The 70,418-nt window shown below is 42.3% G+C and overlaps 2 protein-coding genes across 3 annotated transcripts; both read right to left on the bottom strand.

The window, feature by feature from the left end:
- Positions 1 to 11,307: 11,307 nt before the first annotated feature.
- Positions 11,308 to 63,659, bottom strand: LOC308081445 (GTPase IMAP family member 8-like; the record flags this gene model as incomplete). Its single annotated transcript, XM_080457812.1, has 8 exons — positions 11,308 to 11,976; positions 22,963 to 23,038; positions 24,485 to 24,639; positions 27,704 to 28,324; positions 38,381 to 38,998; positions 59,124 to 59,164; positions 60,432 to 60,555; positions 63,644 to 63,659. 8 exons carry the CDS (start codon positions 63,657 to 63,659, stop codon positions 11,402 to 11,404), a joined length of 2,226 nt encoding a protein of 741 aa, XP_080313938.1. The 3' UTR covers positions 11,308 to 11,401.
- A 24-nt stretch (positions 63,660 to 63,683) lies between these two features.
- Positions 63,684 to 68,091, bottom strand: LOC308081446 (protein NLRC3-like). 2 transcript variants are annotated; one of them, XM_080457813.1, is made up of 5 exons: positions 68,049 to 68,091; positions 67,553 to 67,798; positions 66,807 to 66,842; positions 64,527 to 66,285; positions 63,684 to 64,398 (listed from the first exon to the last, which is right to left on the bottom strand). In XM_080457813.1, the coding sequence occupies exons 1-5, from the start codon at positions 68,062 to 68,064 to the stop codon at positions 64,194 to 64,196; spliced, it is 2,262 nt and encodes a 753-aa protein (XP_080313939.1). In that variant the 5' UTR covers positions 68,065 to 68,091; the 3' UTR covers positions 63,684 to 64,193. The 2 variants fall into 2 exon arrangements, with proteins under 2 accessions (XP_080313939.1, XP_080313940.1); XM_080457814.1 differs by having other exon boundaries at positions 64,234 to 64,398; positions 64,523 to 66,285.
- Positions 68,092 to 70,418: the final 2,327 nt, after the last annotated feature.

Below are 70,418 nucleotides of genomic sequence, written 5' to 3'. Positions count from 1 at the left end.
ACAAATCACGAACAAAACGTCCAGTCAATCCCAAATTTGAATCACATGTCAAGTGTGGTTTACTCAACAAATCCCCAAAATAATTTCCACTTTGATCCATAGGGGGCGCCACAAATGCTCAAAATGTAACCTTTTGATGCAAAAACCATATGTTGGGGGATCAATCCTCTCAAAATGAAACACAAGTGATCTCAGGAGTTACGTGACAATGTAATTGGCGCAGCCTCCGACGGTATTCCTCCCAGCGTATTCCTCGAGTCCCGGCGGCAGCGACCCGCGACTTGCGTCGGCGCAACCACACTCTGCAATTGCCCTGAATTGCGACGCGTCTAGTTTTTTTATGCTTTTCCTCTCAGTTTTATATAAATTTCTCCTCATCATTTGTCTATCTATTATATTTCTATTCTATCTCTCCGCCTCTCCACTCTCTTTATTAGGCAACATTTGATGAATCAATCCGATCTCTCTCTCTTTCTCTTGTCGGTGTGTATGCGTATGTATGTGTATGCGTGTGTATGTGTATATACATATATGTATGTGTATGCAGCTATGCATGTGTGTGTATATATGTGTGTATATATTAATGCTGTCAAAATTATCGCGTTAACGGCGGTAATACATTTTTGCAATTAACTGCGTTCAAATATTTGACACATTTAACGCATGCGCAGAACGGCCCGCCCCTAGCTCTGGTCCATCGAGTTAGAAGGAGTTCTCCTAACGCTATGTCACTTTACAGCTGTTGCCCGCACACCCCCGGTAGCGCAGGCTGCACAGCCTCTCGTCTTTAGTAAAAATAAAATATATACCTTCGCTATTCACCAAAACAAAGACGGTTTTCAGATGTTGAAAGCCTACTTTCCTTAGTGGGAATACTCTGAGCCGGTGAGCCCCCCACCTCACCTCTAAAATACACTTTTTGTCCAGAAAATAAAACATTTCACCGGAAGGAAAAGATTGTCATTGGAAAAGTTCCATTGACCGGATCTGTAGGGGGCGCAGTGGAGTAACTAAAACATATTTCCCTTCCGGTGAAATTGTTTATTTTCTGTCCAAAAAGTGTATTTTAGACGTGAGGTGGGGTTTTAGAGTGTTCCCACTAAGTACAGCAGGCTTTCAAATCCGTAAAACCGTCTTTGTTTTGTGAGTAGCGAAAGTGTTTTTTTTTTTTACTACAGACGAGAGGCTGTGAAGCCTGCGCTACCGCGGGTGTCCGTGAAACAACCCGAAATGTTGTTTTTGTTTTATTTATAGCAGTGGGTTTCAAAGTCAAAGTACTCATTGTGCAGAAAGAAAATATTTTGAAAATAGCAGATCTACAAGCTCAAAGTGCTTTGGAAATTGGAAATACTCCAGTAAAGTAATAATTCCTCAAAAGTGTACTTACACATTACCTGCCAAACACGGATATAACCGCTGTTTAAAAATACAGCCGTTTACCGCCAACAACGGTTATATCCGTATTTATTTATTTATTATTATTTTTTTTATCCACACAAAACGAGAGATATCGCGATCCAAAGATTTCTAGCTCCATTCACTCCTTGGTTAAATTAAAATCCTGTATCTCGGCTCCTGTGTACTTTTTTTTTTTACCATGTTATTTTGGGTGAAACATGCTATTTTCAACTGGCTGCAATTATGGAACGGATTACCGCAATCAGATTATTTTTTTCCACGATTCTACGAGACTCCTGTGTGTGTGTAATGAGGGGATCACCGTGAGGACGGTGATCACGGAAAATATTTTGTGACTACTTAATGTTTTTTTTTAAAAGGTAAAAAAAATGCTGGCAGTGGGGAAAAAAAAAAAAAAAAAAAAAAAACTCTGTGGGGAATGTGTTAAGTACAGTACTTGAGTAAATGTAGGCTACTTGGTTACTTTACACCACTTGGGCAGTGAAAGAAAAAAAAAAACTCTGCGGGGAATGTGTTAAGTACAGTACTTGAGTAAATGTAGGCTACTTGGTTACTTTACACCACTTGGGCAGTGAAAGAATATTTTGTTATCTTTGGATAAGATTTTGTCCACAATTTCATGCTGTATTGATGTCGGTACAATAGGAGAGATAACAGGCAAACGTTGATCAAAATAACAATTCTTTAATTAAGTAATGCAGATGTTTAACAATAATTTACCTCTTGAGAGTGTAAAATGAAACGGGTCCATTTGGTTTCATTTTACACTCTCAAGAGTTAAAGATCTATAAGGGTCCATTGGTTACCAACTCTACATCATTTATAGCTGGGGACCACCTGTAACCCCCTCAAGGACCACCGGTGGTCCTCGGACCACTGGTGGTCCCCGGACCACTGGTTGAGAACCACTTGTTTAGAGGAATAGCAATGAAATTATGAAATTATGTCAGTGTATTATGGTGTATATTATAGATTTTTCAATATTAATAACACCGTGGATTTGTTTACATACTGTATGTTAAATGTATATTTCCGGCTTCTGTCATTTATCTTTCTATTCCCACAACAATATACAGAAAGAAATGCCATATTTTGGACATAGTTCGAATGGTGATTAATCATGATTAATACATTTTTAAGCTGTGATTAATCTGATTAACATTTTTAATCGTTTGACAGCCCTAGTATGTGTGTGTGACTGTGTGTATATATATATATATATATATATATATATATATATATATATATATATATATATATATATATATATATGTATGTATGTATGTATGTATGTAAGTATGTATGTATGTATGTATGTATATATGTATGTATGTATGTATATATGTATATATATATATATATATATATATATGTATATATATATATATATATATATATATATATACATATATATATATATATATATACATATACATATACATATATATATATATATATATATATATATATATATATATATATATTATTATTTTTTCCTCTCCATCTTTGGCTAGGGAAGTTTGGTTAACGTTAGGCTACATGGGGTGGCCTGGTTTTTTTTTTGTTCTTTGTTTGTCTTACCTTGTCTTACCTTTTCTTTCTGTCTATGTGTTTGTTTATGTTCTTTGTTCGTCTTGTCTATCTCTGTTGTTGTCTCCTTGTGTGTGTGTGTGTGTGTGTGTGTGTGTGTGTGTGTGTGTGTGTGTGTGTGTGTGTGTGTGTGTGTGTGTGTGTGTGTGTGTGTGTGTGTGTGTGTGTATGTATATTTCTGTCTGTCTGTCTGTCTGTCTGTCTGTCCTGTTTGTCTTGTCTGGGTATGCTTTACAACCTTCCTCTTGGATCTGTTCTGCTTTATTATTGTCTCCGCCAGGCCAAAGGCATGGTGGAGAGTATGTTTTACCCTCCGTGTGTGTGTCCGTCTCAGCCAAGCTAACATTGGTCAAGCTTCACGTGACACGCGACAATATGTAATATAAATAGGTAAGACAGGATTAATCAGGAACAGTACTCGCCTGGCGGAGACCTGTGCTCCGAGGAGCACATTTTCTAGTTGTTATTATGTCTTGTCAGCACAATATCTACATAAACATTGTTAATCAAAATGGATGGTGCTAAAGGTCTGAAGATAATTCATATGAATATCAGAAGCCTTCGACATAAAATCATCGTACTTCGAGCATGGGTTGAACAGCACAAGCCTAATATTATGTCAGAGACTATGCTCACCAGCAGAATCTCTGACAACAAGATTAAACTTACAAACTATATATTATTTAGAGCCAACAGGGGATCTAAGGGTGGTGGCTTAGCTACATATGTTTCAAATAATTTGGCTTCAGAACTGGTTACACCTGCTGTTGCACCTTCCCACTTTGAGAGCATCTTTGTAAAGGTAACTCTACATGAGAATAAATCTATTATAGTACCATCATAAAGTACGCGGACGACACGACAGTGATAGGCCGAATCGTCAACAACGACGAGTCTGACTATAGAGAGGAGATCAACTCAATGGCACGCTGGTGCCGGGAGAACAACCTCTCTCTTAACGTCGACAACACCAAAGAACTGATCGTGGACTTCAGGAGGCCGCGGAGAGACCATGCGCCCATCCTCATCGACGGTGCTGCAGTGGAAAGGGTCAGCGAGTTCAAGTTCCTCGGAGTACACATCGAGGAGGACCTCAAATGGGAGACGCACACCACACACGTGAGGAAAAAGGCTCAGCAGCGACTGTACTGGCTCCGCCGCCTGAAGAAGCTCGGAGTAGGACGTCGCATCCTCAGGCTGTATTACAACAGTTCTGTTGAAGGCATCCTAACAGGCTGTGTCACGGCCTGGTACGGGAACTGCACTGCCCGAGAAAAGATCAGCCTACAGCGAGTAGTGCGATCGGCAGAGCGGATAATGGGAATCGAGCTCCCAGCGCTCCAGGAACTGTACAAAAAGCGGTGCGTGGTCAAAGCCAAGCGCATCATCAAGGACAAGCACCACCCAAGTCACAGACTGTTCAAACCCCTACAACGACCGCGACCGGGCAAGGGGCTCTACCGCAGTATCAAGAGTTCCACCACCAGGTTATGGTGTAGTTTTGGTCCGGCTGCTGTCAGGATGCTGAACGAGGCATAAGCCTTGTTCAGCAGCCTGACAGCAGGCGGCGCAAAAACTTTTCTGGCTCTTTCTGAACACACCTGTGGATTATACCAGGGACAATGACTTGGACTTAGCTCCCCCTCGGACACACCTGTGGACTACACCAGGTACAAATGACTTTTTGCTGCACTCCCTCATGGAGCTACTTGCGGATTATACTAGGGTCAGTCCACCCTAGGTGGACACGCACTGACCTTTTGCACCTTAATCCCATGTATAACGCACTGACTTTTTTTTGTCTTTTCTATTGTGCTCTTTTTTCTCTAAGCACCTTAACGTCCATATGTATATCATGCACAGTATAAGTATAACATGCACAGTATACATACATTGCTGCTATGCTCATGCACCTTAGTTTTATTATCTCAGGTACTTTGTAAATATGTAGATAACTTGTCTGGCCTTCTGTTGCTCTCTTGTTCTGATCTCCTTCCCCACTTGCCCCCCACCCCTCTTCTTCTCCCCCCCCCCCCCCCTCTTCTCTTCTTTCTATGGAAATTAACGTTGCGATGGGAACGATGTACAAAAACGAATTTCACCCACTTCTTTACCTTGTAAACCTGTGATGTGACAATAAAACTGATTCTGATTCTGATTCTGATTCTGATTCTAGGACATATTTACAGACCTCCTTCTGCACCTGTCGAATCGTTCAACTGTTTGCCTCTACTATAAATTCTCTCAATAACAAAAATGAATTAATTGTTTTAGGTGACTTTAATAAAAACTGGCTGGACAGATCCTTGAATAGAGTCAAAAAAATTATTGGTAACCTAAACCTTACCCAGTTAATCAATGAGCCTACTCGTATTACACCTACATGTCAATCTCTACTCGTTTGGATACTGGTTTCACACCCAAACAGAGTTTTAAAATCAGGGGTTGTGTCTGACTGTCTCAGTGATCACTCAATTGTTTACTGTATTTGGAAAATCAAATTACCCAAATTGACACCTAAATTAATTAAAATCAGGTAATACAAAAAAAAATATTGATCAATTTATTAATGACCTGATCCTGATTAACTGGGATAGGTATCAATTAATACCTGGTGTCCATAATGCTTGGGACTTCCTATACTCGTAATTCACTAAAATCATAGATAAACATGCTCCTTGACAAGAGTCAAGGGAAGGCATCTTCCTTGAATTACATCCGAACTAATACGTTTGTTTAGACAGAGAGATAATGCCTGGGCCTCTTTTCGCAGGTCCAAGGATCCGGCTGACTGGGAGAAGTACAGACAACTGAGGAATAAGAGCTTCATCGTGACTTTAGAAATCCCAAACAATTCTGGAACAAAGTAAAAAATCAAACGAACTCATCAGATAAAACCATATCTACTAATCAATTAAAAGTTAACAATGTGATATTGCATAATCCGCAGTTAACTGCTCAAGCTTTTAACCAGCACTTTTCTTCAGTTTGTCCTCCCACAACGCCTGACCCTCCTTTTGGTTTTAACAACATGCCGACTTGTAATAGTTCCTTCTCCTATAGGAAAATAACACCCAGTGAGGTCCATGATGCAATTATTGAACTAAAGGTGAGTCGTGGTCCAGGGTTAGATGATATCGAAACCAAATTTCTCAAATTAGCACCCCACATTCTTATGTACCCCTTTGTGATCTCTTTAATATGTCACTATCCACTTGTCAGGTACCTGCTGTTTGGAAATGTTCAAGTATCACTCCCTTGCACAAAGGGGGAGATGCACTTGAACCTAACAACTACAGAACAATCATTTGTTCAACTGTAAAAAAAAAAAACGAAAAGCTAATCTATAATCAATTGTCACATTATCTCAATAGCTTTAATATCTTATCACCCTTTAAATCCGGTTTTCGATCAAATCATTTCACAACCACGGCTTTATTAAAACTCACAAATGATATTTTCTCAGCATCTGCTGATAAAAAATTTACTGGAGCAATCTTCATTGACCTATCCAAGGCTTTTGATTTGGTTGACCACTACCTTCTTTTAGATAAACTGTATTCTGTTGGTCTATCACGCAATGCTTTGTTATGGTTTAACTCCTATTTGCGTAATAGAAAGCAATGTGTCGTCATACAAGGATGTAAATCTGATCTGTTGAACGTGGTGTGCCTCAAGGCTCATCCCTTGGTCCACTTCTATTTTCCATCTTTATTAATGACCTCCCTTCAATCTGTTCGGAATGTAGTGTCCAACTCTATCCTGATGATACAGTATCTCCAAAACCACTATACCAGAAATTGAATCAGCTTTGCAATCCGACTTCACTACTCTACAATACTGGTTAGCAGCCAACAAATTGCAACTTAACAAAACTAAATCCTTCACTATGATCTTTGGTACACGTCAAAATATTAAATCTAAATCCATATATCATTCCTGTTCTATTTCCAGCTTGGATGGTACTCCACTGCAAAGAACTGTCATTCAAATGTCATATTGATCATATTATAAGAAAGGTTTACCTCAGTATCGTTGTTCTCTATCGCTCTAGAAACTGTTTTACATTCTCTGTTAGGAAAATACTAATATTACAACTTATTCTACGGATGTTGTGTATTATAAAATAATCACTTATTATTTTATTTCAATAAATCTACAATGATCTGAAGGGGAAAACGTTCTTGTCTCGGCAGAGCCTTTTTAAGATGTGTCAACATATGTCAATGTTCTATAAGGAATAATAATTCAACTTGAGCAATGACCAAACTAGATTTGATAATAAAAATATATGAATTTATTCAATCAAACCTAAGCTAGGCATGCAACATTTTATAAAAAAGGAAAATCTCAACATTAAACGTAATAAAGGTTTTAGCTGGATTCAGATGGAAGCTAAACCTAACTTTAAATCCTGTAAGAAAACAACAGTTCAAATGAAATAAGAATGATATGCCATGAGCAGTTGTTCCTGTGTTTACCGCACATCACAGTTGTCATGTGATGTGTCCGATGTCCAGTGATGAACGTTGTCTGTTTGTGACGACGTGGTGGAATTCACGCTGGTTTTAGGGTAAAAACGTGAAGTTGTAGTTGTAGATCCGTCCTTTGTCTCACTCAGTCCTCTGAGGAGCCAGTTGTGGTAGAATGCTGCCCACGTGATGTACCTATGGTCAGGCAAGAGCAGCGTCGAGCAGGGTTGCCGATACGACAGCCAATAGAGAAGAGAAGCAGCGGAGACGCAACGTAGTCAGGTCAGGGTCAGATCGTCTGGGGGACCCCAAGCTGTTGCGTCTGGCTTGTGGGAGAATCAGGCCTTCCAGTCATGGAGGTGCGGTGTGAAGAGCTTTTCATCCAGGCATGGAGGGCATCTTCTTCTTCGCAGTCCCTTGCTTCCTCGCAGAGAGGGGCTTCCAAAGTCTGGGAGCTTCCGAGTAGTCAAAGTAGTCTGAAGAGGGGGGTCACACACAGCGTTTATATACGTTGCGTGTTGACAGTAACATGAGGCTGTTGCAACACACGTGTTGTTGTTTTGAGGCAAAGTGGTCCAGAGAGATGTCCATCTTGGGAAGATGAAGTCATGCACTCGTGCATTGCTCATGGCTTAAATTACACATATTCTGCAAATGTCGTGTTTATTTTATTTACACCGTTATTACAAACCATTGAATCCAGTGCAGTAAACTACGATGAATATGGTGCAAATAGTATATGTCATAATTACAATCAAAATCATGATTAATGAATTGGAGTGATTACATGAATGAAACATTCAAACATTATGACATGAATGGTGACATGAATGGTTACTTGTCAATAAGTCAGAGTGTTATCTGTGGGATGATGACATAATCCAATAAAGGGGAACAGTATTATAATCCAAGAATCCTGATCCATTCTGGATCGAGTCTGTAGGGTTCCAGTGAGTCCGCTTTGGAGACAAACATCTGAAAATAGAATGTACCAAGTTTCGCAAACCTTGCAAAGCGAGTTCTCAATCACACTTAAAGTCAAACCTTGCGTTAGTGAAATGAGATGCAACTGTCATCTGTATCCATGGTCCAGGTTCTGTGGAACATTCCTGAGGGTCAATAGGTCAGTTTTGTGCAGCCAAGGCTCCAATGACATTAGATTGAGCCATCAGTATGTGACAGAGAGAAGGGCACAAATGTGTCCATTTGTTCATCCAATATTGTAAGTGTGGAAACTGTATAAACAGTAATTGGAACTGTATAAACAGTAATTGTGCTTCTTTATAGACCGATAGTTACTACAGAAGATTCGTCTTAGGTTGTCCTTTTACAACTCACCACTGTACTATGTATGAAAATCTTCAATTGCCCTCTCCCACAATAAGAAGACAGTGTCACTGGTTACAGTTTATTTTTAAATGTATACATTTCAACTATCCTCAATATCTCAAACAGCTTCTAAGACCATCCCCTAACAACTACCAGTTGAGGCACTCCACGCAGCCTTACTTTTATGTACCTTCAGTTTCCACATCATTAGGTAAGAGAGCCTTCATGTTTAAAGCCCCCTCTGATTGGAACAATCTACCGGTAAATTTTCGAACCATATCATCTTTCAATATGTTCAAAAGTGCACTGGCTTCTTATAACACGATCTCTTGTACATGTCCGTGACCATTACATCACTACACTTTATTTCTGTATACTATCGCTGATGTTGAAAATGACAATGATATCTGACTCTGAACAACTGATCCATCTTTTTGTGCTTGCTTAGAGTATAATACCCTGATAGTGTTGTCCTATGTGTTGTTTCTTGTCCGGTTGATATTTTGTTTTCAGTTTTTTGTTATTTGTTTTATTATATGTTACTGTATACTGTACTGCTGTCTCTAGGACCCCCTCGAAAACAAGATCCTGAATCTCAAGGGGTTACTCCTAATAAAGAATTTCAATATAACAGCGACAGCGGCAAGCAGTACCGGTCTGGTACCCAGTCTGACCTCGACCAGATCCAGACTTTGCCTTTTGGTTGAAAAAATGTTTAGAAATGTTTTAAAAAGTTAAAGATGTTTGAAAAATGCAAAAAATCTATTCAATTTTATTAAAACGGCAAGGTCACACAAATGTCTCCATAATAAACACGTAAAAATAATTTACAACATTGAGGCAATAATAAAATCAATATAAAACAATGCATTATGAAAATCACAACGCACAAAGTCCACCAAAATTATTTGCTCATAATATATACACATAAAAACATCCCAATCGAGCTCACATTTGTATGTTAATTGTCTTTTCAAATTGTGCCTTTTCCACGTCACAATTATAAAAAATATGTTTGAGTATGATATTACTTTAAGAATAGAGAATTGGGTGAAAGGGCCTTTCTGTATGGAGTTTGGATGTTCTCCCCATGTCCCCTAGGGTAGGTACCCTCACAAAAAACATTAAACAGTAATCCTGGTATCTACGTATACTGCCTCCCCCTGGTCAGCCGGGGCGCCTGATGGAGGGGAAAGGAACTGGTTGGAATAACGTGTTCCTTCCACGCGCTACGTCCTAACGGGGAAACTCCCCCCTGTCAGGTGATAAGAAGCGGTCTGCTCACTCCTCATGCATTGAAGGAAGCATGAGCGCAGTTTGGGGACTCTCCCCAGGCTGGCAGAGGGAGAGTAGCGCCCAGGATTACAAGATTAGGCATTTGGCACTGGGTGAAAAAAAAAGAAAAAAAGAATAGATAATTGTAAATCCATGCAACCTCAACCAACAAAAACAAAAAAACATATTTAAAACATAAATCCATCTGCAGTAAATTACATCTTTACAACGTTGCTGCTTATAGTAACTAAGATTTTAATTTAAAGGGATATTTCACTTTCAAAAAAACTTTGGGTCATTTTATCATCTACTCAGGCTTTTGTGAGCCCCCCAGACCATTTTTAAGTTGCTTGATTCAGTATTTAGATATATGATATTCATTTTATCAGACACGCCCCCTTCCTATACAAACCCATTATAACTTCAAACTCCATTTTAACCATGATAGATTTATCAAAAACACCCGTCCTTGATTCTGGTGACTCACCCCGCCCTCCTAATACGTGAGGGGGCCGTGTTTTTTCGATAACCTTTTTCGTTTTTTCATTTTCCAAAAATAATATTAAAAATAAATGAAAAAAGTTATCGAAAAAACACGGCCCCCTCGCATATTAGGAGGGTGGGGTGAGTCACCAAAACCAAGGACGGGTGTTTTTGATTAATCTAACATGTTAAAAATTGAGTTTGAAGTTATAATGGGTTTGTATAGGAAGGGGGCGTGTCTGATAAAATGAATATCAAATATCTAAATACTGAATCAAGCAACTTAAAAACGGTCTGGGGGGCTCACAAAAGCCTGAGTAGATGATAAAATTACCCAAAGTTTTTTTGAAAGTGAAATATCCCTTTAACTCTGCGTCTGAGAGTACACATGTAACCAAATGGACCCGCTGCCTTTGAGGGCCATGAGATGTGAAGTGAGCCTGTTGCCTTTCCATAGCAGACCTTCTCACAACACATTGCAACGTGCTGTTGTGAGCGTTCAGAAAGGCATTGTAAATCACAGATGAATACAATGTCGGCTTTGAAAAAACTGGCCGACTTTTTATGACTTCATGACTCTGAAGCCTCAGGCCCTCTCCCTCTGAGGGAGCGGAACATTGTTAGCATTAGCATGTAGCTAACAAAGTATCACAAGCAGTTGAATGTGACGTTGCCTTCCAAAAGTAAAAAAACAAATCACCAATAAACGCACATCACTGCATCGATTCAGAACTGTGCACGGCCGCATCGCGATGCGTCTTAGAATCGATTATTTTCCATTCCTCTGATTTCTAGTCATCAGACAACATTAGGATGTTTTTATAAATAATAAATCAAGGTTTGTCCAAACCCAGTTGGTGATGAAGGGTGAAATCTAGTTGATGAAGTGCAGTGATCATCTTCAGAGATGCTTCATTCCCTTTCTTTCTCACCATGTCGATTAGTTCTCGGGCTTCGTTTTCTTTGATTTTCTCTGCTCTGACCATGGCCATCTCTTCATCGTTGAGAATCTTCTCTTGGAACAGTATGTCCAGCACACCTCTGATCACGGCCTCTGACACTCGTTTGACGAACTCTGTGCGAACAGAACACAGCTGCTCTGCTTCCTGTAGCGGAGTCTTCACTGTCGACACAGAAGGCAGTGGCTCTGCTTCCTGTAGCGGAGTCTTCACTGTCGACACAGAAGGCAGTGGCTCTGCTTCCTGTAGCGGAGTCTTCACTGTCGACACAGAAGGCAGAGGCTCTGCTTCCTGTAGGTGAGTCTTCACTGTCGACACAGAAAGCAGCTGCTTTGCTTCCTGTAGCGGAGTCTCCACTGTCGACACAACAGAGCAAGGTGTTGTGTAGGTCGTGCCTCTGCAAAGTCGCGACAAAGAAAGGCAACACCACCATGTTGATGTTTCATAACCTAGAAAAAAAACACAAAGCACTGTATGAGGAGAGCCAAGCAATAAAAGAGACTGAGGGGCCAGGGACATGCTCCCATGTCAAGCCCAAGCAAGGTCTGATTGACGATGCATTCAGTAGTATAACGCCATACGAGAAGACGTCCTACAGGCACAAAGAGAGATGCCATAAAGTACCATATTGCAAAATATATGCTTCCTGTGTATTCAGTCACCAAAGAGGGCTTCCTCAAAGTGGTTCGGACGCTTGACAAACGCTACAAAATACAGTCTCAAAAGAGAGAGGGGAGAGAGGGAGAGGGGAGAGAGAGAGAGAGAGAGGGGAGAGAGAGGGAGAGGAGGGAGAGGAGAGAGAGAGAGAGAGAGAGAGAGAGAGAGAGAGAGAGAGAGAGAGGGGAGTGAGTGAGAGAGAGTGAGAGAGAGAGAGTGAGTGAGGGGGGAGAGAGATGGAACAGTATGTGTTAATGTGTGGTTAATTTATATATTTTGTTTGTACATATCTTCTCTAGAAAATGCAGTGAAAAGTGACAAGCGGATCAGCCATACAACAGCCATCTGCAAAAAGTTGGTGTGCCACTTTTCACACAGCTGGAAAAAGAGGGTGGCACTTGAGCAGGCCCAGAAGCGCTTCGAACTTCCAGACCATGGACTCATCACTGAGTGCCAAACTGGATGGGGCTCCAGGACTCAAATACACCACACCTAGTTCTAGGGCATCAGGAGCTAGATGTACTGGAGTCGGTCAGCAAGGCACTGAAACCACTGCTTGAGTTCACTGATGCTCTGTCAGGGGAAGATTATGTAAGTGTCTCACACCTCAAGCCAGTACTGAGCCTTTTCAACGCAACTCTCTTGACACCAAAGGAGGGGGACTCTAACTTGACAAAGTCCTTAAAAAATAAATTATTAGAGTACTTGAATAGTAAGTATGAAGATAAAGTCACACAAGAGCTACTGAATGTGGCATCCTTCTTAGACCCAAGATACAAGACCCAGTACATCACTGAAGACGACATTCCCATCATCAAAGCCAGACTGGTGAAAGAGATCAAGACGCTGGAACTCAAGGTAAATATAATGATTAGAATGAAATGTATGAAATAGAAAACTGTTAATTCTATTATATTATCTTACATTTAAGTACATGTTTAAGTGTACACTGAGCTGAACATTGTGGTCTTCATACAGTAATGATTCTCATTATATTATGATGTTGTATTATCATATTTCAACATGAAATAATGAAAATTTCTTTCTTCTTTTTTTGTCTATTTTATTTTAGAGTCCTGGGGGCATCAGAGTCAGAGTAGAAGAAGTTCCACTCCCACCCACCAAAAAGAAGAAGACGTTGGGAAGCTTCTTCAGAAGCTCCACTGCCAGTGCCGCTGCCACAGCACCAGTTGATCCCACTGCTGCCATAGAAGCTGAGCTGAACAGCTATCTACTGCCACTTGACAATGATTGCGGATCGTTTCTCTTAGCCAGTGGAGCATTAGTTACCAAGAGCTGTGCTTTCTTTTTCTGTTCTTTTTCGATTTTCCAATCCTACATTCTCTTAAAATCAGCGTGAGGTTCCTTTTTGTTATTAGCGTGGTAGTTCCTGGCCAAACAGGAAACTGTTGCGGTAGTTCCTGGCCAAACAGGAAACCAGTGCATTTCCGCCTCCGTTTTCCGGCCAGATGACGTCATTTTCCCGGCAAAGTCCCCCCCGACACCGTTCAATAGAAAATATATAAATAAAAGGCTTCCGGGGGTGAAATTCATGGAGTGGGTGTTGTGAAACTTTTGCCACTCACAAAAGATATACAATTTAACTTTAGTTTTGTTGAAAAGGTTACCTAGTATTACTTTAAGTAACTATACATTTTTGCATTTTTTTTCAAGACTGCAAGCACTTGCACTGTTGTTGTTACTGTTTCACTATTGTCAAAGAAGAGCTGCAATATCTTTGATATTTCCAATCTAAATGCAGGCTAAAATAGTGATTGGTCTTTTATGTTCAATAAAATATTCATTTCCTATATACATTTTGGAATAGGATATTCTGTTTTTGTAAAATTGTGCATCGTTAGATGTAAAATACTGTTGAATAATTGTCAAAGCAGAGCTGCAGCAAAATGTTTGATTACAGTATGTTCATGTTGATTGACACATTTGACAGTGATTGGTCTGTTCTGGTCAATAAAACTGCACTTTTCCACGTCCATTTGGTATTATTATGCAGTTTTTTGAAGAATGCTTAGTTTTCACTGTTTCTACAGTTAAAATATCAAATAATAATAGTCATATCGTATCTATATAGAGATATCTGGCATATATATCGAGATTTCTGTCCATATCGTGCAGTCCTACTGGTCGCCACCACGGCTCTAATTGAGCAGATGCTGCAACAGGTGGCGGCTGACCCTACCCTCCCCGTCAAGCGGGTCTATGACAAGATAGTGGCCCCAACTGCAGAAGTTCGGCATCTGCCCCCCTTTGATGCAGTTAAATCCCGCTTGGAGAGAATGCGGGCCAACCTTATGCCTCCCATCCCTCACACCGTGGAGGGCAAGTGGGCCGTGACCTGGCAAGGGGACGCATTTCTGTCAAAGCACCACCGGCAGCACGGGTTCAGGACAGAAGATAACGTCCTCAAACTGTAGCCTATAATTTAAATATTAAATATTATCAATGCTTGATCAAGCAAAAGGTGCTGGGGGGTTTTCCGCAACAATCTGATACAGGTCTAATTTATATCAGTATGAATAAAATGAAATTTGAATTTTGTTTTAGATCTATTTGGACGGTACCTTCCGATCCTGTCCAAGGCCGTACATGCAGTTCGTCACCATCCACGGCCTAAATATGGAAAGGGTGGTGCCATTCGTCATGGTGCTCATGAGCGGGAAGACAGAGATGTATTGCGGCAGTGGCACAGCCAGAACGCTAGTATAGGCTGGGCCAAGGCAGGAGCGTGTGGGCACGCTAGGCCTGTCCCCGACTAAGGATTTGTTTAGTCGACTCTAATTGGCGACTAATTGCCAATAGTCGACTGGCAGTCGACCTTTTTGTTTTGGGCCAAAATACATTTTATTTCAAAGGGCCAAGTCTACACAGTTTGTTTTGTCTCCAGCAGAGTTTCTAGTGTCTCTATCTCTCTCTGGAAGAGGTTGCACATGAACTCTGCAGCCGCACTGAGGCGCTCCAACACAAACAATACCAATACAAAGACGAGGAATAAGAAGAATAAAGTGGAAGTTACGTGTTGTTGCAGGTGTAGACTTGGCCAAAAAACAATTTAAAACATTTTTTTTTTTTTTTTTTTTCGACTAGAGTCGACTAAGAGACACTTAGTCGACTCGGACCCCCCGCGACTAACCAGTCGACTAGTCGACTTAGTCGAGGTCAGGCCTAGGGCACGCATGTGTCCCCGACCCGTGCGTGTGCGCCATGTTGCCAAAGCCGAGTTGCTGAGCCAGGGAAAGTTCACCTTGTATTTATTCCACCACAGAAGCGGATCCTCTTCACCTGTGCGGTTATTGGGTGGATTTTGGGCGTTTTGGGGCTTTTTTTTTTGTTACTTAATTTCGGTTTTAGGGTTAGGCTTAGGGTTAGGTTAGGGTTATTTATTTAATTCATATGTTTGCGTGATTTTACAATTATTTTTATCAAAAAAATAATTATAAAATTATAAAAAATATAAATATATATATATTTTTTGCTAAATCGATTGGGTTGGCCAGCTTTCTATGTGGGTGGGCACAAAGATATATTCTAAAAATAATAAAAATAACAAATAAATAAATAATATTAACATTGATAATAATAATAACTTTTACAGGTCCATACAGGCAGGATAGGCACCTGAAAGGGTGGGTGAGGAAAGCCATGGCTACAGGCTACCTCCCCGTTGCCGAGGCAAAACATTCGGGTGTTTCCAGGAGCAGACAGACCCGCCGGCTGGTCTGTCGCCACCCCGCGGTAGGTGACTTCCTACAGTACATGGAAGCCACCTACGCGGGGGAGAAAGCACTGTTCCCGCCGGCAGTGTGGAGTGTATATCGCCGTCGCTCCAATAATCGAAGCAACAACGCAGTGGAGGGTAAGAACTTAGATTTATTTACTTTATTATTATCATTATTATTATTATTAATTTCTCATTCCAAATCTGTTCTATTTGCTTCAATATCACTGAGCAATGTGGGAATGGAATGTCAATGTGCCATGTGTGCTGCATGTAGCCTAGTTCTTATAAACCTATGAATATTTCATGTTTCCATCACAGATGGAACGCACAGGTCGGCACCTGCCAGGCTGCCACCCCTCCATTTGGATCTTCATCCGGCGTCTGAAGGACGAACAAAAGCTTGTGGACGGTGTGTGCCATCACAGAACGCGGGTCTCCACCAGCCACACAGCGGAGGAAATGGCGACAGCTGGAGGAGAGGTTTGAGAGTTTTTTTATACTAAGAATAATTAAATAATAAAAGGCTGTAGGCATGGGGTCCAGGGAGCAGGTGGAGGCTTTGGCCTATGCTTAGCTTGGTCATTTGAGGAGCATCCACAGGGGAGAAGGAGTAGGGAGGGTGGGACGATCTGAGGCTGAGATGCAGTGGACTGGAGTTGGCTTGTTATTATAGAACTTATTGTGCACAACAAAAATGTGTTCACCTGCTAACATTAATATTACTATATTAATTCATTACTAATATTAATTAACTAATGATTTTCTCCAACAGGCTTCAGAGGCTCAAGCGCCAGTACCGCAGAGGAAGGAGGACCCTGGAGCAGTATTGGGATGTGTGTGCAAAAGACGCCTATATAAACACAAACCCAAAGTAAATTGATTGTTGTTCTTGAACTATTTAAAATAAATGCATGGGCAGGGTCTCATTTTGAAGGTAACACTTTGAAGTAAGTGAAGTGAAGAACTTACTGGAATAGAAGGTTTTTAATTCTCACCTAAATATATTCTATCAATACATGCCTGCATAACACTGCTATATGAGCTGGAAAACACCATGTGGCCATGAAGCCTTACCTAGCTCATGACCATAAAACATTAGATTCTGTGAAAATAATTTGAAATAAAACTAGAAAAAGTGCTTCTCGGAGCACAGGTCTCCGCCTATGCACAAATCAGCCTCCTGGTGGCGCTATAACAGGCCCATTTGGGGCAGAGGTTCTGCTCTGGCATCCAGGGAGTGTGTGTGCAAAGTTTCGCTGCGATCAAGTCAACGGTGCCAGAGATTAGCTGTACACAGAATGACAGAATGGCACACACACACAGACGGACAGGGGGTAAAACATACTCTCGCCATTCCGAAAGTCCCTCTCACCGCCTCGGAGAACGACGAGTCATAATAACGTGTCACTGCGGGAATGTCGGCGAATTCACCCCATTGAAAAATGGCTGTGGGAATTGGGGATTTTATACACTCTAATAAGAAGTGAATACATAACGGCCATGACCAACGATATTTATTCTCTCACACGTTATATATATTTTTAATGATTGACCTGACCATTTTTGCAATATAGTGAAACAGAGCTAGCTTCGGTGTCTAGGTCTGCAGTCGTGAGGGGCGGGTCTAGACTCTCCTCTCCAGGCCAGTTAGAGCACATTAATTGACCAGCACACTCATGGAGTGTACATGAGTGTATGTGCACAGTCTCAAAGCAGACACATAGCCCAACTAACTCCACACTTTCCACAAAGATTCCTCAATATTCTGCCTAGATTTAACTCCGCGAGGGTAGAGATGGAACCAAATGGACCCGTGGTCCATGTATTCGTACCATCCGCTCATATTGAACATAAGTCCTGAGTAAATCGTTTATGAACAGCTAAAATGTGTGCCTCACTCAGCCTGTGTTGGCGGCGGAGCTGTCTGTGCAGAGCCGTGCGGGAGAAATGCGGGGCCCTGTGCGAAGTCACGTGCGCGTGCGCGCAGCGCGCGTGCGCGCCCCCGTCCCGCGCGCGCTTTCGCGATTTTTTGGCGGTTTTGGGCGGATATTTCCGAGTTTTTGGTGGTTATTTGCGGTTATTTCTTTTTATAACTCTTAATAAATGTGATTCTGTTCATTTTGCGGGGCTCCCCCAAGCACGGGGCCCTGTGCGGCCGCACCGTTCGCACTACCCTTGGCGCGGCCCTGTGTCTGTGTATGAGAAGGCAAGTGGCCGGCCCTGTCATAAACTCACACAGCTCTCTTTGACTTCTGCCATTTACTGTGTTAATCAGCAAACTAGGTACAGCTGGTCAGATTTACATAACAACCCCGCCTGACTAGGCTACTGCAAGGGTGTACTCAATGAACACTAATTGCATTCATCACAGTCCCCTTCACGTTGGTCGAAACTCTTTTTCTTATTTAACACAAAGATATCAAAACGCTCGCCCCAAAACACAGTCGCCCTGGCCACATCGGCCGGTATTCCCCTGCCCTGCTATAACGTAACCTCAGTAAAACGGTGCCAAAACCTAACCTTATTCGACAGACAGGGGGAGAGAGACACAGGGACAGAGAAGAGGAGAGCGCGACAGAGAGGAGAGCGACAGAGACAGAGAGGGGAAGGGGGAGAGAGAGGGAGAGACAGAGAGGGACAGAAACAAACAAGCCTGCACGTGCCATGTCCTCTGATTATAAGCGAATTTGACATTGTTACCATGTCTGAAAATTATAAGCGACTTCGCCCTATTTTTGCACAATACTCTCTCACACTGTGAGGTGGCTGTAAGGCGGGGAGAGAGCGACATAGACAGAGGAGGAGAGAGAGAGAGGGGAAGGGGGCGAGAGAGGAGGTGGATCTTGCCGATGATCTGTGCTGCCAAGTGGGCGCTATGTCACGCTACATGTCAGGCTTGCATGTGTGTGAAACACCTCTGTTATATTATTCATTCATCAGAACTCTTTAGAACTTCTCCGCGCTGTACTTTTTACCTCAGTGTTGCCATGTCTGAGAATTATAAGCGACTTCGCCCTACTTTTGCACAACAGTCTCTCTCACACTGTGATGTGGCTGTAAGGTGGATCTGCGATGCGAAGTGGACGACGCGTCACGCTAGATGTGAGGGCCGCGCAGCGGCCCGAACTTCTAGTAAGATTAATAGGGGACAGGAAGCCTATTTGTGAGGGAAAGCTGATAATAATTAGAAGAAAGAGTTAACAGTTAACATAAAACATTTAAACCAAGCACTTTGCTTGGTTTGGAATGATTTGAAACATGATTTATTATTAATAATATATAATAATAATATGTAATATAATAATATTAATATTAGTATTATATTATGTAATAATATCAATAATTTGAGTACTTTCGAGTGTTGTATAAATCAGTAGGCCATAGTCCCCCCAGGATTCCGCGATCGCGGATTTCTCCTACTGAATCTGAATCAGCAGACCCGGCAGGCCCGCCACTTTTCAAAATATACCTCTCCGGCTTAGTGTGGCGTTGTAGAGGGCGTTGTAGGAGTGTGGCGTTGTAGAGGGTGTCTCCCTGAACGCGTGCGTATGTCACAAGTGCCACGGCAAAGAGCCGTCTCGTGTCCAGCGTCCAATTTGTAAAGGCTATGCACTCCAGTGAACAGCATTTTATCCGTTTAGATACATTCTTAATGTTATTAAACTGTTATTATTACACATTACAGTAACATCATTTGTGTTGTCTAGCTTCGTTTAAATTCTTAATTTATAGTTTTAATGTACAAATGAATCGTTTTTCAATGGCTCCTTTTTACCCTAGAGGGTACTCTTATTCTGAAGAGATCGTCCACCGGAAGTCTTATATTTGCTAAGCTATGGTTGCTTACGAAACACAGCAAATAATGTGTGTCCTGACAATGCTAATACAGAAGTGAATAAATATTACACCCATACTAGGTATCCTCTAAAATGTAGTAACTATGGTCAGGGTTTGGATGACAATATAGCCTCTGCAACAGAAAACAATTATAAAAAATATAAAAACAATTAAATATAACATTATTTTCAAATTAGATTTGTATCCTCAAAAACGATTATTCGAATATTCGATTATTCTGATCCATCCCTAATTACAATTAATTGTATCTAAGGATTTTACTTGATTATTAAAACAAAATCTATTTTTTGCTTGATAACTAGTCATTTTAGGTTGTTTTTTAATGTCCTCAGAATATTAACTATCAAGCCGCGGAATCAAGGATTGTTCTCCACAGAATCAGGAACGTTCTCCGCGGAATCGAGACTTTTTCTCTGGGGGGGGCTATTAATTAATAAAAAATATAGGCAATATATATATATATAGATATTTTACTGTAGTGTTGAGCTTTTAAAAAAGCTTTTTGGTTGAAAGAACAATAAACCGCACTAAAAACACTAACTCCTGCACACCACAAAATCCACAACTAACTGACCTCCTGCTAAACTTTGACTGCATGTGAGAATCTAGCCATGGTTCACAAGACGCTCGTCTGTCACAAGCGTCATGGCGCTACTTTTTTTTTAAACTTAACATTTACAACCAGTACATCTACATAAAAGTTCAGATTTCAAATATGAAGTGCTTACCCTATGGCCACGGACGTTACAATTAGGTACGGCTCCTCAAAAGTACCCGTATATGCCGCGTTGTTCAATAAAAAGCATTTTAATCCGATCGGCGGCCATTTTCTCATAGAGTTATAATGTATCAGAGTGCAATACACCTCCCAACCGATAGGGTCACGTAGTAGAAAGCATGGAGAAAAGTTCAGAAAAAAAGGCCACCGTACAGAATTGTAACATCCGTGGCCATGGGGTAATTACTTTATAATTACCCCCCCTCTCTCTCTCTTCCCCCCCCTCTCTCTCTCTCTCTCTATTTTCTTTTTTTTCCAGAAACTGCTTCATAGGCGTGTTAAGGGGGAGCTTGGGGGTCCCTAAGAAGACCATAGCACCCCCAAGAATGGTAGCCTACAGTAGGCCCTATATTTACAGTAGATGTGTATTACTCATACAAATAGACAGAAGCTTTAGAGCTTCTCCAAAAATATCTGATCTCCTAGTTCACAAAACGTCACGCTGTAATGCGTCGTTAGCTTGTAGATCAGCTATTTTTGGGCAGCAAAGTGAAGGTGAAATTACAGAGTTATACAACGCGTCTCAGTGACGCATGCATGATGCGCTCTGATCCGAAAGTTACATTTCAACATAAAGCATTTTATTGAGTTGTAATCAAATCATGACTGATGAACAGAAGTAACATAGACACTTCAGAGATTAGAGAGAACGTTTAACTATTGCAATCGCTATAGATTTGGGTGAGTTCTATTGGTTAAAACTGAATCTCTCCAAATGCTTGGACTTAGAGACATCAAAAAGAAAGCAGTGCCAATTGCTTTCGTGAAAGGTAATACAGGCAAGACAGATGTAAACTTTTATTTTATTTAATAAAAGGAGGATTAATACACACAGGTGCTTCGATGTTGGTTGGGGTAATTACTAGCAACATGTCATCCCATCTTCCTCTCTGTCTCCTCTTTCATGCTCACGGCCACCAGAGCGCATTTTTCCACACACACATGTGACATGCCACACAATGATGTGCCCGTAGCCTGGTAAACCCTCCCTCCGGAAATCTCAATTCCATTTCATTTCAGGAGTGAGTCTGGCCTGATCCGCCTGTCTGCAATATTGGCTGTGCTGGAGTTGGGCGGGAGTAATACCGTTGACTGACAACCCCTTCAGCCAATGATAATTTTTCCCCTTCAGCCAATCAGCAGTTCACCAGTCTTAATGTGACGCGACGGGACTTTTGAGACAGCCATACCCAAAATGGGTTGCCTTTTTCGGGTACAATGGTGTCACTGCCCGCCCCTACCGGTTCTCTAATTATTATTTTTTAAATAGGCTTTGTCATGATTAATTGACCACATATATGAAGTTAAACAACTAAATTCTATCCAAACGATATCTTATAAGTAAATTCCGTGCCTCAAAATAGAAGTTAGAGAGCTTTTTGAAGTAAAAAAATAGCGGAGAATTGGCCGCACATGAAAAAGATGGCTGCCGTTCGTGTTTTGGGCTCACTCGAACTCGCCACCTGATTGGCCAACGTAAGCTGTCAATCACAGAACAATGAGCGACGACGCTGATAGGCGCGTCCGTTTGGCATACACAGCCAATATTGCAGAGAGGCGGTTCATGCCAGACTCACTCCAGGAATCAAATAGAAATTAGATTTCCGGAGGGAGGGTTTACCAGGCTAATGTGCCCGCCCACCTGAGGAAATCTCACACAAGCACACACATACACACACGCAAGTGTGCACTATGCCTACCCTGTCAACTGAGCGGCACCCCCAGGGTCCTAGCGCCCTTTCGCATACAGCACATGCGAAGAAGAGATCACCTATATGAGTTGTATTTTAGAATAAAAAACATATTTCCAGTGATAATCCAAGTTAAACAAAGAATAATAGTTTTGGGCAACGGTTCCTCGTTGGTCAGTAGGAACACACTGAGGACATTAGCTGGGGCAATAATACAATATCATTTTGACTATGCATGCACCTCATGGTACTCTAGCACCTCAAAGGCATTACAACCAAAACTACAGACCTCTCAAAACATACTAATCAAACTACTACTAGACCTTACACTTAGGACTCACCTAACCCATGCTCATTATGCTAGGGAGATAATAGACCTCACACCTAGGACTCACATAACTGCTCATTATGCTAGGGTGGGATGGCTCAGGGTAGAGGACAGTCCAGCAACTTGCAATGGACCTGGCTTTCAAGATAGGCTACTCAAGGGACCTGTGCCCATGTACCTGTCAGACTACTTCACTAGAGTGAGAAACTCTAGAAACTCCCTCTGGCACAACACCAGAGGGAGCTCCACTGATGACGTTCCCGCCCGGATTTTATCACAAACATGGAAATTAATTCATTTTACTGTTATGCCACCAAAATGTGGAATGCCTTAACAACAGCCTTAACTTCTAGCTTGCCACCAGAAATTGACCCCGGTTCTTACTTTGTCTCTCGGCCTTGGCTGCAGCGTTACAGGAGCTGACCACTCTCTGGATCTCCTCTTTGTCCAACATCACCGTCTAGTAGGACACACACACACACACACACACACACACACACACACACACACACGCGCGCGCGCGCGCGCGCACACGCACACGCACACGCACACGCACACAATGCAAAGTGTATCCATTAAACACACACCACTGTCTACAACAAACACATGACGGCATACACATTAAACCACATTATTACACGGCTTGGTTGAATGCTTGATTCTGATTGGTCAATCAGTGAATTCATTGGTGTGTTACTTTTCAATAATGACCTCTGAACTCAATAACAGCGCTGTCTAATGAAAGACTCAGCAGGTGGTGAGGTGTGTGTGTGTGTGTGTGTGTGTGTGTGTGTGTGTGTGTGTGTGTGTGTGTGTGTGTGTGTGTGTGTGTGTGTGGGTGTGTGTGTACTAGGGTTTAACATTTTCCGGTAAATAGCTAATTTTAATTCCCGGGAATTTTCAGACCTTTTCCCGGGCTTCTCGGGAATTCCTGTTAAAGGGTAAAAAAGAACAAGATGTTCCATACCATATATATCGGGAGATGATTGGAGTAGCCACCTGTGTGACACCGGCACTGCTGCTGCGGTGTTCTGTGTTGCTGATGTGCCGTTACGTTACGGGACTGTTTGCTCTTGTTTTGGGGATTCTGTTTGATCAGACAGTTCACCATGTGTTGTGCAGTTAACCATAACGCATTAACTTTAGCGTGCATTTTCTCTTCAGTTCTGGAGATGTGGTGGAGTTAGTAGGCTTACTAACCTATCATCAGTCTAAATACCCAGGCGCTGCGCTCGTATTCGTGGCAACACGCTCGCCCCAAAACACAGTCGCCCCGGGGCAAATCCGGGGGTATTCATCTGGTATTCGTACACGTAACCTCAGTAAACTATGTCTGAACTAAACCTAACCTTATTCCTAAACGTTACCTCAGTAAAACGGTGCCAACACCTAACTTTATTCCTACACTTAACCTCAGTAAAACTATATACCTAACCTTAAAACAAATACAAGAATACAAGAACCGCTTGTCTGTGAAAGAAATGGGGGTGACGTGTTTTGGGGCAAGTCTTCCGTTCACCCGACACTGCGTAGCAGCACAGAGCGGCGCAGACTGAACATATGGGAGGTCCAACCTGGGTCCTACGACTCCTACGACAAACTTACTGGCTTTCTCCTTGTGTTTTATTTTGTTCATTACTGTTAAATTCAGTGCGTCCCATATTGGATCAAAAAAGACGATGGGACCCTGCCCTGGTCGGCAACGCGGCAAGTAACTTGGCTAATTATAATAGTAATTCCTCCGCGCTGTAGATAGGCCTTTCTACTAATTAGTAGTAATTTCTAACAAGAAAAAACAACCTTGGGGATCCCGGGAACTGATTTCAATTCCCGGGACGGTAAATATTTCTGGGATTCCCGGGATTCCCGAATCCCGGGAATCCCGGTGTTAAACCCTAAAGTGTACCTTGCTAGTGAGCTGGTCCAGGTACATGTGTGCGTTGTCATCGTTGACCCCCTGCAGACCCAGACCCTTTTGCCTGAGGCTGTCCAGCAGAGAGGCCTTGTCCTTGTCAGTCACCGCCTTCTTCACCTTCTTCACCGCAGCCTGCACCAGCCTCACTGGACGGATGGATGGACCAGCACACACACACACACGCACACGCACACGCACACGCACACACACACACACACACACACACGCACACGCACACGCACACGCACACACACACACTTGTTATGTGAATATACTTTTATTGCTCCTAGTATTGATGATTTCTTGTATATTATTGTGTCTTTATATGTCTTGATGAATGAATACACAGGACCACAATGGAAACAAACTCCCAGGGCTTTTTGTGCTATCCTTTTAGCATTATTATAGAACTGTTCTAGGGTTGCCAACAGCAATACCGGACAGGTCGCACCCCCCCCCCCCCCCCCCCCCCCCCCACACACACACACACGGAGTGTTCACCTGCTGCAGTGGCGGGGGGAGGAGGAGACAGCTCATTCTTTCAGATTATCCAGCACAGTTTTGAGGCCAATTTAAGCACATTGGCTGTTATCATCTCGGCCTTGATTTTTTTTGCTGTATTTGCATCATTAAACATTGCACTGTTCAGTGTAGTGTAGTCCTGCTGTTGTAGCTCAGTCTGTGTTTAACTAACTATACGCTAGTATGATATGGTATCGTCGATGTACAAGCCCACAAGAGTGGCGGAGGCGACTTGGTGTGCGTTTGTAGATCAGCGATTTTCTACGTGCGATACCGTCATGTGTTGAAGTATAAACAAAGCTTATTGAGGCATGAAAGGCACCACAACTCACTGAGTTCTCAAACCATTTACACGCGGTTTGGTTTGTATGATACAGGATTAAGAATGCTGGCTTTCATACCAAAATGCTTACATAGATAACGGATTGACGGATTGCATGCTGTGTTCTGTGTTATGGTTTAAAGGATTTTGTTTCAAACAGAGCATTCCTGCAAACTTTAGAAGCCAATCTTAGCCAAGACCTGTTTCATTTACTGACTATAGAGATACTGTGTACCGATTTGCGTGATGTTTGGACAAAATCTGTAGGAGTAATGTCAAAAACTGTGTTTTTCAATACATCGACCTCCTGGTGGCACTATAACAGGCCCATGTTCGGGGCAGTGGTTCTGCTCTGGCATTCAGGGAGTGTGTGTGCACAGTTTCGCTGCGAGTGGCCGGTGTCGGAGATTAGCTGCTCACAGACGGACGGACGGACGGACGGGAAGGGTGCAAAACATAAGCTAAATCCAAGCCAAATCCAAGCCAATCCCTTGAGCTCGGTCACTCGCTCACTCTCCTCGCGTCCTCCACTCGCGCCTAAGCCCCGCCCCTGCAAGGAGCCGAGGATTATTTGCGAGGACGGAGTGGTCGAACGGTTGGCCTCACAGGAACGGAACGTACTAGAAGCGTCATTTCAAAGCGACGGCAAATTCTGCAATCACTTATGACGTTTCATACTACAGCTGGACCAGAGCAGAGGCGTGGATGAAAATATACATGCATAGAATAATACAGAATATAAGAATAGACAATTCATCAATGTGGATGGCCACATTGTTATCTTTATAGTTAACATTTTGTGCAAAGCCATTTATTCCTGAAATAGTGAACGAAGCGCCAGGATGAGCAAACTTACATTTATGAACTAAATCCTGACCGTCCCTCTTTTTGCTCGTACAGTCCCCAAGCGTGTGTGTGTGTGTGTGTGTGTGTGAGAGAGATGCGCAGCGAGTGAGCGGCGGCGGGGGCGAAGGGGGGGGGGGGGGCGGACACACGTGATAAGGAAGTCTTGCGCAAGGAGATGTGGAGACTGGTTTAGCCTACACTTGATGTACACTCGCTGCATGCCGACTCGGAGAGCCGACTCGGCTCCTCCACTCGCCTCCTCCAAGAAGCAAATGAACAATTGGAACTTGACTACTTTCGGTTCGAAGTTGGAGTGACCGAGTGGGAGTGAGCGAGTGGCCGAGATTTTCGGTATTAGAATTTGCTTATAGTCTCTAGACGTCCTAGAGTCTTCTCCCTTCCCTAAAACATCCTGGACAACACTCCACACATCAGAGACTCGTCCTCCTGGCTCCCAAACTGTGACTAAACTCCCCATTGCAGTTAGAACTGCAGATTCACTCACAATGTTCCATAGTAGTCTGAAGAGTCACCTCTTCAGACTCCACCTCACCCCCTAGCACTCACCTCTTCAGACTCACCTTACAGTAGTACACAAAATAGCAGATCTACAAGCTCACAATGCACCGCAATGTGATACGTTATGAGCTTGTGGGTCAACTGTTTATTGGGTCCATTTGGTTAAACTGAGGTTAGTGTCTTAGAGCTGTAGTTAGTACATTATTGTAAAGGCAGCTCACTTGTAAAGTTGTATATGAACCACACAAGGATTTATGTTTTGTTTTTGAGGAGATGAACATTTCCACACTTGTTAGGCTAAGCCTACTGTATACCATTAATTTATTTTGGTTGACAATTTAATTTAATGTTAAGATATTAATGTTTGAAGGAGAGTGATTATACACACACATCACAATAAATCATCAAAATACCATCCAGAGAATGGTCACGGAATTGTCGTTTGGGACTCTACTATATTTGACTGTGTGTATTAACTGTTGAAAAAGTAGTCGTGTGCATATAGAAAAAATAACAAATTATTATTAATCAAATTATTAACAGACTAATATTAATCAAATCAAATCAAATCATATCCTGTATGACAAGACTCTCCCACCCCTCCCAAGGGGGGGCTGTGAATGATCCAAGCACCACCGAAGAAGAGTACACCCAGAAATCACGTGATCACAACAAAATAAAGCTAGTTTCCTTTCATGTTAAAGGATTTATAAAAGTAAAAATGTCTCTGCTTTCTGTTGTTTTGGGCAAAAACAAGCCACATTCAACTGGCCATAACTCTGGAATGGAGGATCGCGACCGGACAATTATTATTTTTTCCCTATACTACAACACCTGTGTGTGTAATGAGCCGATCTCCGTGCGGACGGAGGTCACGGAGAATATTCCATGATTTTCAAAGGTACAGTAAAATCGCTCGTTTTCGCTGGCAGCAGTGGCACACTATAACACTATTATTCTGGCAGTCAAAGAGTTAATGAGTAATGACTGGTTTCTCTCACCTTGTTTCCTTGCTGCTTCTTGGAACATCTGGTTGGTGTAGTGGCTTCCACCGTTCTTCTCCACCATCTGGTTGATTTTCTCCAGCAGCTCAGTGACCTGAGAGGAGGGATCCTTGCTTTCGTTGTTAAAGACATGATAAAAACCACTATATTTTCTGATTAATTCTTGTAGTTCTGGAGAATCATTCACAAAATCTTCAATTGTTTGACCTTTAAGCTTGTCACCATGAGTGAAGAGAATCATGGTGTATTTGTCTGAACTTTCTCCAAATTCTTTCTGAATCTTTGCCACAACGTTCTTCTCCTCTTCTGTGTATCTTCCTAGTCCGATCACAGCCAGGATCACATGAGGACCAGGAGCAGCACAAGTAATACAGTTTGTGACCTCTTGAATGGTTTCATTATTACTGAACTTAGTGTCAAAAAAGCCTGGAGTGTCAATAACATAAACCTTTCTACCAGCCACTACACCACTGGCCTGACTACAGGTCTTTGTCACTGAGCTGAATCCAAACTTGGATTCAAATGCTTCAGGACCCAGGATGGTGTTTCCTGTGGCACTCTTTCCAGCACCAGTCTTCCCCACCAGCACAATCCGGATTTCTTCATCATTTATGAGATCTGAAAGAAAGAAAGAAAGAAAGAAAGAAAGAAATACAATACGATACGATACGATAATACTTTATGTCAGTTCACACTGAAATTTGTCTTGCGACCCAGCAACCATGTAACCTGACGCTTCCAGATCCAAGAAGCTTACGTCACACATTTGTTTCTCAGCTTATGCTGTCTTGAGAAACGAAGTTACTCAATACCGCCCCCATCTGGCAGAGTCAGGTTAGCAGCCATGTATGCAACAATAAACAGTACACACATTTGACATGACACAAGAAAACAAAACAAAATACATACATAAAGACATACAAAGACAAGAGCAATGTCCACCACTCAGCCTACCCCTGGCCTAAACTCCTGATTAAGCCTCAATGTCGTCTGATGGACAAAGGACCTCTTCAGTTTGACCTTATTGTATGTAGGAACACTGTATCTCCTTCCTGAAGGCAGCAACCTATATTCTCCATACAAAGCATGGCTAGTGTTTGAAGTGATATTGCTTGCCAACCTTATCATACTGTCATTATACGTAGATGTATAGAGCCTCTGAAGTGGTTGTCCAACAATCTTTGAACAAATGTTCAGTTGCTGCAGCAGTTGTGACTTTAAGGCTACAGCCAGACATCCATACCAGGTGGTACTACAGTACTGAAGAACACTCATAATAACAGAAGTGAAAAATCAGGCCGAACTTCTAGTATTTATAATGAGCGTGGTCATGTAAGTGGCTATGGTAGTGGTGGCTAAGTGAACAGTGCAGTATAACACTGAATACTGTGGATGCATGTGTTGTGTAGGAGTCAGAAAAGGCTGTTCGATTTTACAATATAAATCAAGGTCCCAGAGATAGAAATGCCATTAAATGGGGGTCCGTAGCCTCTAATCATTAGAGGCTACGGATTAGAGTCTAATGCATGTCAAACTGGGGGTCCTTGACGATATTTATCTCGATTCTTCTTTTATGTTAGTTTTTAGGATAATTTTTTGATGATTATGAATAACTTATATGATGATTAATTATATCATATGATTATTATATTTGTATAAGATGATCTTATAATAAGCATGGGGCACGTATAATGATTATATAATAATCTTATAATAATATAATGAATCATCATACATCTTATTAATTAATGTGTTGACAGACAGACAGACAGGCTAGATATAGATAGATAGATAGATATTTGTTTGTACTCAAGTACTGTACAAATTTGAGGAGTTTTCACTTTACTGGATTATCTTCAATTTTCAGTATTTTTACTTCTACTCCACTACATCTCAGAGGCAAATAGCCTATTGTCCTTTAGTAAACTGTAGATGTGTATAATTATTACAAAACCTGCATTAACCACTTTATCCCTATATACTTTGGCTGTTTGAAAATAGCCGGTCTACACGCTCACAACGCGTGGCTTTGCGACTTGTTGTGAGCTTGTAGATCGGCTAATTTTCTAAAGATTTGTATACATGTTGAACACTTAGGAAATGGGACATTCTGCATAATGAGTACTTTTTTTATACTTTCAGTACATTTTGATGCCAATACTTTTGTACTTTTTCTCAAATACATTTTAAATACCAGACTTTTACTGCATTGCGGTATTGATACTTTTACTTAAGTAAAATATTTGAGTACTTTTTCCACCACTGCTGACTGCCTATCCACCTACAGTAGACCATTGGTTCTCAAAGTGGGGTCCAGGGACCCCCAGGGGTCCTTGAGGGAGTTCCAGGGGGTCCCCAGCTAAATGATGGATAGTTAGGAACTAAATGGACCCTTGGATATTCCAAACCCAACACGGTGCAAACTAAAGTTATTTGTAAAGTTTACAATGTTCGAACGTCACTCGATAACTTTTAACCAAACGCGGGTGAAACAGTGAACGTGTCGCCGCATAAAGAGTGCACGCGCGCACATGGACTGACCTCGCGTACAAAAGCATATCAACAGCGTGAATTAACATAGGAATGACCGACCTGGCTGGATGCATATCAATGACCCCCAATTTGACACTTATTAGCCCGCGGACCCCTATTTGGGGAAAATGGAACCAAATGGACCCGTTAAGGTCCATTTGTACACTCTCAGAGTTACATTAACATTGATTTTACAATATAAATCGGGGTCCCAGAGATAGAAATGCCATTAAATGGGGGCCGTAGCCTCTAATGCATGTCAAACTGGGGGTCCTTGAAATTAAAATGGTTGAGAATCACTGCTAGAGCCATAAAAAATATTCCCTTGTGGGAGTCCCTGGCATAATTGTCTCCGCCAGGCCGTAAGGCATGGCGAGAGAGTATGTTTTACCCCTTGTCCGTCCGTCCGTCCGTCCGTCCGTCCGTGTGTCCGTGTGTCCGTGTGTCCGTGTGTCCGTGTGTCTATCTGTCTGTGAACAGCTAATCTCCGGCACCGTTGGCCCGGTCGCTGCGAAACTGTGCACACACACTCCCTGGATGCCAATTCAGAACCTCTGCCCCAATCTTTTTACATGGCCCTGTTATAGCGCCACCAGGAGGTCGATTTGTGCAAAACCCATTTTTTGATATTACTCCTACAGATTTTATCCAAACATCACGCAAATCGGTACACAGTATCTCTATAATCATGTGATCAACACGGATCTGTCTGATTTTCCATATTCCATCCTGATTGGCTAAGGTTGGCTTCCAAAGTTTGCAGGATTGGTCCATTTTTAACTAAATGCCTCAAATCATGAACGCAGCTTGCGATTTCCGTGAAATTTCACACGCACATTCCCACTATGCCGAGGAAGAAATGCCACTTGAACATTTTCAAATCAGCCTCAAGGTGGCGCTATAAAAGGCCAATTTGCGTTTTTAACTGTAACTGCACCGATCTGCGTGAAACTTTGCACGCATACTCCATAGAGGCCAAGGAAAAACATCTGCCCAGCATTTTTCACATTAGCCTTTTATAGCGCCACCAGGAGGCCGACTTATGTAAAACACATATTTTGAGATTAAGCTTTCATATTTTATCCAAATGTCACGCAAATCGGTACACATGATCTCTATAGTCATGTGATCAAGATGGTTCTGTTTGATTTTTCATATTCCATCCTTATTGGCTAACATTGACATCTAAAGTTTGCAGGAGTGGCCCGTTTTGAACAAAATGTCGCAAATCATGAACGCAGCGTCCGATTGCGGTGGAACTTTGCACGCACATTCGCACTACGTTGAAGAACAAACGCCACCCTTTTAACATTGCCCTATCATAGCGCCACCAGGAGGCCTATTTTTCTTTTTTATGTTACTCCTACACATTTTGTCCAAACATCATGCAAATCAGTACACATTATCTCTATAGTCAAGTGATCAAGATGGTTCCCTCCAATTTTTTATATTCCATCCTGATTGGCAAATTCTGAACATTACTGGCCCACAATAACCTACCTTACCTGGCGGAGACCTGTGCTCCGAGGAGCACTTTTTCTAGTTATCTTTTCAAATAGGGGTCTGCGGGCTAATAAGTGTCAATTTGGGGGTCCTTGACATGAAAAAGTTTGAGAACCACTAGAGTAGACTACTTAGCAGGTCACACAATGGATCATTGATATGAATACAGCCAGGTCGATCATTCCTATGTTAATTCACGCTGTTGATATGCTTTTGTAAGCGAGGTGTGAATGATTGTTTGTTTCTGATCGATACGCGAGGTCCGTCCATGTGCGCGCGTGCACTCTTCATGCGGCGACACGTTCACTGTTTCACCCGCGTTTGGTAAAAAGTTATATCGAGTGACGTGCGAACATTGTAAACTTTACAAATAACTTTAGTTTGCGCCGTGTTGGGTTTGGAATATCCAGAGTCTGACTTTCGCTGTCCGCGTACAGCCTTTTCCCATGTTGTTGAAGCGCAAGGGGGCAGTAGTCCATGGGCCAGACGAGAAGTCAGGGACACGTAAGGTGGCAAAATCTCTTTGGCACCATTTTGTTTGTACCATATACAGTAAGTACTTTGAAACATGATAGCCTTTTCAAATGAGTAGCTTTAATACTTTTTTAGGACATTCATGTTTTTGCCATTATCTCCCCACATTATCTGCAGTTCTGTACCTGGCCTATAGAACCGTTCGCAATTTGGTGGTAGGAGAATTTCTCACTTGAACTGAGTCAATGGGTACCTAGACATGAAAAATCACAGAGGTGCTCATCCACCATAGTGCCACGAATGGCGCAATGGCCAAATAAAAAATGGTCGCCATCGGCTATGATGAAAATCCAACTTTTTTTGTTTCTGAGTGTATATACACATGCAATACCTCCATGTTGACTAATTGTGGGGTGGGGAATTCATTTCTGTTATGACCACTTTGGGTGATGTTGACCTTGAAAGGTCATGGTCAAGGTCATCTTGCTATTTCGAAGACCTTGGCCATAACTTGGCCATTGTTAGGACTAAAAACAGGTGTAATAAGACTAATTAAACTAATTCTGGCATTTATAATTCCTTTCTGATATTGTTTTGCCCATTAAGGAGCATCTTGTCATTGAAATATGTAAGTCAATGTAACTCAATTACTCAATAATGTTCTTTCATTGTATTTTTTTTCAATAATGATTTGTTTTATTTATAACAAAAGACGCATGAGATATATAACAATTATAAATATCCTCCTTTAACTTTTATTTTAATTGGGTGTTGAAATGAGCAAATAAGAGTGATATAGACCTACAAAATGATATACAAATAAAATCGTAACTCAAAATCAAATAACAATTCCTCTTTAAGTGCACCATATGTGTGCATGCTGGTTAGTGTGATGGACTTTTACAGGATGGATTTAGAAAATTTCCATGGCAGAATATGATGCATGGAACTCCAGCAGCACGGCACCCACATCGGCGAGTGTCACACTTGCCTGAATACTTGCATACTGTGAGCAGACTTGGTGGTAAGGCCTTCAGACACTTAGATGGCAGGAGTGTACCAAAGTGCTCCTCCATCCATGTTCCATTGGTGCTAGTCTTGCCTGAGGTTCCTTGGCTGTCGCAACAGGTCGCAAGCCCTATGCACCAGAAAGACACCTTAGATGTGGCCTCTGATCACACTACTTGTGGGAGGGAGAGCATCCATTCCAGCACTGGCACTGGTATAGTTTTCTACCCTGAGGTCATCAAATGTCTTAGCTGTTGTACTTGAACTGCACCCTGCCCAGACACGCACCAAGTACTTCTACAGTATGTCAACGCTGTGTCTTGTTCGGTCAAGGTGTCTGCCTCTCCAAAGATTGTCAGATATTGCACTGGGTCAAAAGCCATAGCTGCATGTTTGGTCCCCACCTTACTCATGCAGTCATCTCCAGTCAGGATATGTGCCTTGATCACTGTCTTGGCTAGTGGTGCTCCAAGATGAGAGATTGCTTGATGCAGTGGGAGGATGCGCCGCTTCTCACCAGTGTCATACTGCTGCCAGATCTCCTTCATCCTCAGTGCTTGGAAGTAAGTATATGGGGTGTAGTATAGCAGTAATGTGAAGGTGTGTGTGTGTCATTGGAGACTATGACAACTCTCTTGCACTGTTTCACATGATAGCCCACTCCACATGCACCACCATGGGGCGGCAGTGGCTCAGGGGTAGAGTGGCCGGGTAGATTAAACTTGAAACCGCAAGGTTCCTAGATCGATCCCGGGCTCCCCCAGAGTTAGTGTCGAAGTGTCCTTGAGCAAGACATTGAACCCCTAATTGCTCTGAGCAGGTTGGTGCCTTGCATGGTTTCCTCCGCCATCGGTGTGTGAATGTGTGTGTGAATGTAATGTACAATCTATGTAAAGCGCTTTGGATAAAAACGCTATATAAATGCACCATTTAGCATTTACCACCAGCCTGTCAGCCTCAGCACCAATGGCTGTCCTGGAACTTATGGCCTGCAAGTGTGTACGGACCTGCAAGCTTCCAGACTGTTCCTGCCTTGCCAACAAATTAAAGTGCACAGAAATGTGCAAGCTACAAACCTGCAGCAATCAGAAGGAAGAGGAGGAAGATGAAGTGGAACTGATTGATTATGATGATGATGACGATGACGAATACTGAAGAATTGATATTGGTATGACAGTTATGATGATGATGATGATGATGATGATGATCATTGATTAAAGTACCTCTCAAGCCTACTCCATAAACCGACTCTGTCACGGACCCTGTTGTCCACAGACTTGGACCTCCTCTCTGTCCCCAAGGCAAACAAGCGAACCATGTTCTGAACCTTGTTCTGAAGGCTCTGTCGGGGACAGAGCCTTCAGTGTGGCAGCCCCCACCCTGTGGAACTCTCTCCCAATAGGGATTGGTTATGCTCCTGCTCCATGCTCATGCAACACTGGACTCTTAAGGCTGTGTGTCTTGAAAAGACACCTATTCTCTCAGGCTTATGGCATATAGTTGTTTGTTGTTTTGTTTGTTAGTTTGTCTGTTGGTTGTTCATTGTTTTTGAAAGGCGCTATATAAATTCAAGCTACTATTATTATTTTTTTTTGTATTATTATTAAAGTGAATGAAAGAGAGAAAATATTTTTTTCCCCCCTCTGTATCACATGTTCTGTTCAAAAAAAGTGGCACGCTTTCTTCATTATTTGAATATATGGTTGGTGTCTTTGAAGACTGATAACTGTGACTAAGCTACCACTTAGGAAAGGCTATCATGATCAAATATCATCTAGGGATAGACCTATTCAAAATACAAAACTAGAATTTGCAAATGTTGCACTTGAGTGACCCCGATTAGTGAAAATGCTGTTCACATCGTATCACAACGTGAAGTGTTGTGAGCTTGTAGACATGCCATTTGCTGAATGTTTGCCCCAAAATAGGCATGCTAGGGTTCATGTGGTTAAAGAAGTGAATGAAAGAGATTGAATAATGTTTTTTTTCCCTCTGTATGACATGTTCTATTCAAAAAAGGTTAGGCGATTTCTTCATTCTTTGGATCTATGGTTGGTGTTATTGAAGGCTGATAACTAGGACTAAGCTACTACTTGGGAAGGGCTATCATGTTGAAATATTAGGGATATACTGTAGACCTTTTCAAAATACCAAACTAGAATTTGCCACCTTGAGTGTCCCTGATTAGTGAAAATTCTGACCTGGGCCCATGGACTACAGGTAGTTGTGTTAATTCACAACTACTGTGCCAGATAGATAATCCCCACACCAAGAGAGTAAAAAAAGAAAAAACGTTTCAGTCATTATTCAGTCCGACTTCACTGTAGCCTATAGTAGCCTTTTCATAAATTATATTTGTACTTAGGCTGTCCTGAAAGTTTATAATATTTAGAGAAATGTAAAGTTTCAAATACAAAAGTAGTAGTAGTAGTTGTGAATTAGCAAACTGGACATTTAGACTGAATGTTTCCTTTATCCTCATCTTGCGCTAATGCACGCAACTGTTTTGCCAGGTTTTATTTGTGTTGTTTCTCATAAGCGTGCATCCGTTGTCCGTCAACAACACCACAGCCGTCTGTGCCTTGACTTCAGTGCGCTGACTCTCCCCACCCACCCCCTGGTGCTTCAACAACATGGGCAAAGGCTAGCTGTTCACCTGTGATAGAGAGAAACGTTTTTCGTCGCATCTATCTCTCTCTGTCATCCTCCCTCTCCATCTCCCGCACACATATGTACATTGCTCCTTCGTGTCATGTCTCTGTGTCTCTGTTTCTCTCCGTCTCTCTCTCTCTCTCTCGCTCGCTCGCTTTCCTCCTCCTCTGTCTCTGTCCAGAGCCTTGGGTCTGTCTATCAACTGTCAGCGCTGTTGAGTAAAAGGGGGAGGGGCTACCGGCAGCAGATCTACAAGGCAACAGCGCGTCGACTTGTGAGGCGCTGTTAGCTTGTAGATCTGTTGTACAAAAGCTGATGATCATTTTGACGTTGCACTACCTGCGGAAGTGATTTGCATAAGTATTGGGGCATAATGCGTTTCATATTAATTGTACATCCTGCAAGTACAGTAATGGTATGGGAAGCAGGTATGTGCAGAGGCAGAATATTGTGGAATTTTAGTGGCAAGTTTGGAGTTAGTTGGGCCATGTGTCTGCTTGGAGACCCTCAACATGCAATCATGTACACTCCATGAGTGGGCTTGCCAATTATTGTGGCAAGATGTTACCACAAAATTGACTGAAATAAACTAAACTAAACTAAAATTAGTCACCCTTACCACGAGGTATAACTTGTAAGGATTGTGCAATCGTGGAATGAGCAACACAGCCAAACATGTGGGTAGCACCTCCAAAGAAGTTGCCAAAATGCCCCAATATACTTCTGTTGGTAATCGCTGTCGTTTTGAGCGACCTGCCACACCTGTGAGTGACTGGCACACACCTGCTGGCCGGTGAGTGCCATGCAGTCACAGGTGTGTGACTGGCACCTGAGCATGGGTCTTGCAACTTTGACAGAGATCTCTGGAAGATAAAAAGCCTATGGTCCCTCAGTGAATCAACCAGTCTTCTTGGGATGTTGTCTTCCTGGTACGGCCACTTCGTGGTCTGTCTTTGACTTTACCAGTCTCACGGAATGGTACCAGGGCTGACACCAAATAATGCTGCCACTCTGCGTAACGGAACACCAGCTTCCACTTGCCCCATTGCACAGGTCTTATCCTTAGGGGACAAACGTGGCATCTTTCCATGGAGGCAATGTTGCTGCTTGGAGCATACACACACACTCAACAAAGTTGCAGAACCCATGCTCAGGTGCCAGTCACACACCTGTGACTGGCACACTGTCACATTGTAAAGTGGAAGGAAATTAGTGTTTTTAGAATTAAAGTCAGCTAGGCCTATTCTGATTATTTTAGAAGTAAACTAATACTTAGATTTTTATACTGTGCGTATATTTGAATAATTTGTAGGTCTGATAGTGTTATGAGTTTTAGACTTTATATTACAAAACTCTGTGTAGCATCAGGAGATGAGGTCATCACCTTTGAGGCCCCATTATCTCTCTCACACTTCCTCAAAGGGAGTCATAAACTGACTATAGACACACACTATTGCTGTAAGGTTAATATAGTGCTTTAAATGATTTCATAAAGATAGTAATGTTTTGTGGCCTAAACGATCGTATACTCTTATTGTAATATTAACTAGTAATGACTAAAAGTTTTAGATGGATATAAATGCCATCAAATTACACAGCAGGATTCAGTGTGTTGGTTCCCAGTAAATAGAAACTTAAAAATGCCAGATGCCTTGGCCAACTTATTTTAGACAATAAACCTCATAGAAGCTTATCAGCGTTCAAAAATTAGGGAGGTGAGTAATCCAGATGCCTTCGACAGGAGGCTGGGAAAGCCAAGGCTACGGTCAAGCGTGAGAACAGCAGGAAGCCTGATCAACCATCCTCTGCAAACCAACAGCGACATCTATTGATAATGTTTTATGATAGTCTACATTTTGTGAATACACTGTATCGCCCTGAGAGGGTCAGGATGCTTCAGTGCAGAAATATCGCCCTGTCTGGAGCATCATTACTCTGTGCTAGGGAGAGATTTCTGTATCCAGTCAGAGCCTCTGAATTGAATTGTAACTGCTGGTAATTGTATGATTTTTGTATATGATAATTCATTCTGATTGTTTAATAGACTCATAAATAATTGTAAACTTAGATTAAAGGGTAATAAAATAATTGAATTCAACCACAATTGTAATCACCTGTGTAGCGACTCTTATTCAAGGGGTACCCCCTCACTCTATAGAACCGCACTGAACCATGCACCTTGCTTATTTATGAAGTACTAGACCTGACTGTTTTATGGTGTGAAGGTTCAGCTCTTAATCTAACAAAAGGTGACTAAATCAATGATCAAAAATACAATACCAATTGGTATTACTGAAGGGGAGAAATAATCGACCGAAGTTACGTTTCCGAACTTTTGTGAAGAGTTTACATTATGTACATTACACTACTAATCATCAAAGGGGGTCCGAGGACCCCCAGGGGTCCTTGAGGGGGTTCCAGGGGGTTCGCTGGCAGCAGTGGCACACTATTATACTATTACTCTGGCAGTCAGAGAGTTAGTGAGTAATGACTGGTTTCTCTCACCTTGTTTGCTTGCTTCTTCCTGGAACATCTGGTTGGTGTAGTGGCTTCCACCGTTCTTCTCCACCATCTTCATGATTTTCTCCAGCAGCTCAGTGACCTGAGAGGGATCTTTGCTTTCGTTGTTAAAGACATGATAAAAACTACTATATTTGCTGATTAATTTTTGTAGTTCTGGAGAATCTTTCACACTTTCTTCAATTGAACCTTTAAGATCGTCACCATGAGTGAAGAGAATCATGGTGTATTTGTCTGAACTTTGTCCAAATTCTTTCTGAATTTTTGCCACAACTTTCTTCTCCTCTTCTGTGTATCTCCCTAGTTTGATCACATACAGGAACACATGAGGACCAGGAGCAGCACAGGTAATACAGTTTTTGACCTCTTGAATGGTTCCATTATTACTGAACCCAGTGTCAGACAAGCCTGGAGTGTCAATAACAGAAACCTTTCTACCATCCACTACACCACTGGCCTGACTACAGGTCTCTGTCACAGAATTGGGTGAAAACTTGGCTTTAAATGATTCAGAACCCAGGATGGTGTTTCCAGTGGCACTCTTTCCAGCTCCAGTCTTCCCCACCAGCACGATCCGGATTTCTACATCATTTGTTATCAGATCTTCATTTGTTATGAGATCTGATGAAAGAAAGAAAGAAAGAAAGAAAGAAAGAAAGAAAGAAAGAAAGAAAGAAAGACAATGGCAGCATGTATTTATAAATTCATCATTTGAAGTGTGTTGATCATGTTACAGCAACATGACTTTAATTGGTGCATAAGTTATAGAAGGCTATGAATTAGAGGGGATAGAATTACTATATTTCATACTACATTTTATTTAGCTAACTAAAACTCCTCACAAAGTTCAGAAACTTAACTTTTGCCGATTATTTCTCTGTTTCAATAATTGAGGGTTCGAGGCCTATAAGGCTCGAAACCTCTTTGAAACTCTTGGGTTTTACTATTCTTCCGCCGTTTTTTCTGTCACGGCCTAACCGTGTGGTCACTTTTTACAAAACTCGGCAATATGGTAGAGGGCTATGCATCTCGGCCAAGGCCCGAAACTCAAAACCATTGGCCAAAGGGTGGCGCTGTAGCAATCAATTGAAAAATGCCAACACATACATGCAGACTCAAATTTGTTTGAAACTTTACAGTAATGTAGAGGGTCATTCCAAATATCACTGAAACCAATCTTACTCCAATTGGCCAAAGGGGGGCGCTATAGCAAATTTTTTAAAATGCAAACTTTAAACAGGTAAAAGTCATGCCTCGTTTTGGCCGACAGCCATGCAACTTGCTTACACATGTGCCTTGACTCATGAGGAACACATCTATCACTTTGACCAGTAAGCTCCGCCCTTAGATTTTCTGCCATATTGAGCAGTTTGAAAAACATTTAAACCCAGGATTTCTGAGCAATTTGCGTGAAACTGTGTCATCAGTGTCAGCTCCTTTTTCACCAGTTTAGGTCTGATGGTCAAATGGCTTCTCACTACAGTACCTGCCTCGCAACCTCAAGGTCGCCGGTTCAAATCTCACTTTGGGCAGGCTACTTTTCAATTTCATCGCACAAAACACGACTGCATCAATTAATGCATATGCAATTATTAAATACTTATTTGAGAATGTTTTTTCAATGTATGACATACTTCATTCTGAAAATAGCCGATCTACAATCTCACAACTTTTCAGATAGCAACATGTTTCTGAGCTTGTAGATCGGCTACTTTCACTAGTTTCGGTTCCGAGGAGACATACAATTTCTCCATTGGTAAATGGTTTGTGAACGAGTGATCTTAGTGTTAGTGAAACAGGTGCTCAGCTTGGTTCATGACAGAAGACAAAAGTTTATGATCTTCAACAGACAACTTCAGCCTGGACGAAGCTATAGCACTACAGGTAGTGTCTCAGCCTGTGAGTCCGAAGGACGAGAGTTTGATTCCTGTTAAAAGCAATAGGTTGAGGTGTCTATGAGTGAGTTTTTTAACCCCGGATTGATCCCCTGCGTGCCATATATGACCACCTCAGCTGGGTCGAGCTGAAAAGTAGTTTCCCCTGTTGGAATCATTTACTTTTACGGTCTTTATTGTGGGCTGGCTGCAGGAGCAGTGAGAACACTATTATATCTTCACTATTTATAGACTATATTCTCCTCAAAACATTAGCACCCTACTCCTCTTACATACTTTCACTTAGAAACTCCATTCAAATGGAGACCACCTATGCTTTTTCTTTGAAATAATGTGTCGTTTTTCAAATATTTAACTTTAAGCGCCCAATGGCACGTTATTGGCCATGGCCATTTAAAGGGTAGCAACATTAACAAAAACATGAGTCTATACCTGTAACAATGCTCTATACAACAGGGAACCAGATTACTCATATGCTGTGTTGCTTTTGCCAGGATTCGATCACCATGACCTTGCGGTTCAAAGTCAAGAGCTCTTCCAACTGAGCTACCCAGACACAAGAAACGATATACATTGTCAGTAATTGGCTCCTCAATGGTGCTGAAAAGTAACTATGTACATTTACTCAAGTACCAATACAAGTGCTTACAATCCAAACGTGGGTTCCGGTGATGTCATGGCCAAGACAGACGCGTGAATCGCTAGCTCCGCCGAGCCCTATTAAAAATAGCCCTAAAAACAATGTAAAATCTAACAAATGATGAAGGAAATGTACTGACATGGTCGCTAAAGAATGTTGAGAGACAAGAAATCGATGAAGAAGAGTTCTAGCAACGGAAACACGGAAGAGTCAGGACCGCGTCCAAACACAAGGCAGCGAAAGCTAACCCAGCTAAAGCTAACAGGGCCAACGCAAGCCATGGCTGCCGGCAGTACCGGTGGGGAGTCTGAGTTGCTAACGGAGCTAAGAACAAAGATTTTTGTTGGTGTGGTTCTAAACAGAATTAGGAATTCAAAACAACAGTGCGCAAGTCGTACTGAATTCTGTGTCTCCATATTCCAGGCACGTCTGTGCTATAGCCACGCCCCCTTCTGTGATGCACCCGGAACTGATGAGCAGACTTTTCTTTTTTTCGTTTTTACATTATTTATCGACAATAAATCAATATAAACAAACAAAAAACACACACAAACGCTGGGAGGTGTCTTAGAAGAGAGCCTTAGAATGGCTAACGTTGGATTTATGAATATCAAAAATCGCTAAAATAACTATTAAACAGTGGTGGAAAAAGTACTAATTTTTTTTTACTCAAGTAAAAGTATCAATACATGTAGAAATACTCTACAAGTAAAAGTCTGGAATTCAAAATATACTTGAGTAAAAGTACAAAAGTATTCGTATCAAAATGTACTTAAAGTAACAAAAGTAGAAAGTACTCATTATGCAAAAACTTTCCTATTTCACAAGTTTTTAAATGTATAAAAATCTTTTGAACAGATCTACGAGCTCACAATGCATGGCATTGTGAGCTTGTAGATCGGCTATTTTCAAATGGCCGAAATGTATCTAGGGCTGAAGTGGTTAATGTATCTTTATACATTTCCGTCTAATAAAATATTCAATCAATCAATCCACCTGGCCAGCTAAAAAAAAAAGAAGGAAATTGGCCTTTGGCACTCTGACATACATCAATATCAAGAGTGTTTATTATTATATCCACATAGTAATACCCATTAATATTATTATTATTATTATTATTATTATTATTATTATTATTATTATTATTATTATTATTATTATTATTATCATTATTATTATTATTACCCTTATTAGTTATAGGCCTACCCATAGTCATTGTTTATTATACCCACCTTTATAACAAAGTTGTATGTGCCTTCTATTTACATTTATATTTATGTTTTCTACTTAATTTATGTTTGCATGATTTTATTTATTTGTATTATATGTTTGAATATTTAAGTTTTTTATCTTTAAATAAATGATGTTTTATTTCAATAAATGATCTTTTGTTAGTATTCATTATCTAATTAATTACAAATGGAAAATATGGCCAAGAGAAATAAGCTCTTAATTTCTAATTAATTTAGACCTTTATGGACCCCTGCAGGGCGTTTCCCGTCATAGCAACGTCAATGATGTTTGGTGTTTTACTTTTCACAATGAGTTGTATATTATTATGTCTACAGCATATGGCATATGGTATGGGCCATGGCTTTGGTATGGGCTAGCCACTTCGGATCATATACCAATTACTATGATGATTAATGTTGAGAATGTATACCAGCTGACTGTTACTGGCAGTGTTAACACAGGGAAGCTGACTAAAACTGACCAAAAGAGGACATTGATAGATATTCTATCTTGACAGACAATTTATAAAAAATATATAAATATAGAACTGCCTAGGCATTCCCTAATGTTTAAATGTGAACTGTACAGACCCACATCATGCTACTGAACTGTGTACCATGTATGATAATATTGTGTCAGCTTTAATTATCTCTAGTGAGCCGGAGCCCTTCTGTACATTTAAGAACAAGGTTTTTAACATCAAACCTTGGTGGAATGAGTATGTGGCTGAGAAACACTCTGAAGCCAGAGAGGCCTTTAAACTCTGATCTGGTCTTAGGCAGGTAGGCCTGGACAGTGGGTTTTGCTTGAGCGTAAAAAACAAACAAATGCTAAATTTAAACATGCTCTTTGTTTTATTAAGACACAATGAGGGCTGATTCGCTTGCTAGGAAACTGCAAAAGAGCAACTATGATGACTTCTGGAAAGAGGTCAGGGTCATGAATAACTGTAAAACCTCTTTACCATCTGATATTGAGGGTGTCTGTGGCCAAGACAAGATTGCCATCAAGTTGCTTGACAATAACAAGGCTTGTGGCTTGGACTATATTACTGCAGAACACCTAAAGTATGCCAGCTATAGGCTCTGTCCACTGCTTGCTATGTGTTTCACAGGCCTCATGGTTCATGGTGTTCTTCCTGAATCCATTATGTCTGTACTGTTGGTGCCTGTCCTGAAAGACAAGGCTGGGAAGCTAAATAGCATGGACAATTATAGACCTAATTGACTTGCCAGTGTCTTGTCTAAAATATTGGAAAGAATCCTCCTAACTAGGCTGGAGGTGTGTGTTCTCATACTGATAATAGTGTGTATTTTTGTGCTTTATTGATGGTTCCAGAGCATTTGATAGAGTAATCATGCAAAGTTATTTATGGAATTGATTGATAGAGGTGTTCCAAAATACTTATTAAGAACACTAGTCTTTTGGTATGCCCGTCAGATGTTTCAGGCAAAATGGGGCAATTACATTTCTGAACCATTCCATGTCAGTAATGGGGTCTGCCAGGGAGGGATTTTAAGTTGTTTAATGTTAAATGGGTGCACCACTGGCTGTGTGGGTGACACTGTTGTCAATCATCTCATGTATGCTGATGATTTAGTTATATGTAGTCCATAGTGCTGGGCTTCAACAATTATTGAAGATCTGCACACAGTATTGCAAAGATTTTGACCTAAAATATAATGCCAAAAAAAGTAACATCATGATCGTGAGAAGCAGAGAGAACAGGAAATTATCTTTCCCTGCTTTTCAATTGTGTGATAGTCCTCTCATAATCTGCAAGGAAATAAAATACTGTGGTCATGTCCTCACTGTGATGATTGGATGGACACAGAGATGTCTACAGACAATGTATGCACAGGCCAATATGCTGCTCCTGAAATTGTATTCTGTTGATGTTATCATCATCATCATCATAATTGTCATTATCATTATTATTACGGGGCCAGGCTTCAAGCATGGCTCCGTTTTGATATTTGCATTATTCTGTCACTTCTTCTGCCACTTTTTGCAGTTCTGGCTTAACCGTGCATACGCTTTTTCCGAAACTCGGCCATATGGTAGATGGTCATGAAAAACTATCAAGAAATAATTCTCAGTCATTCGTCAAAAGGTAGCGCTATAGCACTCAACTGAAAAATGCCAACTTTGAAAGGGTACAACTCATGCCCGATTGTTGGCTTCACTGTATGTCCCGAAACCAGTGGTGGAAAAAGTAAAAAGTAATTTTTTTTTACTTCAGTAAAAGTATCAATACTGCAATATAGAAATACTCTGTTACAAGTAAACGCCCGGAATTAAAAATGTACTTGGGTAAAAGTATAAAAGTATTGGCATCAAAATGTAATTAAAGTACCAAAAGTAAAAGTACTCATTATACAGAATGTCCCATTTCAAAGTTTTGAAATGTATACAAATATTTTGAAAATAGCAGATCTATAAGATCACAATGTGTCGCATCACGACGCATTGTGAACTTATTTTCAAATGGCCGAAATGTATATAGGGCTGAAGAGGTTAATATATGTTTTGTAATAATAATCAAAATCTACAAAGTAACTCGGAGCGCAACCTGTCCCACAACACAGGCCAGTAGGCTATTAAGGGTGATTTTTGAATTATAAAATGCAGATTTGAATGCACATCACCTGTTGGGGTGTTGGGTTAAAAAGAGGATTGTGAAAAGGTCCTTGTAGGAAATTTACTGGAGCGATGAGTCTACATGTTTGACTTGATTGTTAATTATGATTGACAGAGTCACATATTAATTTCGCAAAATGTTTCCTCGGTGCAAACAGAATACAGAATACAACTACAGAATATAATATACAAGTGTACTACAAGTGTAACAAGTGTAATATACTGTACAAGCGTACTATACAAGTGTATGCAGTCAACATGCAATGACAGTGAGGAATATTAAATAAATGATGTAAGCTATAGGCTAATTATTATATTATATTGTATTATATTATATAAATTACAGTATTCCCACTGTGCATGCTCGGCCACCCGACCATAAACAGAGTTTTGAAAAATGTACACTGTGGCCGGAGTTCTCAAAAAGATGCGTTTAAACTGGAACTACTCTAGTGAAATACAAATGGAGAACCTCAACATGTACTCAAGTAGAACACTTGAGTAAATGTACTTCGTGACCTTGGCTTCCACCACTGAACCCCGTGCAGGCGGTTATCTTCCTTGTTTAAATTCCTAAGCAGGACAAAATCTCTAAACAAAATGCTTACGGAGCAGATTACGCTATCCACTGACATGTACTTGGGTCAAAGTACCAACAACAAAACTGGTATCAGAATGGACGTAGAGTACCAACGTGAGAAGTGTTTAATAGGCAGCCTGTCCCCATTCACAATTTCTCAGATACAATGGTTAAGTTATACATCACACTTCAGCATGGTGTACGTGGTGGCTTCTGTCATGCTATTTTGTTCTGTTTAACCGAAAGCGAAACTATGTGTTTGTATGCGCGGCTCCGAATATCTCCCTGTTATGTAAATGGTCAGTGCGGTTTGTGTACATTATGAGAACATGCTGGGTTTTGGGTGCAGAGTAGAGGGTTGGAAGAACTGGGTACTCCAAGGTTCTCAGTCATTGGAGGATGCAGCGCTAGAATTGATAGATTGGCAAGAAAGACTTAAGTGGTCAAGTGATTAAATACATTGCTGACATTTGCTTTGCAGTTTGTTGCCAGTTGCGGTGGACTGGCTGAAAACTACAATACCTTCAAAAGAGGTCATACTTTACATCAGCAACCATGCGGTGTAAAATGTATCCAAGTATCTTGCTCATCATTGACCTAACGTTTATTTCAATTACCATGTGACCACTGATTGACCAAGGTGTGATTAAGGTTGTGTATGCTGTCGGTAACCTTCCATTTCTCTAAAACAGGTCGACTGCTTGCAGGAGAGACGTATACAATTTTGCTGTCGTTAACTTTCCATTTCTCTGAAACAGGTCATAAGTGGCAGAAGAGAATTGTACAATTTTGTACAGCCCGAGAATAATGTCAATTGACCTGTGCATAAAGCACAGGAAAGTTGTTTTGTTGTGTTTCCAATTACAAGTTGTGCACAGTAAAGGAGGGTGGCACCCTGGCCTCTGCACATTCCTATGCTGTGTGCCCTGCCGGGTGGCAGGTCAAGGAGGGAAATAGTATGATAGCATATGTATAGTATAATAGTATATTCATATTAAGATAGTATAGGATTATATAGTGACAGTAGTATAATGTTAAGTGACTATACTAAAGTTCATACTTGTAGAAACTTTCATGTCGAATTGATGTAATGCTGCCTTTAATTGTTGTTAATTAGATATGCTTAGACTTATGGCAGAGTGACCAATACAGAGACACTTAAGTGTAAGGAAGGAGAGACAGTGACACGCACACACTCTCATACACAAGCACGCCACAAATTAGATAGTATAACAGTACAAATACAGTCGATAGTCGAGATAGTATAATTAAGGTCCAAAGCATAATACGGGCCAAAGACCTAAGTGAAAGACTTGCCACTAGACAATATTTACTACACAATTTTTTTTTATATAAAGGAGGGACACTATACAATTAATTTGACTAGTACCAATGTCACTCTCCGCCAGAAGAAAGAATAAGAAACCAAAAAGAGAGAGCTTCCCAAGACCCAACAACCATGTTGTCCAACAATTTTGATTTTGATTTTGATAGTAATGTTGGGGGACGTAATCTGATCGTAGCGATCTCCCTGGCAGCATAGGCACATTAAATATAGGCTGTGTTGCCCTTCGCACATGGCAAGTGATAAGAGAGCAGATACAGAAGAATCCCAATACACACCACAGAAACATTATATTGCCACCTGGGCCCCCATGCTGAACTTGACGAAGAACACCCCTGCACGATATCTACGACCCGACTTTTGACCTCAAGGAGGGTACGGATCTGACTGGCGCTTGGGGGTTGGGGCCCCTGTGTATAATACGGGGGGCTCCGGTCTCAGGCCCCAGGAGGGTACGGACCCGGGGGCTCGGGAGTGGGACCTCCGTCTCTTAGCTCATTCAGTGCCAAGTACATTTGTTAATGGCACTGGATGGGTTGGGGGGGGGGGGGCTAGTCTTGGGCTCTGTCGGAACCTCCTCCTCCGGGCTCGGAAAAGTGACCACCTCAACCAGAGGAATTGGAGAAGAAACCAAAAATGCACACATATTACAAGATAAATTTCTTTTTTTATAAAAAATAATAATAATACACATGTTAGAATAGTTGCTTGTAAAGGAAAACTCAGTGGGAATGCCCCACTGAGGGACCCTAAGTTTAGCAATACACTTATTGAAATCTAATGACAAATGATGTGATTGTCCCCAATAAGAGCTCATGTCCAGATGGTAGGTTTGGGACTGCCCCAGCCTAGTTCAGAGTTTCCCCTTCAAAGAAAAGGGTTTTCCTCGGCTCACATGACTCAAAAAGAAAAAAAATGGGACCTGATTTTTTTTAAACATGCAATATGTTATGCTAGTGGATAATTTCTATAAAGTACTGTTTAGATTTTAATCTTGTGTTGTTGTGGGTACTAAATTCGTACCCAAGGAGGGGTTGATGGTCCATTGTGGAACCTTGGGCCGTCAACCTTTACTTTATAGAGTGCAGTCAGAAGACAGGCCTTGATAGCCACAGCGTTGATATACTGAATGTAATAGATAAGAACTTCAGAATTCTCCAGGCGCTCAACCGAACGCTTGTTTGCATGCAGACTTAGATGTGGAGCGATTTGCCTTCGTGATATATCAGGTCGTATTGTTTTAATATCATTAATTTGCTGTTCTGTTATTCACGTAGTATAGAGGGAATCTCCCTTGTTTGTCAATAAAGATGCCTTGCGCATGTAAAAAGTAATTTCTGTGTATGTCGTCTATAAACTGGACTTTAGGGTTTTATTGAACCAAGAGTGACAGGTCTGTTACGGCACATCAGTTTACACGGGCCAAAAATGCGTTTGCTTGTGGACGAACACCCCCAAATGCATATAAATAGCTACGTTTATAAAAAATACCCGTAGAGAAGAAGCGGGGGAGGAAGAAGAGGGGGGGGGGGGGGGTGGGCAAGTGGGAAGGGAGATCAAACAAGAGAACAACAAAAAAGCCAAACAAGTTATCTACATATTTACATTAGTACCTGAGATAAAAAAAATATGACGAAGGTGCCTGAGCATAGCAGCAATGTATACTGTGCATGATATACTTTAAGGTTAAGGTGCTTAGAGAAAAAAAAGAAAGTGAATTCCATTTTATGTCAGTGCTCAGTTGCTTGTTAATTCCCTATGAAATTAATTAACTATAAGTGTTTATACATTTTAACAGGACAAGCAGGATTACATCATACAAGACCTCTTAAAACCACCATAACGATAGACACAGAGTCTCTTCACTACTCATATCCGCCCATGCTCATCTTGGGCATGGCGAGCCGGCATATACTGCCTGAATATCAGTCCAGACCACAGCACAAAGTTGTTCAGCGATTACGATTAATCTCAGCAGAAATCAAATGTATCCACTATCTCAAAGTATTTATTAAGTGATCTGCAAAGGTTGATCCGTTACAAGACAGTGCACGCACACCACCGTGGGTGCGGTAGTTAAGTGAAGAGTTGCAGGTGCACACATAATTAATAAACATACACAGACACACACAACCGCCTGCCAGGTAAGCACCTCAACGGGCAGAGTCAGTGGGGCAGAGACGGTGCGCGGCCAGCCAGGCCCCGCCCCCAGCTGGGCTGCGTCATCGACGGGCGTTACCTGCCCGTCTATCTGTGGAATCAACCTGAAGTGAGCGCACCTGCGTCGCTCAGCTGGGGAGCGCACCGACAAACCAAAAGCACCGTCTCTGCCTCAGTATGGCCTGACTCTCCACGCTGACCAGACAGGTGCACAGGCGGTAAGCGAACCCCCACTTATTCTCCTCCTCATTACTTGGTGTTATGTAACTCGGAGTCTAATGGTTATATGTTTCTGTTATAGGCAACCTAGGACCCGATGTATTAACGGACCATTCATGGACTGGAAACCCACGCAGAGCGCGTGAGGGAGATTCGCATGGACCATTAATGACACTGAACCCCGAGGGGTGAAAGTTTGCTTTATTTGATTTATGATTTGAAACGTATAAACAAACGGCACCAGGGGTTTCCCCCCTGTGGACGTGCCATACTTCCTGAATAAAACGCCCTGTGAGGCCTTCGCAAATACTGTCTCCGAGTGTTGGTTTGGTTCAGTCTTCACAAATTCAGTGTAAACGTTAGTTCATGTAGACACGGAAGGCAGAATGTTTATATACTTCATTCATACTCCCCGTACCCCCCCATTCGCTAACAAGCTTATTCAGTTGTACTTCTTTAAGGCATACGTTCAACCCCTTGTCATTCTCATTTGCTACAAGCTAACTCACTCACGCCCTCATACCCACAGTGCATCTCAGGCGGTTCATTTAAGCAGCCTCTGTTCTCTGTTCATTCTATGTGTGTGGCTGTCAGTGCCGGTTGTACAGCTGTAGGTTTTCAAATTTTCAATTTCTTGGTTGCTGAACTAATGCATTTTGCTAGCTGCTGCGAGCTGTCTTCTGCTACTTATCTACGGTTTGTGTGCTGCTCTACGATATTTTGGTGCTATATGAGATGGATTTGCTAATGATGCTGACTTTTAACACTGCTACAGCAGCCAATGCTTCTTCTATTATTGCTGCTAACACTTCTGTGCTCATAGCTCAAAGCTAATACAGCATGCTTGCTGCCCATGTACAGTAGAAGCTTGGTTGTAGGCTACTCCCTTTTACCATGTGGAAAGCTGGAATTGTTTGTAGCTTAAAGCTAACGTAGCATGCTGCTGCATGTAGAATCTTTGTTTGTTATACAGCACTGCACAGTTAGCATGCTTGCTTCCCATGTGGAAAAATCGAATTGTTTGTAGCTTAAAGCTAACAGCATGTTGTTGCCATGTAAAAGCTTTGATTGTTTGTTCAACACTGCACAGTTAACACAGCAGGCTTGCTTCCCATGTAGGCTACTCCCCTTTACCTCATCAGGTAATGAATCTTGGCTATTTTAGATTATTATTATTATTGTTTACTTAAGGTATAGAAGTAATGGAGTTATTTGGGCCAAATTTTTTTCCAAAATAAGTACTGCTTCTAAGTTCTAATGCTGTTCTGCTGAGGCACTCTTGACTCTGGGAATACCCACAATGGTGCAGTGCCATCTAGTTGGCTCTGAAGCTTCAAGCAGAGTTTCCAACAGTTGTATTGCTACTGCTCGCTCAAATGCTTTTATAATATGTTTATACTTAAGGCTGTCGTAGACTTTCTGTGTGCAACGGGGCATAATATAAGACAAGTCAAATTCAGACATGTACTCAAGCCAGGATAGGAAAACACAGCATGTGTATCAAATCAGTGCTGCCATGTATGCTTATTATAAGCGACTTTGGGATTGTGTTCCGTAAGTCACAGCAAATATATTACTGAACAGCGTTCATGGGAAGGAACCCCAGATTCATATGTAATCACGGTGCAAAAAATGTTTAATATTCTAAACATTTGTTTTGCGACTTGTTTTTATAGACTTGGCCGCTTGTTTCTCTTACAATCTGGCAACACGGCGTGGTGGTGTCATGTGACTTTTCTTGGGAGTAATCAGGAAGTCTCATACAATACAGCAATGCATCTTGGGTACTGTAGTCTATGCAACTGACAGTCATATCATGGGGATCAGTTCAATGCTACCGTGTGAGAATAAGGTGAAAGGGCAAGGGTGTTTTCTTTTTAACTGGTCATGTGCAGGCATTATGGCAGTGTAACTGTCATGTTAAATAGGTACACAACTATCATGGGATATTCAAGTTAATTTAATCCACTCAGTGAAGCTGTTATTTCTGCATTCCTGTTCTATTCACTTAATCAACGCTCAAGTTCAGGTAACTATAATATGGGTGGATTAGTTGCAGAGGCTTAAATAGATAATTACTTCATGGTGGATTTGAAGTCTTGTGAAATGGGGTGATTGCTTCAATTGTAGTGGGTTGTCCTCCAGGGGGTGCCATTTAGAGGGCAAACAAAGGTTAATCTGATTCTCAGATGCAGGTAGATTCATTAGTGCACTGAAGCTAATTTGCACGTTACTTCTCTTTTAGCTAACCATGTCATTGTAAAGAGATATTCATTGCTTGAATTCACACTGCTTCTGTTTTCGTTTCATGATTGACTGCTATTATGGTGATCCAAGGCTTTGATGGCATGACCATCTTTCCATCACGGATGCCGGGAAGGTTCAGGTTGGGTTTCCGTTAGTTCTAAAGTGCGAGCTACTGATTCTACTACTAAAAGGGGCTGTTGTATAGCATTATGTAGCATTGACACCGTACTGCTATTCAAGTCAAAAGCTTAACAGGTAATGTGAGGTAAGGATTGTAGTATATGTAAGAAGGGTTAATGGAAGTAGTTGGAAGAAGAGCAGATAAGGGTAGCTATTGTATTCATTGTGGATTGAAGCTCGTGAATGGGGTGATTGTTTTAACTGTAATTATCTCTAGGGGGTGCCATTTAGAGGGCATACAAAGGCTAATCTGATTCTCTGCTGCTTCAATTTCTATCATCATTATGGATTGGATTCATCGTTTGATGAGCTAACTTGCATGTTACCTTCACTTTTAGCTTAAACATGTCTTTGTAAAGGGATATTCATTCATTGCTTAAACTTATTCTGCTTCTGTTTTATGTTTCTTGAGCAACTGCCCATTATGGTGATCCAATTCTGACGATGGCATGAACTTCTGTCCATCATGGATGCTGGGAAGGTTCAGGTTGTGGGTTGCTGCCGGTCTTCATAACTACTGCAGCGATATGGTCATTGCCGAGCAGTTCTCAAGATCACCTTGGTGGTATAACTGGATCTACTTCTGCCGAAGTCATGAGAGGCAGGTCATCATTAATCAAATCTAAATTTATTCTGGTTCAAGCTTACTGAAAGCCATGTCGGTTGCTCACTGCTTGATCTGTGTAACCCACTCACACTGATGTTCTAAAGGAACGGCGTCCATAAAATCCAGGCGTATGTCAAATGGTATGGATCGTTTAATGATCTCGGACATTTAAGTATTCTGGGATGGTCGCTTTATATTGAACTTATTACATGGGTGTTTAAATCGCTCCATTCTATGTTGGGATTGTGATAGTGAAATGTTGTGAAAAGTTAATGCATGATTTGACTCAAAAGTAGCTTGGATCACTCGGCTCATGTGTCGATGAACGCAGCTAGCTGCGAGAAGTTATGTAATTACTAAGCGGAGGAAAGAATCTTAACTAATGTAGATATTACTTGGAAGCAGTTTCTATCAGTATCTTATGGGTTTCTTAGATGTGGGGAATACTTTCTTGCACTGAAAGCTTTAACCCCTTGCATGACATTTCCATTCCTGTCTTCTCTTTCAGTCACATGTTTCAATTCCTCTTAAGCACTCTAAATCAGATTAATTATTCTTATGGAATATCAATTATTGTAAGAACTGATACCGCTTTATTCTAATGGAATATCAATTATTGTAAGAACTGATACCGCTTTTGTCCGTTCTCTTCTATGTCTCGCTACCTTCAACGGCGGTTAAATTCTGGGGGAGATGAACCTTGTTCGGATGTTGGGAGGGCCACGTCAAGGCTTGGTTCGCTGCCAGGAAGCAGGATGCCTTCAGATGTGGACCCAAGTTGTTCACTCCTTTCGGATCGGTGCTGCAACTCAGCATCATCTTTGGTTCCATCATTCACACTGAAAGCCATGGGTCGTTGGTCATCTGCTACTTATGAACGTTATATCCGTTAAATACGGGTGAAATTCTCGCAGCTCAAAAAGCCATGAGTGTAAATGTATGATCAATTATGAATAAATCAGGAGTTGCATAATTGATGTCATGTTAAGTTGCTCCTGCCAGAGCGCAGGTTGGGGGTCAGGTAAAACACTATAGCTTTGTCGTGTTATGGTCTCACGTACGCTATAGTGTGGTATTATGATGTTATGGTAACTTCATAGTATAGTTGGTCTTCATATTCTCAGTGGTTTAGGTTGGTAGACACATTTAACCCAAGGTATCGGTCGTGTCTGGTTCACGAATACCTCACGTGGTGGTAGGTACACATTTAACCCAAGGTATCGGTCGTGTCTGGTTCACGAATACCTTACGTGGTGGTAGGTACACATTTAACCCAAGGTATCGGTCGTGTCTGGTTCACGAATACCTCACGTGGTGGTAGGTACGGTTAACCCAAGGTATTGGTCGTGTTTGGTCTCACGTATACCTCACGTGGTAGGCTTGACCAAGGTACCTCACGTGGTAGGCATTGACCAAAGGTATTGGTCGTCACTAGAAATATAGCGTATTCCTTCTATATCAGGTCATCGTTCAGGCGAGCGGGACTTGCCTAAAGGGTTAGCATGGCTGCCATCATATAGAAGGAATTAGACAGTACAGTCTGTCTATACACTTGGTGTATTCCTTCTATATCAGGTCACCGTTCAGGCGAGCGGGACTTGCCTAAAGGGTTTCGCATGCTGCCATCATATAGAAGGAATTAGACAGTACCGTCTGTCTATACACATAGTTATTCATAATTTCATAGTTTATTTCCTTTAACATCAGAACACAGTTGTGTTTTGCCAAATGTGCATCTAATAGTTGCTGCAGCGCAGAATGTCGGCTTTAGATGTGAAGGGCATCATCGTATGCATTTAAAGGAAATGTGTCAGCACTGACAACTCACATAGTTAATTCATGTAATATATTCATTTATATCAAATGGATTAAATGAAGTGCGTCACTTTGATGCTTTAACTGATAAACATTCTCATATAGGTTAAGGTGTGGCGCTGTATTGCTCACTGCAAGTGAGCGCGTGTTGGGGGTTGTGATGGAATGATCTGTGACATGTTTGCACAGGAATCTGTAATATCACATGAGCAGAGTCACACCGCCAAACTTGAATGCAATATCATTGCATATATGGGTTATGGTTAATATGGTAATAGTTAATAAATGGTAAATGGTTCATTAACTGTCTGGTTATTTCTGAGCTGAAGTGTCTAAATGAAATTCAGTGTAAACGTTAGTTCATGTAGACACGGAAGGCAGAATGTTTATATACTTCATTCATACTCCCCGTACCCCCCCATTCGCTAACAAGCTTATTCAGTTGTACTTCTTTAAGGCATACGTTCAACCCCTTGTCATTCTCATTTGCTACAAGCTAACTCACTCACGCCCTCATACCCACAGTGCATCTCAGGCGGTTCATTTAAGCAGCCTCTGTTCTCTGTTCATTCTATGTGTGTGGCTGTCAGTACCGGTTGTACAGCTGTAGGTTTTCAAATTCCCTCCACCTCCCCGGCCTCCTCCCTGTGGCTTTTAGTTCATATTGTTATTGGTTGATTCTGTGTATTGTACTGTGGTTCTATAGGTTGATTCTGTGTTGTTCTATGATTCTGTGTATTGTACTCCGTGGTTCCATGATTCTGTGTATTGTACTGCGTTTTGGATTGTACTATGTTGTGGTTGTTTAATTATGCATTGATGGTTCAATGTTATGTTAAACTGTATTATGTTTCATGCTTTCTGTCTCTCCTCTGTCTCTCCCTCTCTCTTTTCCCCCGACACGGTCGAGGCAGAAGGCCGCCACCCTAGAGCCTAGGGTCTGCCTGACGTTTTCTCCCAGTTAAGAGGGAGTTTTTTCGTTGCCACTGTCGCTAATTGCTTGCTCAGGGTGGGATCGTCGGGTCTCTTCTCTACATGTAAAGTGTTGAGACAACTTTGTGATTTGACACTTTACTTGAATTGAATTGAATGCTCTGCTCTGGGGGTTGTGATGGAATGATCTGTGACATGTTTGCACAGGAATCTGTAATATCACATGAGCAGAGTCACACCGCCAAACTTGAATGCAATATCATTGCATATATGGGTTATGGTTAATATGGTAATAGTTAATAAATGGTAAATGGTTCATTAACTGTCTGGTTATTTCTGAGCTGAAGTGTCTAAATGAAGTTCAATTCAATTTATTAAAGTGTCAAATCACAACAAGTTGTCTCAAGACACTTTACATGTAGAGGTGGTGGAGAATACGGGTAAAGACTGATCCACGCCAATACCTCCGATTATGGAGCATGCACAGGCACTCACCGCGCTGCTTAAAAGCCAGACTGAATTACAAACAGTGGTGCAAAAGCTAGTTGATAAGATGGCACAGGAACCAGTGATCTCACAGGCACCGGGCGACGTACTTACCAAACTGTCCCCCGATGACGACATCGAAGCCTACCTGGAAGTATTCGAGTGCACCGCCGCCCGCGAAAGGTGGCCCTTGGCCGACTGGGCCTCCCTCCTCGCACCGTTCCTGACCGGCGAAGCCTGACAATGGCCGACGCTCAGGATTTCCCCAAACTAAAGGCCGCAATCCGGGCCAGCCACGGTTACAGCCTTCCCGCCCGGGCTCAGAGATATCACAGCTGGGCCTACCAAGTGGCCCAGTCTCCGCGCCCGCAGGTAGCCGCCCTGCTGAGGGTGGCGCACAGCTGGCTGACCACCGGGGGAGACCCCCCCGCCATTGTCCGCCTGGTGATCGATAGATGCATCCGCTCGTTGCCGCCTGATGCACGGAAGTACGCCTCGCAAGTCAGCCCCAGCTCCCTGGAAGAACTGGTGGCGCTGTTGGAGAACCACCAGGTTAGCGTGGAGATGCTAAAAACTACTAAGATGGACACGCCGCGCGGCGGTCCCGAAGAGCGTACCGGCCGCGAGCAGAAGAGGATGCCGCCGCCCAACCGCTCTCCTCCTCGACGGAGGAACTCGGCCCCCGACAGGCCCAGTCGGGGCCCACCGACCAGAAGGTGCTACGTTTGTGGCCAGCAGGACCACATTTCCTGGGCCTGCCCAGACAGGGACCGGGATGTCACCATGCCCACCGCATCCAGCGCGGACGGAGCCAGGCCCTGCCTCCACTTGGGAAGCAGCCAGAAGTGTCACACCTCCTTACCAGTGAAAGTGGAGGGAATCGACACGCACGCTCTCCTGGACTCGGGGAGTGCCGTCACCTTGGTCCACGCCGCCCTGCCGGGCCCGCTGGAGAAGGCAACTATTCCGGTCACGTGTGTCCATGGCGACCTACGCCACTACCCCGTCAGCTACATCCACATCCAGACGCCCCGAGGGAACGCAGTGGTACCAGCGGGGGTCGTGCCGAATCCACCGTGCCCCTTCTGATCGGCTCGGATTGCCTCCTCTTCGCTCGTTACTGGGAGCCCGGCCTGACGCGACCGCCGCTCCGTAGCCGCCACCAACGACCCCCCCGGCTCAGCCCGGCCGAGCCCCGCCCGGACTGCCCCGCCTTCGGAGCCCCCAGCGACGCCTCCCCCAATGGCGACTCCACAGGAGGAGACGCAGCGGCGTGCGAAGAGGAAGGAGGACCCCACGCCCTGGCGGAGACCTCGCCAGAGCTAGACGCAGACGCTGACCCGTTCGCGGAGTTCCCGCTCCCATAAGCGACCGTCTCGTCCCGAGGAGGAGAGTTCGCCACGGCCCAGTGGACCGACCCGAACCTTGAGATGGCCCGGCAGCGAGTCGCGGCCATAAATGGACAAAAGTGCGAGGGGGTGAGTGACCTTGTGTCGCCATATTTTAATGTGAAAAATTGATTGTTGTATCGGGTCGTGTTTGATAACGGGGGGGGGGTAATTGACCAGCTCCAGGTACCGAAAACGTATGTCACTCGAGTCTTATACTTAGCCCACACCCACCAGTTCGGGGCCCACCTAGGGGTGAAGAAAACATATGATCATATATTGGCTCGCTTCTATTGGCCCGGGGTAAAACGGGCCGTGGAGGATTTTTGCAAGAGCTGCCCTGAGTGTCAAAAAACGTCTCCTCGTCCCTCACAACGCAACCCTCTCGTACCACTACCCATTATTGATGTACCGTTCTCACGGCTTGCGATGGACATTGTGGGCCCACTCCCCAAATCCACCCGGGGCCACCGATATATTCTTGTCATTGTCGACTATGCCACACGCTATCCAGAAGCCATTGTAATTGAGGAGTCCCACAGCCCGTGGTCCAGCCCGATCGTGATCGTGCCAAAACCTGATGGGACCCTGAGGTTCTGTAATGATTTTAGAAAGTTAAATGAAGTCTCGGCCTTCGACGCCTACCCCATGCCCCGGGTCGACGAACTGATCGAGCGGCTGGGGCCAGCTCGCTTTGTCAGCACGCTGGACCTGATGAAGGGGTACTGGCAGGTGCCCCTGACCGAGAGGGCCAAGGCGGCATTCTCCAACCCCGAGGGCCTCTTCCAGTACCGCGTCCTGCCGTTTCCACGGGGCCCCCGCCACCTTTCAACGGCTGATGGACCGGGTCCTACGGCCCCGCCGTGAATACGCCGCGGCTTACCTTGACGACATCGTCATACATAGCCCCAGTTGGACCCAGCACTTCCAGCACCTCGACGCCGTCCTGGGAGCCCTGAGACGAGCCGGCCTCACCGCCAACGCCAATAAGTGCCGGGTGGGCCTGGCCGAGAGCGACCTTTTAGGATACACCATCGGCCGGGGTTGTGTGAAGCCCCAGGTCCGGAAGGTGGAGCGGATCCGGGACTGGCCTCGACCCGCGACAAAGAGACAAGTAAAATCATTCATGGGCCTAATTTCCTATTATCAAAAATGTATTAAAAATTACGCTACTATTGCAGCCCCCCTGTACGAATTGACCCGCCAAAGCCTGCCCCACCACGTCGCCTGGACAGTGGACGTGCCATACTTCCTGAATAAAACGCCCTGTGAGGCCTTCGCAAATACTGTCTGTGAGTGTTGGTTTGGTTCAGTCTTCACAGCACGTATGCATACATTTCAATACAGTAATGCATTGATGCTAAAAAGAAAATATACTTTGAATACTTAGTATTTTTAAAAGCAAATATTCCAATACTTTAACTCAAGTACAAATTTGACCACTACTGATCTGAGAGTGTAAAAATGGAACCACATGGACCCTAACCCATTTGTGTGAGGATTTTACTGTGCAGCTGTGTTTCTCCCTCAAGCCTATTTTTAACTTTGAAGTACAACAGCACAATGTGTTTGTTGTACAGTAGATCATTTTGGCAAGCAACACCGTCCCATTAATCAAGCATGCTGCACGCTCATTGGCTCATAACATTTCATATTCAGATATCTAGCCTGGCATGGCCAGACTAATATCACTGCGTAGATATTAGTCTGGAATCTATGTGTGGAACCTGCATTTCCGAGGGGCAAATAAAAAAAAATACCTCTGGTGATAAACCCGCCCCATATTTGCATACAAATCCGAAAAGAGAAAGTAGAGTTGGATTGGCCACACCCTCAGAAAACCTACTACAAACATCACACGACAAGCCCTGAAGTGGAACCCCCAGGGGAAAAGGAAACGAGGTCGCCCCAGGAACAGTTGGAGAAGAAGTGTTGAGGCAGAAAAATCAGAGAGTGGGCTCAACTGGGGAGATCTAGAAAGAACCGCTAAAAACCGAGTGAAATGGAGGACATTTGTCAACGGCCTATGCACCCTGGAGGAGCAAAGGGCTTAAGTCAAGTCAAGTAAGTCATATTTGCATACTGGGCCCTGATTGATCCCTCACAACTTTGGAGGGGGAGAAATCCAATCTCTATTGAGAGGGGCCAGACCTAATCTGCCAAAGGCAAATATTGTTTTGCAATGGCAGATTCGTCTGGAACCAGGCTATCAGATATCAACATTTGGAATTTAATGACAAGGGATTTTTCAGTAATCAAGAGTATCAAATCTGTTCAATGAATGAGTGACATCTGTAGGGAGAACAAGATACAATACAGCACCAGTTTAAAAACAAATATAATGTATGAAAATACTATACCATATCCTGGTGTCAGCCAACACTCTCCAGCATGGTGGACTCTGTGGGTGAGGGAGAAATAAAGTCAGGCCTGTATTTTCCCTGTAATAGAAACAATAAATGATAATGATTTCACACTATTAAGCATTAAGCAATACTATACAACATTACAGTAATAGCGCACTGTAAACCTACTAGAGCACATTGACACTGAGTGACATCAAGGGCCCTATTCCGGGCCGAAGTTGCTAAAGCCACTAATATAGGATTTAGGACTAGGCAAGGGGCGTTCCCCCGCAAAAGTTGCTATTCTGGGACACCTGCATTACCCGCAAAACACCTGCACTACCCGTTACATTATGCATAGGTGTGGTTTGGGCGTTACAATGATAAAACCAATCACCATGCCAGATGCCATTACCTTTAAGAGAAGACTGCGCTAGCCATTATCCCCAATCCAATCTTATGCACACCTTTATCCCTGTCTGCAGTGTTGCCTGGTCTGATTATTATAAAGCCACATTGGGCTTGTTTTTCTGTAGTTGCTTGTGAATAATGGTAGAACGGTTGTGAGCTTGTAGATCGGCTATTTTCAAGTAGCCAACATATAAATATGCACATTGTTTAATGGAAGACATATATATCGCACATTGTGGCAACACAGCTCCTCTCGCAGTAGCACACTGTGAGGATTTTACATGGAAACATACACCCGACGTTTGGTTTCTAAGCTCTGGCCTTTGATTGCCTTTCAATAAAACCACATTTGATAGACATACGTATCACCTACATGTTACTGATTAGAGAGAATTTTATATTTTTGTAATCAGTTCATTATTTCCTGCGTTATCGATGAATAAAACTGACGTGTATAATTTGGAGAGCATTGCATTGCGCAACACACAAATTGTCTTCTTTGAATAGACAATCACCTTATATAAACACAATTGACACAAGGAATTGACATCCTCCCTTCTGCTGATTATAGGAACGACAACATTCCAACCGCGATCCGCCATTTTGGGGCTTCGGCCCGCTGAAAACTGATGGTTTTCAATGCAAAAAAAAAAACTGAGTTACAGCTGTTTTTCTGAAAATCCCATCGCTGGGGCGGATGGCTTCCTGTTTTTTTGGAAAGACGACGCTGTGTTAGGTCGGCCCTTGTGGAATTTTCAAAAAATAATGTTTTTTTTGGAAAGAACGCATCAATGCGATCTTGGCCATCAAGTGATGGAATGGAAAGAATGCATCAATGCGATCTTGGCAATCAATGTGTTAACGGGTGCGGCTTTAGATTGGCACAGAATAGAGCTGCAAGTGTCTCCATACCTGAGAGTCTCAAGACTGCAGTGTGGATCCTTCAGTCTAGCAGACAGCAACTGCACTCCTCCGTCTCCTGGATTATTGTTGCTAAGGTCTAACACTTTCAAATGGGAGGGGTTGGAGATCAGAGCTGAGACCAGAGAAGAACAGCCTTTCTCTGTGACCAGACAGCCTGACAACCTACGCGCACACACACACACACACACACACACACACACACACACACACACACACACACACACACACACACACACACACACACACACACACACACACACACACACACATTAAATGTGTACTCTGCATTTATCCATTCTAGCTAGCAGTGGGTGCTGTTATTACAGCAGCCAGGTGGGAGTCAAGGGGTTGCTCTGGGACTCTATGACACATAGGGCCCTATTCTCGAGCACTTCCCCCCCCCTAAACCACGTTAAATACCGATAATGGAGCTGCGCCGCCCCAATAGGTTATTCTAGCACCTGCTCTACCCGTCACCATTATGCCGACGCCGTTATTTGCGCGTGGAGGTGTGCCCGTGGGCGTGTTGTTGCTATATCCCCCACATTGCCATTCTGCAGACACACATGGGTACGGCTTAGGGAGGGGGGATAGTGCTTTCTAAAACCACCCGCCGGTTTCTAAAACCACCCGCCAAGTGCACACAGACACTACAATGGCTTTGTGCGTTGGACCATGAGCCGTGTTGCCAGCCTTGGCGAGAAATAAGCAACCGCAGGTCTATGAAAACAAAAAGAAGCAACTATAAGGCCACATGAGCACTTCAAACTACTAACTAGAGCTTTCATATCCCCTAAATATTTCAGCCCGGCTCGACTAATAATTGACAAATTAGGCCCAGCCCAGCCCGTCAGTCATTTTTCTAAAGAAGCCTTATTTCTCATTAAATCTTGGTAATTCGTTAAGAACAGGAGTCATTCTACCCTATTCCAACAGTCTATATTTTATTTAAAAAACAGCTTGGAGCAAATAGGGCTATATAAATATATACACTGCCCCATAACCATTTTAGAAATGATTATGGTTATTCTATGAAATATATGTTTCATAGAATAACCGTAATCATTTTTGCAATGGAGAAATCACATCCAATGTTACCTTCTACTGCCCGCTGCCTGTGCTCTCATTTGAAGAAATAATCCAACATTTACTTTGAGGTGAAAAAGACATGAAGAAAGCTCAATAGTCTGAAGATCCATTCTATATGTCATGTTATGGTTTAAACTTTAAAGGGGGCTCTCTGCTGCTGCCGTCATGACAAGACAGCTGATTAATTTGACCTACTTTTGCGTTGCGCTGCCCTGTTGATTAATTATTTGGCATCAGCTGTGTAAGAATATATAACTATTTTAAATGGCTTTCGTATACTCTTGGGGATCTGACTAATATGACAAGTTGCTTATTGTGAACACAATACGCTACAAATTAATTAATATATGAATTTATTTGGATTTAAAAAAAAACGTTGACCTGGCCCAGCCGGTGCCGACGGGTCGGGTCCCGTTGGGTTTGGGCTAAAATCTTAAGCACTTACATTTTTTATAAGATGATCGGATCATCTAGTGTGATTTTCATTTTGGCTGCTGTCTCGTTAAACCCATGCTGCGGGTGCATATTATATTATATATTATATATATATATTATATTATTATTATATTCCCCACGTAAATGCTACGTTCATGTTTACTGCATTAAAGGTTCTCAATCTTTTCAGGCCATCGACCCCCCAAAATAACCATATTTGAACTGGGGACCCCCCCATTTTGTTTGACTCGGTTCCACAGATAAATATTGTGAAAATAGCAGATCTACAAGCTCGCCAGGCATTGGGTGCTCCATTGTGGTCTCGACCCACAGGTTGAGAACCACTGCATTAAAAGCTCCAAGCAAGTTACATGTCTAGTATGTTGTTGACCACGTAATGTAATGTTTTTGGTTTAGTGTTAGGCTACTCTGTGGCGCGCGCGCCTCATTGTTTATGCTGTCCAAAATAACAGATCTGTAAGCTGTCGACACGACATGACGCAGCGCCGTTGATAGCTTGTATGTCTGTTATTTTGGGTAGGTAGGCGACGCACATACGCATCGCAGCAATGTGTCTGGGTTTGAGAGGCTATTAGATGATTGATGTAAACTTAAAGTGTAGCTCTGTTCGGGATTACTGAACAAAGGTGGATGATGAAAGATAACGGGGACAATATGGATGTAAGTTAACTTTAACTGCGTCACTTCAGAGGAAACTATGGAGCTACTTCAGAGATGTTTACACACCCCTGGAATCCATTAGAATGGTGGAAATAGAACAATAACAGCCACTGTTCTGCTGCGCTGAACTCTGTGTGGCATCCAACATACAGGCATCCAACATACATGCGGCATCCAACATACAGAGTGCAGCGCAGCACTGGTTTAAAAAAAAGAAAAAAGACGCACTGACATTCCATAGGCTAAATCAATGCATTTTGTGATCGCATCGCACAGAGGCTGCTCTACACACTCACACAGACACAAGCACGCAGAGATTTAGCTATTTTATGGATAGATATAATAGATGTCATTAATTTATTTACCGCAATATTTCACCCGCGGTTTATCCGATATTAATTAATAATTATATTCCGCGCATCTCTAGTGAGTAGGCTAGGCTACATATAGACCTTTCCTAAAACTGTCCAATTTATTATACCCATGTGCTACTGTTTGTCTGTGTACCACGTAGGAGCGTTGTCGCAACATGATGTAATTAATTATTTGGGAGCAGCCGGTGTGTACCAATAGTATAAATATTTTAAATGGCTTTCATATACTATTCCGGATCTGACTAATATGACAAGCTTATTGTGAACACAATAGGCTACAAATTAATATAAAAATGTATTTGGATAAAATAAAATAAAAGAAGGAAAACAAGCCCAATGTTGCTTATAATAATCAGACCAGGCAACAGTGCAGACAGGGAGATAGGCTAGAGCATATATTGGATCGGGGATGACGGCTAGCGCAGTCTTCTCTTAAAGGCAATGGCTTCTGGCACGGTGATTGGTTTTATCATTGTAACGCCCAAACCACACCTATGCATAATGTAACGGGTAGCTCAGGTGTTTGGCGGGTGAGGGGGGTGCCACAGAATACCGAATTTTGCGGGGAAACGCCTCTTGCCTAGTCCGAAATCCGTAATTAGTGGTTTGTTCAAATCTCACCTGGAATAGGGGCCATAGACTTTGTGGGCAGGGTGGCGAAACGAGAACCTTCGGATTCCCAGATGGCCTCTGTAACCACTCAGCTATGGCACCTTGTGAAACACCTTGTTTCACAAAGTCGGGCGGTTTCACGCTTTTCATGTACATTACACATTCATAAACATATTAGTTAACCTTATTTAATATTGTTTGTCTTTGACATGGACATGATACATGAACAAATGGAATAATATATCCTTTCTAAATCCTAATGTATGGAACACGGTCATTACCGCAATTACCCATTGTTGTCCAAAAACAAACACAAAGCAAGTAGCATGTTAGGATGCACCAAGGATGACCAATTTAAGTTTGTATCTACGTGTATGTATTGTTTACACACTGATTTCAGCTCTAATGGTTAGGTGAATGACAGCCACGTATTTCAGGATTGTGACTGTGGGATTAACACATGTTGGATGAAAACAATTCTTGTGTCATTTTTTCTCCTCTCTGCTCATATGCTTGTATGCGGGCGTACCCACCATAAGACAGAACGGGTCACAAATGGTCATCTATTGAAAAGGTTCAGGAATACTGACCTGAGTGTCTCTAGGCTACATTGTGAACTTCCCAGTCCATCAGCGATTAGCTTCACTCCTGAATCGAGCAAATCATTGTTGCTCAGGTCGAGTTCTTTTAGCCTAGAGGAGCTGGAGCTGATGACAGATGATAACATCTTACAGCATCTCCCCGAGAGATTACAACCACTCAGCCTGGGAAGAAAACAAACAAACAAAAACTAAAAACAACAAAACACATCAGTAATACAAATAAATAAAATGTTTTATTTCATTTCCTATAAGAGAAGGATGAAATAATAAATGAATCATGGTTCACGTACAGAGCTGTATTGGAGGCTTTGACCACTGGCAGGAGCTTCAGAAGAGCCTCTTCTGAACCAGAGTATTTCTTCAGGTCAAACACTTCCAGCTCCTTTTCTGATGACAGCAACATGAAGACCAGAGCTGACCACTGAGCAGGAGAGAGTTGGTCTTTGGAGAGAATTCCTGAGCTCAGGTTCTGTTGGACCTCTTGCTCTAGAGAATGATCATTCATCTCGTTCAGACAGTGGAACAGATTGATGTTTTTCTCTGGAGAGGGATTCTCCTCGATCTTCTTCTTGATGTAATTGACTGTTTCCTGATTGGTTTGTGGCTTAATTCCTGTCTCTTTCATCATACTATGTAAAAGAGTCTGATTCGTCTCCAATGAGAGGCCCAGGAGGAAACGGAGGAACAAGTCAAGGTGTCCATTTGGACTTTTTAAGGCCTTGTCTACAGCAGTCTGGTAGAGGTGATTTATCTTAGACGTGTCTCTAAATAGCTTGAACCGCTTGGAAGTTGATAGTACGTTGACACCTTCATTGACGAATGAAAGGAAGACATAAAGAGCTGCCATAAATTCTTGTACACTCAAATGGACAAAGCAGAACACTATGTCCTTGTACCCCCCACGCGCCACTTTAAAGATCTGTTTGAACATTCCTGAGTACACTGCTGCATCTTTGATATCAATGCCACAATCTGTCAGGTCTGTTTCATAGAAGATCAGGTGGCCTTTCTCTAACTGTTCAAAAGCCAATTTTCCCAGAGACATGATGATCTTTTTATTCTCTGGATTCCAAAAAGACTGTGCCTGAGTTCTGCCATGATACTTGAAGTTCATCTGTTTGAATTGAAAGATCATGAAGCGTATGTACATCTGGGTCAGGGTCTTTGGCAGAGCACCATTCACCCCTGTTCTCAACATGTCCCAGAGAACTGAAGCAGTGATCCAACAGAAGACTGGGATGTAGCACATCATGTGGAGGCTTCGTGATGTCTTAATGTGTGAGGTGATTGTGCTGGCCTGGTTCTCATCACTAAAACTCTTGTTGAAGTACTCCTCCTTCTGGTGGTCAGTGAACCCTTTCACCTCTGTCACCCTGTCAAAATACTCAGAAGGGATCTGATCGGCTGCTGCAGGTCGTGTGGTTATCCAGATGCGAGCGGAGGGAAGCAGCTTTCCCCGGATGAGGCTTGTCAACAACACATCCACTGAGGCTGGCATTGTGACATCAGTCAAGACCTTGTTGTTCTGGAAGTCTAGAGAAAGCCGACACTCATCTAATCCATCCAAGATGAACACAACATTGGACTCTTTGATGCTACAGATTCCTGCTTCCTCAATGTCAAAAACGGTATTGACAAGTTCCTCCAAGCTCTGGTCCTTCTTCATTGAATTCAGCTCTCGGAAAGTGAGTGGAAAGATGAAATCGATACCCTGGTTGCCTTTGTCTTCTGCCCAGTTCAGACCGTACTTCTGAGTTAGGGCTGTTTTACCAATGCCAGCCACTCCCTTCGTCATCACTGTTCTGATTCGTCCTTGTCCAGGTAGAGGTTTAAAGATGTCTTCGAATTGGATTGGTGTTTCTTGTCCGGCTTGTTTACTGAATGCTGTTTCAATCTGTCTGACCTCATGTTGATTACTGCCCTCTCCACTCTCTCCTTCTGTGATGCAGAGCTCTGGCTTTATGTAGATATGATTTCCTTGGATCTGAAACTTCTTCTTCAGATTGACCTTGAGTTGTTGTTGTTGTTGTTGTTGAAGAGTAAGAGTTTCTAAATGACCAAAGAATAGAGGACATCAATACGTTCATATTATGGTAAATGTGATGTAAACACACATGATGATGCACATGAGGCTGATAGTGTAGAAACTAAGTATACTTATGTGGCATTAATGAGCTATGCTAAAAGACACAACTTTGCCACTCTAATTGAAGGGTAAGAGATCGCTGAAACATGTAATCCCCAGTAAAGGTTTTCAAATGAATTCATGAATATAAACTATATCTGAGTTTATTTTGTAATCAGGATGAAAAAATGAAACATGGACAATGTTTCTGTTCACCATGATTGTGTTCACAAAAGGTATGACACAAAGGACACCAAACATTGTTCTTACTGCTCTCCATCATGTTAAAGCTGTGAATAAAGACTATCTTACTGCTCTCCATCATGTTAAAGCTGTGAATAAATACTTTCTTACTGTACTCCATAGTGTTAAAATTGTGAATGAAGTTGAGAACTTAGAATTATTATTAGTAAAACAAATCTCCCCAAATTCTTTCATAACTCACCATCGTTAGCTGAGTCTTTTGGTGAAAGAACAGGTCCTGCATAAGGAGATGAGCATAAGGAAGGGAGCTGTGAGTTTTGATTGAATGAATACTTCATTAACAGTTTGCAAAAAGGTACAGAGGTTTACAAAGGTACAGTTTTACAATCATGCTAAAAGGATAACAAAAAAAAAGTCCATTGTGGTCCTATGTATTAAATGTATCAAGACATATACAGACATACATCACTATGCAAGAAATCATCAATAATAATAATTATAATACTAGAGAAACGCAGTGGTGAGGGGGGGGGGGGGGGTTTGGCAAGCTAGAAGACTTGTCTAGGTCCAGTTCCAAATTGCAGACAGGAGGAGGGTAGGGAGTCACACTTTTTAATGGCTGGTGGTGGGGCATTCCACATTTTGGTGGCATAATAGTAGAAGTATTAGTCAGACAGGTACATGGGCACTGGTCCCTTGAGTATCTTGAAGACCAGGCCCCATTGCAAGTTGCTGTACTCTGGACATTACTGTGTGTGTATATATATATATATATATATATATATATATATATGTATATATATATAGTAATGTATGTTGTTTACACATATTGAGCTCCCTATTGATACCAGGAGTGTCTAGAATTTAACCTGATGGTAGCTGTCTTGGCAGAAACACATCCACTTTATGGAACTGCTGTTGTCATTTATATTTATGCTGTTACATTAAACAAATATGTATACATTAATTAGTAGATTATGATCTTACCAAGCCTCTCCACCAGGTGGGGCTCGTGTTGTTTAAGGGCATTGTAAAACGCTGCTTTGATGGCTGTTCCACCTGAAAGTAGCATCGTATACAGTTTCCTCATTTGGCCCGTGGTTGTCTTCTCGGCTTGAATCTCTGCATAGAGCTCAGGATGAACCCTGGCTCCTAGACTGTCTACTATAGGCATGACTCTGGACACATTTTGAACCAACACTGCCCTGTTTTGGATCACAAAAGCCTCTCTTGCTGTTTGCAAAACAGAAAAAGAGAGCGGTTGAGATGAATACATCACTGAAAAGTATGTCATTATATCAATGAATATCAAATAACACTGAAGCATCTCTACATCCACACAAATAGTGTAACAACTGATAGACTTATAGTTTGGGAATAAGATATTGAGGATGGACAACCTGGCAAACATAATGCAGCACTAGCCAACAACCTACACACTGGTCTCAAGCATTGAACTGTATCAAGGACAGAAAAAAATCACCTTTTTCTGCATCCATTTTTTCTGAAGTCAAGCACGCAGCAGCATCCTGTTGAACACACAGTCATGTTATTTCAATCATATCATGCCTGAGTGTTATAAAACAACATTACGTATTGTATGGTATTGGACACAGTAGTGGTTTTCAACCTGAAACCCACTACCTGGGATGTTTTTTTGGTCACTGTTATCTACCTTACAATCGGGACATTGGCTGAAAGGGCAAAAAAATCAGAAAAAATCAGGACTCAGGACAAAAAAAACCGCTGTTGCCAGATCGTGCGCGAGCAACAAGCAACCAGCTTCATGAAAAAACACAAAGCTGCTCACTGCGCATGCGTCGACGCACTTTCTCTAACCAATTCACACCCACTTCACGCTTACAAAACCTGGACATGGCAACGTCGCTCATCGTTCTGTGATTGACAGCAAAAGTTGGCCAATCAGGTGGCGAGTTCGCAGCCTGAAAAAATACGAACGGCAGCCATTGTTGGTTGTCCGAGTGCCTTCACTTCTTATTTTCGCTTATTAAACGCTCTCAAACTACTGCTTTGAGGCACGGAATTCATTATAACATATCGTTTGGATAGAATTTAGTTGCTTCACTTCATATGTGTGGTCAATTAATCATGACAGAGCCTATTTAAAAATAAAAATTCAGAGAACCGTCAGGGGCGAACAGTCACACGCATGTATCCGAATAAGTCAACCTATTTTGCCTATAGCCATCTCAAAAGTCCCGTTGCGTCATGGCTGTCCCCCCCGCCCCACCCCCACCACCCACACACACACACACACACACACACACACACACACACACACACAGGGAGAGAGGGAGGGTGGGAGAGAGAGAATAGTCAGCTAAACAGCGCGACATAATTTTCGCTGACGCAAAGACAGAGAGACAGAGAGGGAGAGAGAGAGAGAGGAAGAGAGGGAGGGAGGGAAAGACAAAATAAGCAAGCCCTCGCTTATTTTCCCGCGGACGTAATTTATTTGTCATTGTGGTGAATGTTTGCCGCTGATGTTTGTTGTGTGAAGCTTAATGTCAGAGTGTTTGTGTTGGAGCGCCTCAGTGCGGCTGCTGAGTTCATGTGCAACATCTTGCATGCTGGCTGTGGGTGGCTTCACAGTTTTCCTTCGCCGTGTCTGTAGGTCATGGCCTGTCTCCAGGAACCCCCGGGGGGGGGGGGGGGGGGGGGGGGCCCTCTGGTTTTTTTTTTTTTTTTTTTTTTTATCCCATGATTTTTTACCCCCAAACATCATTTTCTTTGGCGGGGTTAGGGGGGGTACTAGAATTCTGCCCGTGTAGCGGGCAGAACTTATAGTATTTTACATAGCATTAACAACCCATTTAAATCAATACGATGTCTCTCAATACAACAATGCATTGGTGTGAGAGAAAAGGCCTTGAGATACATGCCATGCACGGTGCACAAAAAATATGAATGAATGAATGAATGAATGAATGAATTAAACAATCAATTAATTAATTAATTAATTAATAGAGAGCAGTGAGTTGGTATTTTTGGTCATAAAGTACCACTCTTCAAATGGTGTACCTAGCAGCAACAATTAGCTTTTCCGTTTTTGATACAGAGACAATTTAGGAATATCCAGTGGATTCATTATGCTGCAGGCCATACCAAGCACATACTGTATATCTAGGGCCATAGCGGGGAAAAGATTGGACCTGTTCCAAAACTCTTTTTTTAAGGACAACAGTTTGTTTGTAAGCTGTAATGTACATAACATGAGCTGGATTTATTTTAGAACAGCTTTTAGGGTGAAAAAAACAGATTTGATGCTGAGCCATTGTAAAGTGATGGGATCAGAGACAGACATAGGGTTAAAAGGCACAGTATTAATACATTTTTACTGTATATGGCAGGGGTATTCAACTAGATGACACAGTGGGACAAAATTGTTAAATTAATTGAGGTTACGGCCACAGGACTGAGGACAAAAATGTCATGGTTAACTGTTTAACCGGTAACTTATGAATGTGTAACCAGTTAATACCAACAGTTAAATGGTTAATACATTGTTTTATTTAATTGTTGGTGCAAATGTACCTTTTCCCCCAACCTAAAGTGATGCCTGGAGACAGATGCACAGTAAGACTGCAATTGCTTTATGATGATTGCTGCCACATTCTGCCTTAAGTTAAACGCAGGGAAATAAAGTACCTTGTGCAAGTTGACATGCTGACATGGACATAGTCGCAGATGTTAAGCTGTGAATAAAGAAGCAAGCAATATGTGTACCTGGGCCTGTGGAGCTGCCACTGATGCTGAAGTTGACTGGTTCTCCATTCTGGGCTTTACCGATGTCAGAGGACTGAGAACCTGCACAATTAAATAATCATCATGA

This window comes from Gymnoscopelus braueri (genome assembly GCF_963280865.1).
Source record: "Gymnoscopelus braueri genome assembly, contig: SCAFFOLD_115, whole genome shotgun sequence".
NCBI lineage: Eukaryota > Metazoa > Chordata > Actinopteri > Myctophiformes > Myctophidae > Gymnoscopelus > Gymnoscopelus braueri.
Note: the sequence above shows the minus strand (reverse complement) of the source record. Positions and strands in the feature narration are given on the sequence as shown.

Bases quoted from the DNA above. Each gene is read 5' to 3' on its own strand.
- LOC308081446 (XM_080457813.1), bottom strand. The intron at 66,843-67,552 runs GTAAGATCATAA...CTCCTTATGCAG, and splicing joins CCACCTGGTGGAGAGGCTTG to GACCTGTTCTTTCACCAAAA. The intron at 64,399-64,526 runs GTACGTGAACCA...TTTTCTTCCCAG, and splicing joins AAAGCCTCCAATACAGCTCT to GCTGAGTGGTTGTAATCTCT.